Source organism: Lycium barbarum, chromosome 4, assembly GCF_019175385.1.
Source record: "Lycium barbarum isolate Lr01 chromosome 4, ASM1917538v2, whole genome shotgun sequence".
Taxonomy (NCBI): Eukaryota; Viridiplantae; Streptophyta; class Magnoliopsida; order Solanales; family Solanaceae; genus Lycium; species Lycium barbarum.
The window spans coordinates 91,150,559-91,222,647 of record NC_083340.1 but is presented as its reverse complement, the minus strand read 5'-3'; positions in this window follow the sequence as shown (position 1 = coordinate 91,222,647).

Genomic DNA, 72,089 nt, shown 5'->3' with positions numbered 1-72,089 from the left:
CCGCTTAAGATCGTAAAACAGACTCACATGCAAACACACCGGACCCACGACCCACAAATCTGACTACAGGCCTCTAAACAAAACAGAACATAAAAACATAGGACGGGACAGGGCCCCGCCGTACCCACTCATCCAAATATACAGAATACAGACACAACAAAAGATATGTACCAAAAGTAGGCTCCGGATCAAAAGGGAGCTCTCCAACACAGCAGAATGAGTAGCCTAAACTGGAGGACCACCCAAACGAGCTTCTGTACCTGCGGGCATGAAACACAGCCCCCGAAGAAACGGGGGTCAGTACGGGAGAAGTACTGAGTATGTAAAGCAGAAGGTACAGAAATCACAAACACAGCTAGAGTCAGAAAGAACAAACACACCAACATCGCAACAAAGCAAACCTGTGCGGGAGGCGAACGTACAAATGCAAATCAAATCATGTATAGGGTTTAGGAACGTGGTCACCCCCCGACGCTGGTGCCACAACACATCATAACTCCAGAAGTTTTCAAATCTCCGTACAGTCTCCAGACACATCATATCACACACACATCATATCATCAGAACGTATCAAATGCCATATCACATCATAACTCCATAAACGGTAACCGGCCCTATGGCGAGGCCTCGGAAACCGTAACACATCATAACTCCCGAATATATTATAGTGCGCACGATCACAAAGTCGGCCCGGGTACCGACGAACGAAGTCATAGCAGGCAGCACGAACAGAGTAGTGCAGAAATCATATGCATATCAAAAATAATTTGTCGGACTTAACATATAGTTTACGTAGAGGTATATACCGACGCCCGAAGGATCGGAGTAGGAATCAGACTGATCAAAGTATGCGTATAAAAGTTACGAAGTTCCAAACTGCCAAATTCGCAAGAAAACTGTTCATAAGTCATTTTCCGAAAATCTCACATCATTCAAAGTACAGAACGTATATTAATGGCATAGAAACTTTCAAACACATCCTTGGGTCATAAACAGACGGTTGCGGATCATAACGGACACAAACGAATCAAACAAACCGAATAAGGGGAGCCTCGGGGCTCGCGGGCCCACCTCGAGTCAAATTGAGGCGGCGGACACAAATCACAGACCTTCGGCTCCATAGAGCCATCTACAAAAGTTTCGAAGAGTTTCGGACACGACAACACAAGTTATGGAGGTACGTACATTCCTTTAACCAAATGCGGCGAAAAGGGTTCAATCGCGCTGAGTGAATAGTACTCGAACTTGAACCTCGATTTCCAAGAGCAGGGTTATTCCCGAGATTCCGATATTAACCTAGTAGGACTAAGACATGCCAAAAGAATGATAGGTAGGCTTTACATACCTGGTTGGCGCCTTACGCTTCCTCAAATCGAAATTCCCGTTTCGTCCAGAAACTGCAAATGGTCACTTTTACCAGTTACTATTCATGAGAATTAACATTTTAGTCCTTGGGCTATATTTGGCTACCGAAATTTCGGCAGCACTTCCCCTATAAATCTAACACCCCCGAGACTTAGCTCGGCTCAAAATATAATAACATCAACAGCCCAAACATCATTACACAATACGAATCACAATCAAACACACTAACTTCACAATTGCACCTTATTTCATAAGTTGGTAATCCTATTTCCAAACTTCACAATTTCAACTCATATCCACATTATTGTATTCATTCATTCAAGATTATTCCATTACATAACAAACAAGTTCCAAACCACATACAAACATCCCCAAAGTTCACTACTTTCCAATTTTCATTCAAAACACCAAAAATTACGACGAACGTTCTAACTTGCGTCGTTTCATTCCAAACTCATTATCATCAACCATAAATCATATTTAAAGTCTTTAGTATCATATATATACTATGATATACACAAATATACCAAAGGTATACACTTTCCGATAACGTCCGAAATTATTTTCTAACACCAACTCAATTCCTTAATCAATCCTTTACAACATAATGACCACAACAACACATCATTCAAGCTAAAACCTTATAAAACCCACGGCCAAACACACTCTTTTGCACACACACGCCATGCACAAACACAATACCATTCCAAAATCTTCATGCCAATTCAATCACTAACACATATGTATCCATTTCATAGCATTAAAACATAAAGATCTTACCTTTTTCTTGAATTTCCGACTTGTCGCAAACGTCGTTCTTTCTCCAAACTACTTGTATCACGTCGGAGAGCGTCTTGAGTACTTCACAACTATGTAAAACTTGAGATTTTTGGATCAACAATCAAGCTTGGAAATTTTCTTTCTTTTGTTTTTTTTTCTATAGTGGCCGAAACCCCTCTCTCCTTGTGTTCTTGATTTTTTGATTTATTTTCTTGATAATTATCAAGTGTTCATGATATATATCCATTACTAAGTGTCATGTGCATAGCACATGACATTTAAAAATGGGTTTGGGCCTCTAAATTGGACGGCCAACCCACTAACCTTGGGCCTCATTTTGTGTTCTAATTTTTTTTTCTTGGCCCAATTCATTAAAAGTCCCGTTTTGTAATTCCCAAAACAAATTTCCGAAATTCCAAATTCACCCTCGGCCTTCCCCGAGGTCTTGACGTCAATGATTTCATAATCAACATGAGCATAGCAACTTGAATCAAAATATTTCCTCAACACACACAAGTCTCATTTATTTCTTGATTTCCCGTTATACGAAAATACGGGACATAACATTCTCCCCCCCTTAAGAACATTCGTCCTCGAATGTTGAATCGACCTCATGGGTGTCGTACAACTCTGGGGGGGTTCTTTTGATAGTTGTCCTTTATTGATTTCTCCGACATGGCTCCCTTACCAATACTCGGGGTAGATTTCTCACATCACCAATCCAAATGCCTTCATAATCCATTTTCTCGTACTCTACGTAATCACCGAACCATACGCTATATTCTTGTAATAGACGAACGCTTTCCAGACATCATAGTCAATATCATTTTCTTGTCACACTTTTGAGTTTCCCTCACCCCATCGTCGTAATCTCACTCTACTTCATATCAGACACTTCATGCTAAACAGATTCAGAACTTAGGCCGGACGCGCATGCGTATATCGGACGGATTTATATCCAGAGTCAGACCCACAGAGGTGTGCCAGACAGAAACGGATTCAGAATCAAACGCACAAAAGGTTCATCGGACGGGAACCTAGTCGAACGCAGAAGTACAGAGGTGTACTAGGTAGAGCCTCATCGGAATCGGAAGTGCAGAAGCACCGCAGATAGGATGTCAATTTAGAATCAAATCATTCATATTAAGGCTCCAATAATTCATGAGAATTTTGCTTTATTTGCAAACTCACTCACCAAGTCGTCACACAATTTACTTTGCGTCTTACGTATCGACTCCTTCAAAAATTCCAATTACTCACACTGCTTATCTTTTATTTATCACAACATTAGTTTCCGGGGCTCGGCTCTTAGCCCTCATGGCCCTGAATGAAAATCATACACACACACATACACACGTTTACTCATACCTTACTGGCGAACATCTCTGGCTGTTATTCAAATTCGTTCAATTTCCCAAGAGGTGTTGTACCCTTTTCTTTGTGCCCATTTAGTCCGCCTCGTTCCGCGCGACTCCCGAAAGGGCACGAATTATTCCACACACATTCTATTTACCTTTTGGTTACCCCAAATTTTCATTTACATAAATCATACTTGCACTTGTGCAAAATTTTGCATTACTTCCCAGGGGGTCACCCATCCCAGAATTGCTCTGGCTTGAGCACGCTTAACCCTGAAACTTTTACACATTTTGACGCGTTAGGGCTGATATAATTTCGCCAATTGCCCCGTACGACCTTTGTCACGAAATTTTAGGCCAAACGGGGTCTTAGCAAATTTTTCGGAAATTTTTTCGTAGCGGGTCCCACTTTGACCCAAAGAGGTTGTTTGCTTTTCTGGCGGTGTGGTCTATCGTTCTAGCCTTCCAAATCCCATATATTTTCCTCCCACATGTACAGATAACTGCCTCGGATATTTTTATTAATTCGGATTCTTACCCTACCTTTACTGACACACACAAAAAGAATATCGCATAATACTGAGGTGCAAACCTATCATTGCACATATTTATTCAGAAAAGGGTTAGTAATATACCTGGGTCTGTGTCTGGGGGTGCCTCTGGGTCCCGACGACCAGTCAAAGCGTAGATGCGGTTCGAGGGACCGCTAGAATCTGAACCCCCACCACGGCCTCTACCGCGGCCCGCTGGTGCTGGCATACCTCGCCCTGTAGAGCGCGTGGCCGAAGGGGTAGATGACGAACCCGCAACAGATCTCATCGGCGGTGCTGCGCTACCGGAACCGCCTGCCCACGGACAATCCCGCATGATATGGCCCTGGCGGCCGCAAGCAAAACAGGCCCCCGTGGCCCTGAAGCACTCACCTGGGTGCGATCTTCCACAATATGAACACTGGGGTATGGGTGGCCTAGACTGACTGGGACCCCTGCTCGCCTGAGGACCTGGGGCTCTGGAACTCTGGTCTGCCCTGGACGGTCCTGCTCCATCAAACCTCTTACCAACAGACTGGGTGTCCCGGCCTGACGGAGGAAAGTCCCCGCTGGACTGATACTGAGGCTGCCCGCTCCGAGAATCTCCAGAATACCCCGCTGATCTGGCCCTCTTGGGCCGTCTCCCATCATACTCTCGGCTGGGCCGATCTGCTCGGTGCCGATTCTCCATCCCCTGGGCGTAGGCCTGTAGACGGGCAATGTCCATATCTGTCTGCAATGACACCGCCATACACCCGTCAATCAAGTAACGATCCAGCCCCATAACATATCTATGCATCCGATCTGTCATATCTGCCACCACGGCAGGGGCATACCGGGCCAGGGAATCAAACTCCAAATTATATTCACGGACGCTCCGACCCCTCTGCTGCAGATGCAAAAACCGATCAGCTCGCTCCCGTCGTAACTCTGGGGGCAGGAAGTGGCGGGTGAAAGCAGTCACAAACTGATCCCACATAGCTGGAGGAGCACCCTCACCCCGGGATAGCTCCCAAGTCTCATACCAATGCGCGGCAACGTCCCGAAGTCTATGTGAAGCTAGCTCAACCGACTCGGTCTCTGACGCCCTGACCAAGTCTAATGCACGCCGCATCCCCCGAATGAAGTCATGGGGGTCCTCGTCGGGCTTAGACCCGAAAAACTCTGGAGGGCCGCATAACAAGAACTCCCGAACTCTCAGGCTTTCCCGCTTGTCCTCATCATCATCGTCCCTCCGCCCGCGTCTGCGAGCCTGGCCGGCTACAATCGTGGTCAACAACTGTACAGCCTCCCGCAGGGTCCTATCCTCCGCCCCTAGCTGAGGAATCTCAGGAGCGGGTACACGGACCTCTGGAGCTGCTGAAGGTCCCGCTCCAGGCTGTACTAATGGGGGTGTAGCAGACCCCTCAGAATGAGGTGTAACCTCAGGCAAATCATAAACACGAGCCCGAGTAGCCCGTTGTGCCTGACTGGCCTCTCCCACCTTCGCCTTGCCCTTTTGGGCCGCCGTTGCCTTCTTCGGAGGCATCCCTGCAAACACAACAACGGATCAGATCAGAATGACCCTAATAACACAGCTCTATCGCACGATCTAAGATTCCAAAGAAAAGGCAACACAACATCCTAGATGTCCTGTAGCTCCCTGTTTATAGATGTGGTGCACAACACATCGATAAACAAGACTCTACTAGACACGGCCTGTAGACATTCCGAGGACAAACCGCTCTGATACCACTTTTGTCACGACCCAGCCCCGTGGGCCGCGACTGGTGTCCTTCTGGGACACCCCAAACGAACTCACACCCAGACCATCGTAATCAGACTCGTCCAAACTCAACGTACGTTATTCGAACTCAACATCGTAATCAGACATCTACCGAACACTTATCCTAAGCAGTCGCCCGTACAGATCAGACAAATCACAAATCAGAAAGGAAGCGGAATGTACATCGCCAAATTTCACACACACACATCAGAAGGGTGGCGGAATGCACATCGCCCCCAAATGCATACACATACATACAAACTCAGAGGCCGACTTGGCCATAGTAGCGTACGGGCCGCTTAAGATCGTAAAACAGACTCACATGCAAACACACCGGACCCACGACCCACAAATCTGACTACAGGCCTCTAAACAAAACAGAACATAAAAACATAGGACGGGACAGGGCCCCGCCGTACCCACTCATCCAAATATACAGAATACAGACACAACAAAAGATATGTAGCAAAAGTAGGCTCCGGATCAAAAGGGAGCTCTCCAACACAGCAGAATGAATAGCCTAAACTGGAGGACCACCCAAACGAGCTTCTGTGCCTGCGGGCATGAAACACAGCCCCCGAAGAAACGGGGGTCAGTACGGGAGAAGTACTGAGTATGTAAAGCAGAAGGTACAGAAATCACAAACACAGCTAGAGTCAGAAAGAACAAACACACCAACATCGCAACAAAGCAAACCTGTGCGGGAGGCGAACGTACAAATGCAAATCAAATCATGTATAGGGTTTAGGAACGTGGTCACCCCCCGACGCTGGTGCCACAACACATCATAACTCCAGAAGTTTTCAAATCTCCGTACAGTCTCCAGACACATCATATCACACACACATCATATCATCAGAACGTATCAAATGCCATATCACATCATAACTCCATAAACGGTAACCGGCCCTATGGCGAGGCCTCGGAAACCGTAACACATCATAACTCCCGAATATATTATAGTGCGCACGATCACAAAGTCGGCCCGGGTACCGACGAACGAAGTCATAGCAGGCAGCACGAACAGAGTAGTGCAGAAATCATATGCATATCAAAAATAATTTGTCGGACTTAACATATAGTTTACGTAGAGGTATATACCGACGCCCGAAGGATCGGAGTAGGAATCAGACTGATCAAAGTATGCGTATAAAAGTTACGAAGTTCCAAACTGCCAAATTCGCAAGAAAACTGTTCATAAGTCATTTTCCGAAAATCTCACATCGTTCAAAGTACAGAACGTACATTAATGGCATAGAAAGTTTCAAACACATCCTTGGGTCATAAACAGACGGTTGCGGATCATAACGGACACAAACGAATCAAACAAACCGAATAAGGGGAGCCTCGGGGCTCGCGGCCCCACCTCGAGTCAAATTGAGGCGGCGGACACAAATCACAGACCTTCGGCTCCATAGAGCCATCTACAAAAGTTTCGAAGAGTTTCGGACACGACAGCACAAGTTATGGAGGTACGTACATTCCTTTAACCAAATGCGGCGAAAAGGGTTCAATCGCGCTGAGTGAATAGTACTCGAACTTGAACCTCGATTTCCAAGAGCAGGGTTATTCCCGAGATTCCGATATTAACCTAGTAGGACTAAGACATGCCAAAAGAATGATAGGTAGGCTTTACATACCTGGTTGGCGCCTTACGCTTCCTCAAATCGAAATTCCCGTTTCGTCCAGAAACTGCAAATGGTCACTTTTACCAGTTACTATTCATGAGAATTAACATTTTAGTCCTTGGGCTATATTTGGCTACCGAAATTTCGGCAGCACTTCCCCTATAAATCTAACACCCCCGAGACTTAGCTCGCCTCAAAATATAATAACATCAACAGCCCAAACATCATTACACAATACGAATCACAATCAAACACACTAACTTCACAATTGCACCTTATTTCATAAGTTGGTAATCCTATTTCCAAACTTCACAATTTCAACTCATATCCACATTATTGTATTCATTCATTCAAGATTATTCCATTACATAACAAACAAGTTCCAAACCACATACAAACATCCCCAAAGTTCACTACTTTCCAATTTTCATTCAAAACACCAAAAATTACGACGAACGTTCTAACTTGCGTCGTTTCATTCCAAACTCATTATCATCAACCATAAATCATATTTAAAGTCTTTAGTATCATATATATACTATGATATACACAAATATACCAAAGGTATACACTTTCCGATAACGTCCGAAATTATTTTCTAACACCAACTCAATTCCTTAATCAATCCTTTACAACATAATGACCACAACAACACATCATTCAAGCTAAATAAGATCAAATTCTTATGCCTTAAACCTTATAAAACCCACGGCCAAACACACTCTTTTGCACACACACGCCATGCACAAACACAACACCATTCCAAAATCTTCATGCCAATTCAATCACTAACACATATGTATCCATTTCATAGCATTAAAACATAAAGATCTTACCTTTTTCTTGAATTTCCGACTTGTCGCAAACGTCGCTCTTTCTCCAAACTACTAGTATCACGTCGGAGAGCGTCTTGAGTACTTCACAACTATGTAAAACTTGAGATTTTTGGATCAACAATCAAGCTTGGAAATTTTCTTTCTTTTTGTTTTTTCTATAGTGGCCGAAACCCCTCTCTCCTTGTGTTCTTGATTTTTTGATTTATTTTCTTGATAATTATCAAGTGTTCATGATATATATCCATTACTAAGTGTCATGTGCATAGCACATGACATTTAAAAATGGGTTTGGGCCTCTAAATTGGACGGCCAACCCACTAACCTTGGGCCTCATTTTGTGTTCTAATTTTTTTTTCTTGGCCCAATTCATTAAAAGTCCCGTTTTGTAATTCCCGAAACAAATTTCCGAAATTCCAAATTCACCCTCGGCCTTCCCCGAGGTCTTGACGTCAATGATTTCATAATCAACATGAGCATAGCAACTTGAATCAAAATATTTCCTCAACACACACAAGTCTCATTTATTTCTTGATTTCCCGTTATACGAAAATACGGGACATAACATAGAAAATAGGACCGCTTAGACGCAAATCACAGACATAACCGAACAACAGCGACCCATGACCCACATATATGTCTACAGGCCTCTAACAAAGACAACAAAATCATATGACCGGACAGGGCCCCGCCGTACCCCTGAAAAGTCATGTACACAAAAATATATACAACAGAAAAATATGTACCAAAAGTGTGGGCTCCAGACCAAAGGAGCGCTCCAAAGCAACAAGATAGAAGACCTAAGCTGTCGGATCACACGCGTGAGCGTCTGTACCTGCGGGCAGGAAACGCAGCCCCCGAAGGAAGGGGGTCAGTACGGAATATGTATCGAGTATGTAAGGCATGAAATACAGAAGGCAGAACCATAACCGAAACAACCAGTACCAGAGTGAGTACACTATCCAGAATACCAAAATGTTTACCTTCCAGACACAAATCATGTATACCGATGTCGGATGTCAGAAGAAGTACAGAAAATAAGTGAATCATCCAGAGTGCCAAAAGAGCTTACTTTTCAAACACGGATCATGCATGCCAGAATCATATATCACATATGCATATAACGTGCCCCGGCCCTCCAGTGAGGGACGCGGTAAATCATATATCATGTATGCCAATGCCATGTATCATATATGCATGTAACGTGCCCCGGCCCTCTTTTGCGGGACGCGGTGAATAGAATCATCATATGCTATCCTGGCCACCGCCCCGTCATCATATCATCATGTCATCGTCTCATATATATATAACGTGCCCCGGCCCGTAAGTGAGAGGGACGCGGTGAACAATGCAGAGAAGTACGCACGAGAACATATCCTGGCCCGGGCTCAGTGAAGGACATACCGAGGCTTGCACGAACAGAGTATTGCGAAACCATATGCACACAAATCAAGACCCGACAGACAAGTATACTTATCGACACTTGAAGGCTCAGAGACAAGTTTCGGGTCAATCGAATTTAGTATAAGAAAGTTATGAGCGTTCGAAGTACAGAACCTTCTACGAACGTTTCAGAAGCCATTTCTTGGAAAATCAAAGCAACAATCATGTTAGGTACCTTTCAAATATCGCTATGGATCACATCAAAGTGCCGACATCATATATCATATATAAATATAGCAGATTCATGCATGCATACTCATAGAACATCATACAGTGTGTTATTGCGGAACGTGCAGCCCGATCCATGAATATAATATTTTACTCCCGAGGAACGTTCGGCCCGATCCAAGTCTATATGCAAAAATTAGAAACATTAATACTTACAGAATCGTTTTAAGAACATGAACTCTTATACTTGGCACATTATCTAATTATTCAATAGTCTCAACCATACTAAGTATGCTCATATCAATAGGTCAATAAGAATGGTAGACAAACTCGGAAGCTTATCAAATAGAGCTTCGGAATCATGGATATGTATCGAAACCATATGAAGTGACTTATGGAGATCAAAAATATTAGCCATCCTAGTGGCTCTAAGAATAGGAATCTTTTTGGAATCATACATATACGTCATTTACTTGTTTCATAAAGATCATGCCAGAAGAACGAAAGGGGAAGCCTTACATACCTTGCCCGCTTTCTACGCTAATCCAAATTTGAGTCTTTGGCTCGCAAGATCTACAACAATGTTCGTACATACCAAACATTAGCCATAAACACTTAGGAGTCCAATTCCAAACCAAGACTTTATTTACAGAAATTTCGGCAGCATTTCCCCTGTAAATTCAACAACCCCGAGAATTCAACTCAGCCAAATCATTAACAACAAATCCGAGAATTTAACTCAGCCAAATCATCGACAACAATGCCAATAGTCACTCTAACAATATCAACAAACAATTCAAAACGCATTCCAACGTTAACGACATTCTTTCTACAAACTTCAACGACATTTTACTTAAGTTCAATTCATATTTGCTTACATATTCAAGTACTAATCCGAAACCATTCGAACAATATTCAAGAACGCCTCAAACAATCTTCTCGACATTTCAAACGGCCAAACCAACACACTACCCGAAATCTTCCAAACTCAACAAGAACAATGACAACACATTTCTTTCTTTCAACTTCATGAATTACACCAACAATTCACACTAACAACATTAACTTCTAAAACAAGTCTCCAACAATTACAACTTCACTAGGATCTTTAAACTTTCATTATCAACATGGAATCCATAACAACAACAACCAAAATACTAAGTAAAATTGGCCTCTTAACCCTACACAACACACACGACCACAACTATATACACACGGCCACAACTATATATCCATATTTTCATGAATTTCACCCATTTTTACATACTACAACATACACAACCATCCATATCATATAAAAAGAGGATTAAATCTTACCTTTTCCCTCAACTTTCCACTTGACTAGAATTTTGAACTTGCCACCAAGAGTAGTTTTCTTGCTTCAACAATTATACCACGTTGAAGAGGACCTTTGAATTATTAGGAATACTAGAAGAAATAAATTTTTGGATCAAAGTTGAAGGCTTCAAAATTTTCTTCTTCTTTTCTTTTCTTGGCCGAATGGCCTATTTTTTTGGCTCTCAAGTCTCTTTCTATTGAATGTTCTTGAAAATGTGATGACAAATAATAGTGGCCCTCTCTTTTATTTACTAATTTAGCCTTCACATGGGCCTCTTTTTTTTTTCTTTTTTTCCAAGCCCAATTATCTCATGACTAATTTTTGTAATTCATGAAACTATTTTCCAAATTTCCAATTTTGCCCTTAGCCTTCCTCAATATTTCCGCATCAATATTTTCATGAACAACTTATGTATTAAATAGGATAAAAAAATATTGTCTTATCTCTTACTAGTCACAATTATCTCAAATTATCCGAATGTGCAAAAATACGGGATATAACATCCTCCCCCCCTTTAGAACATTCGTCCTCGAATGTTCAACTGACCTTATGGCGTCTCATCATGCTTCGGGGAGGTCCCTTTCTTTCCTTCAAAATTTCCCAAACGTCAACATTGTTATTCCTTTTTACATACTCGCTTTCTTTCCATTCCCGAACATCATTGTACTAGGACTTTCCAGCCTTCACTAGCGGTGGAAACAGTATCAGTCTACTTTGCAGCATCCGTACCATATGTTTCGCTTTGTCTCTTAAATTTCGTTCAGTTATCGTCTTTCGTATATCGCAACACTAGTTGCTAGGTTTCACCTATCAACCGACACAGTCATAAATGAAATATCATATGCATACACCTATATTTAATACTATTCAAACTTACTCCGATTCCAGAGCTGTGTTGCGCTTTCTCCCTTTTCACCAGTCTAGTCCGTTTTAGCCTACGCGACCCCTTTAAGGTTTCTAACTACTTCATATATTCTAATTTCCTTCAGGTTACCCAACCTTCACATCTGTCTTTTATATCTATACTTATGAAATTTTTTGTATACTTCCCAGGGGGTCACCCATCCTAAAATTTCTCCGGCCCTAGCACGCTTAACCTCGAAACCTGATGAATTTCGGTGCGTTAATGCTGGTATAATTGCATCCACTTCCCCGCACGACCTTTGTCACGTAATCTAGTGTAAGTCGGGGTCTTAAAAACTTTCGAAAGGTTGTCGTAACATATCTCACTCCGATCTAAAGAGAATCTTTTACTCTTACGACTATACAATTATCGAGTTAGCATTTAGAATCGTTAACATTCACTTTTCATCTGCACGTGTGACTACCTCAGACAGCTCTATCGATTCAAGTCTTATCCCAGTTTTACTATCAACCAGGGGGAAAAAATATATAATAAAATAAAGTCTGGAAGTATCAATACATATACACTTCGGGAGTAGATTAGTAATGTACCTGTAACCACATCTGGTGGCGCCTCCTAGTCCTGTCGGCTGGCCAACGCATATAAGTGGTTCGAAGGACCGCTGGAACTGGGAGCTCCGCCACGACCTCTCGTTACAAATAAAGAAAGCAGATTTGTCCGTGGAAGGAAAATTTTGGTGGAGCGTGTTGATTCATAGGTTGTACCCCAGTCAGGCGGATAATGTGTTGACGGTTGAGCGGGCCATACTAGTAGCGGCCATCATGTCAAGATACAACATAAATGTAGGAGAGTTGGTGGTTCAACAAATTCACCACAGAGCAATGACCAAGGAGTTGTCACTAGCATATCCCTGCCTTATTACAGCATTGTGCTTACGGGAAAATCTAGATCATTACGCACATCGAGATCATCGGTTAATAGCCAAGAGTGTGTATGACCTTTGGAAGAGTCGAGATGGGGACATCCACCTTACTCCAGATGTTTCTATAGAGCTAGCAGCTGGGCTGCCTGCTCCAGCATCACAGGGAAGTGAGCCAGCAGCTCCCGAGACATCGCAGGAGAGGCTGACTGCCACAAGCACATCAGATCAGCTCGTTTCGGGCACCGCGGATACATCTACAGGGCCCTCCTCCCAGGCCGCTCCAGCTATTCCCAGCAATCCTACCTCTCAGAGCAGCCATGTGGCCTCGGCTTCGACAGCTTTGCCTGGCGGTGTTATGATACAGTTTAATGCTCAAAATTTCCATGATGTGTTTGTCAAAGCAGACAGGGCAGACCGCCAAGTTGCTAATTTGATGGGACAGTTACAGGGTTATATAGATAAACGGGTGGCAGCAGCCTTGGATCCCGCAAGGAAGAAGTGGGAAGATTCCCATAAACTCATTCATTCTAGGATCGATGGACTTGAGCGGCGGATTTTGAATCTTGAGAAGGTGGGCCCTACAGTCGATCTAGGGACAATGCAAACAGAATTGATGCAACTGAAGACAGATGTGCTAGCATTGAAAGTGAAAGAGGGATTTGCATTTGCAGCCCCGCCACAAGCACAGACGCTAGATTTAGCATCTCTGTTGCCTGTTGTCGACTTGCTGGTAGATGAGTCCCCAACTCGGGCCACCAGCAAAAGGCCTAGGGAGGACGGGGAGACTGATGAGGAGGAGGATGCCAGTGATGAGGACGAGCAGTTTTGAAAGGTTCAGCGACTCTCTCGTGAGGAGACCCAGTTTACAGGGGCGTCGTCCAGCCATGCCCCTCCTGTTGAGATGACAGGCAGTGCTATGAGTCCAGGGGGGCAACCACGCTCTCGGGGTCCAATAGGGTCAGCAGTTGGTACTACCGTTCCAGCGGCAGAGCAGTCACTGGACACCACGAGACCTCAGGACAAGCAGGACGCCTAGAGCGTTCCAGGTAGCCCTATCCCTTTGGTTTACTTCGTTTCATGCTTTGGGGACAATGCATGCTTCTTTAGTTGGGGGTGGGACTACTTCATAGTAGTGGAGAGTAAATATGTGTTTAGGCACCCTTTCGGCTTTCTTTGCCAGAGTTCTTTTCCTGAAGGGGATTTTCATTTTGTTGAAACTGGCATGTTTAGGATGTTGCTTAGGTTGAGTAGAGTATTTTTGGCTTATTTGGTATTACTTGGTAACTAATGGCATGTATTGTGATTTGTTGGAAAGTTTGGACCCCTCGAAATTTTGGAAAACGCATACTTAGAACAGGATTGATTAACATGATTGATTCTTTATATGACATTATTATTATTGGGGTATTGTGTGTGATAAATGACTACTTATGAGGTCACAAGTGTAAAAATAATTATCCTTATGCCAATGTGTGTGTGAGCTGTTAATTTGATTCTGTTTATGCATGTATAATCTAGAACTTGCCCGGTTGGTCTTGTATGAAATCCGAACGAGCCTAGGATGAAACCATAGAAAATAAGGGCAAGCCTATGGTATTTACATGTGTAAATATGAATTGTCTTTGTGAGTGTGAGTGTCTTTCTCTTCTCTTTCGTCTTCGTCCCATTCTTGTCGTATATATGTGTGTTGGGACATTCTTTGGTCTATGTGAGGGCATAAGGAAGAAAATTGAACAAAATAAAGTGACAGCCTAAAGTAGTGTTTGTGTGCACCATAATATGTTCGGTAATATGATGTCATTCATTGAAGCTTCATGGTTAGTAGTAGTGTTCTTGAGTTGTGTATGTTGCTTTAAAACAGAAATTGGGGTGGTCGTTTAAAGGAAAACATGCATGCCGGTAGTTCAGAGTCAAAACCAATGTAGACATTGTTACTCTATGATATCTAGGTATTAGATTGAGTCGTTGTTTTGTATGGCTTGCTTGAGGACAAGCAAACACCTTAAGTTGGGGGTGTTGATGTGGCATAATTTTACGCCACAATTGATGCTTTTCGGCTATAAGCGTTACTTGTTTTTAAGCAAAGTCTACGTGATTTAATGTGTTTTTTAGTGGATTTCAGGTATCTGAGTGTTTTGATGGCCAAAGTCGAAGAAATGGAGAAAACAAGTCACTGAAGAGGCAATTTGACGGGGCAGTTTGACGGGCCGTAAAACAGTTATACGGACCGTCAAATTGACCGTATAGTGGTCACAGTAAACAATGATGGAGGAACCAATTATACGGAACATTTATACGGTCCGTAAAACAGTTATACGGACCGTCAAATTGTACCGTAAAAAGGGTGTGATATTTGACGAATGAGAGGAAGAAACTTTACGGTCCGTATAACAATTTGACGGACCGTAAAATGAAACGTAAACCAAGCCCGACGGGCAATTGTGTCTTTTCACTTCTCACTTCTCACGATTTTCTATAACTAAGTTCTAACTATTTCTTTGGTGGAAATTTACGGTAGAAGAAACTAAGGTGGTGTTCCCGTTAGATAGGTGTATGATCATGGGTATTGATCTTGATATACTTCGAATGAATCATTAAATAAATGCACTTAATCTCTATGTGAATCTCTACTATTTCCCAATAAATAAAGATTAAGTCTTTCTACGATTTTTCCAAATATAAGAAAGTAACCATGAAGAACGATTAATCATGCCAAGTAAATTCCTCTTATTCCTAAGTGAATTTATTAAACAAAGTTTAAAGCTTTGAGTTCTTGTTGACTATTCTTACCAACCCTAATTATTTTTCCAAATAAATCAAGGTTTATGGCTTTAATCAATGTTTGCAACCATTAATTATGAATGAAGAATAAAGAATAATCAAATCCTAATGATACATTATATGTATATCAATCACAAAACCCAATCACAAAACACCCATCATTGGGTTCACAACCCTAGTAAGGAAATTTAGCTACTCATAAAGAAAGAAGAACAATGAGAAATAATGAGAATCATAAAGCTTACAATTGATTTAATGGAGTTGAGAAATTTCTTGCAATTGTTTGTAATCTCCACAAGAGCTCAAAAATATAATTACTTATGCTAAGAAAAATAAACTGAGGTCTATGGTAAAAAACTAACTGTTTACAAGAACCCTACAATTAAGTATTTATAGGAGCCAAAATCGTGAGAAGTGAAAAGACACAATTGCCCGTCGGGCTTGGTTTACGTTTCATTTTACGGTCCGTCAAATTGTTATACGGACCGTAAAGTTTCTTCCTCTCATTCGTCAAATATCACACCCTTTTTACGGTACAATTTGACGGTTCGTATAACTGTTTTACGGACCGTATAAATGTCCCGCAGAAATGGCTCGTCGATCATGCTCACTGTGACCACTATACGATACAATTTGACGGTCCGTATAACTGTTTTACGGACCGTATAAATGTTCCGTATAATTGGTTCGTCTGTCATTGTTCACTGTGACCATTATACGATACAATTTGACGGTCCGTATAACTGTTTTACGGACCGTATAAATGTTCCGTATAATTGGTTCCTCCATCATTGTTTACTGTGACCACTATACGGTCAATTTGACGGTCCGTATAACTGTTTTACGGCCCGTCAAACTGCCCCGTCAAATTGCCTCTTCAGTGACTTGTTTTCTCCATTTCTTCGACTTTGGCCATCAAAACACTCAGATACCTGAAATCCACTAAAAAACACATTAAATCACGTAGACTTTGCTTAAAAACAAGTAACGCTTATAGCCGAAAAGCATCAATTGTGGCGTAAAATTACGCCACATCACTTCCCTCTCTCTCTCTCTCTCTCTAAGTGTTCTACACTTTGGAATGTTGAAATGAGTTGTGAAAATGTGGAGTGAACAGATTTTCTTGTCTATATGTCCCCTCCATGCCTTGGACATGTGGATCACACTAAATTGGGTCAAGATTCCTTGACCAAGGCACTACAGTGCACGACCAAACATGGCCTAAAATAGTGGGAAGATTTTTGTCTTTCCAATCCCACTTATTAATCCAATTATGGTTAGTTTAATCCCAATTTTCCATTAATACTTCAATGCCAAACGAAACTTGTAGATAAATTGTGACTCGAAACGAAACCGGAAGTTAAAATATCTACTTCGTACCTTAAGATAGTCTTGTCTTTAACTTGTCGCGTTTATTTTAAAACGTCCCAATGTATGAAAATACGGGACATAACATCCTCCCCCCCTTTAGAACATTCGTCCTCGAATGTCGATTTTATCCCGTTGGGTTCTATAATAGTTTTGGGAAGGGTTTTCCTTATCGCTAACATATAAAGTGAGCAGCCAATTAACACAATCAAGCAAAGGAGTTTAAATTACCTGTAGATGTGGAAAACAAGCGAGGATATTTCTTTTTCATCTACTCTTCAGCCTCCCAAGTCATTTCCTCCCTATTATTGTTCCGCCACAACACTTTAACCGACGCCACATCTTTTGTTCGTAACCTCCTGATTTGTCGATCAAGTATGGCAATAGGCTGCTCTTCGTATGATAGCTCCTCTGTTACCTGAATATCATCTGTAGGGAATACCCTGGAAGGATCTCCTATATACTTCCGAAGTATTGACACATGGAAGACCGGATGTACTGCTTCTAAATCCGCTGGTAAATCTAGCTCTTAGGCAACTTGGACTACCTTACGGATAACCTGATAAGGTCCAATGTATCTCGGGCTCAACTTCCCTTTCTTGCCGAATCTCATAACACCCTTCATGGGTGACACCTTCAAGAACACCCAGTCGCCAACCTGAAACTCCAAATGTCGACGTCGATTATCTGCATATGACTTCTGTCGACTCTGGGCTGCCAGTAATCTTCCCTGAATAAGCTTCACCTTATCCACAGCCTGTTGAACCATATCTGGGCCCATTAGCTTAGTCTCACCGACCTCAAACCATCCTATAGGTGATCTGCATTTCCTGCCATAGAGAGCTTCGTACGGTGCCATCTGAATGCTAGAATGGTAGCTGTTATTATAAGCAAACTCGATAAGTGGCAAGTGATCATCCACGTTCTAATGTCATATTATCCAAGACCCCTACCAATAATTCTCAGCACTGTCTCCAATACCATCTTGACTTCTATCCACTTATTGCTGGCCTTCAAATCTTACTAACTTGTTTCTGCAAGGGATCTCACTTAAAGTTTAAGAATTCACATTAAACTTGTTGCAGTGTCAATTGTTTCCATTTATACTTACTTTACTTTCACCCGCTTCCCCCCTTTGGGGTTGTACTTACACCGTATCCATGTCTTTTCTTTATAATCTATAACTTGATTATGTTCGTACGAGACCTTAACAAAATCACGAGGCAATGAGAACTCTCGATTATATAGTACAAAAGTTTATCTGATGGCTGGTACTCAAGTAATGTGAGTAATGTAACAATTTACCCAAAGCCACATTCCATTTATTCCGATCAGTAATGAGCTAGTGTTTATAGTCGTTTTAAATTCCAATTAGGTAGCACTTATATTCTGATGATAAATGTCCCAAGCTTTCTTATAGCAATATCTTTATCCCAACGAATATCATCTGTTTCCTCTAATAAATTCACAATACATCAGTTGTTTCGCAAATCCACAATCCTTGTCCTTTAAGGATTCCACTATTCCCGAGGTGAAGTTACATATACGCAGTACTCTTTTAGGCCTCATACTCTTTCTCTCTTGTTGTATATCAAATGCTAACTTCTAACTTACTCGAAATCATATCGAATTTGTCTTAATAGTGGTCTTGTCTTAGCATCGTTTCGTCGCACTACATCTTTAAGTCCATAACTATATGTTTCCCTTTTATTCTATACTCATACTCAATTAATTACGTTTGTCTTGGGTACTTCCTTTAGTATTCCTTTCATTTCTCCAGTCTACGTCCTTCTTTTATTTTGTGCACGAGGAATCTCATGCTATTCCCGTATCTTTCAGACAACACAACTTCTACATAAGCCCTTCCTCATTTTCTCAGCTATACACGCCATAACACATTGCAACACTGTAATCCCACTCGTTTTCTTCTTATCTTCCTCCTTCTCTTAACCCCCTTCTCTTCCTGTGCGCACTTTCACTTTTGTTACCACTTGACTTTTATTCTGAACTTTCCCTGTAGGACCTTGTAGGTCTTTCTTCTTTGTTCTGTACCCCACCTTTCCATTTCATAATTTCGTTTATACCTTAGTCGCGTAGATCACGTCTTATCTTTTAGTCACTTCCTTGCCGGAATTTACTCATTCCTATAAATATCCTCCAAACAATGATCAGGAGGGGAACTAGAGTCCGACCAGCATCACGGGGCTCCTAATGCTTGATTTACATAATTCGCCTCTTGATTTGTACTTAGGTCGTGAGCGAACCTTTTTGTCCATAAATTACTTACTGTATGCCTCATACTCTTCGGATAAGAGTGAAACTTAACCGCTAGACGTTTTGGTTCTTCAATACGAGCTTTTTCTGAGGTAAAATGCGGCTGAAAAGTATCTGGTCCGTTCAAATGAATTCCAAACTTTGCTGCTCATATTTTCTCCTTCGAAATCAAATTTCCCAAATAAGAATGATGCCCCTTACGGTTGACATGGAGGATATCCCTTAAAGCCTTACTCCAACATGATAAATTACCATATCAATGTCGACATCGTATTTACTATTATTACCAATTCAACCATTAACTTTATTTCTCGAAGTCCGACGTATTTGCGACTTAGCCAAATCTTATCGTTACTGTTGGCACAACCTTTCAAAAATATTACGAACTTATATGTCATTCTCTTTTTAAAAAAAAAAAATTTAGCAGGGCTTCCCCTGTATTTCTTACTACCTCAAAACCTGCACAAAAGAAATACCAACAATGCCTCACAGGGCCAACACATACATATATATATCGTATCGTAGCCGCACAGGGCTTCCTATATCAATCGCAAGATAAAAATGACGAACTTGCCTCGTATACCCAACACAAACTGTACCTGTCACTCTTTCTTGTTTATTTTCCTTTTCCATGTTTAACTGCAGGTTTCAAACGTACCTGCAGCATTCGTACTATGTCTAACATATATTCTGTTTACAGTTACTGGTCCCTTTAGCTTCTTCTGTGCATACTTTCTAACTGGACTTATCTGCAATGTATCCATTCAACCCGTTTCCTTACTATACTTACCATAACTCACCATAATGACGGCCAATTTTCCATTCCGCATATATAAATTCTCATTATGTACCCTTGCTATCCAACTTTCACCTGTACGTGCAACTATTTTCCATTCTAGATTCCAAAATTCCCACGGGTGGGAACGCCTTGGTCACTGTTACTCGTAAATACTTGGTTGTTGACTCCTTTGATTTTCGCTTGCCGCGATTAGGTAACAATCTATACCAAATGCACATACATAGGAAATTTCAATAAGGTCTCATATACCTGTAGTCGATCAGTCTCTAGTCTGATCCGGTGATCTAGAAGGTGAACTGTGCTCCTCGTCATCGTTTGCCCGCCATTTACTCGTCTGATCTTCATCATCTTCTACATCTAAATCCGGCGAATGTAGATAACCGGGCAACTCCTGGTTTACCGATGACCAGGACAGGGGGCTGGAATAATCTGTAACACTTACCGGGGTAGCCGGTCTGACGTGGTGCCCTGCCATAGGAGCAACTGGTATAGGTTCAGGGGCTGCCTCCCTGGATATCAAAAACTCTGGAGGAATTGTCGCTGGATCCTCCGAGGGGTCAGTCTCGATAGAATAACTGAGGCTCCTCCTATTCGGTCCTGGAGACTGGGGTCCCGAATTTACCCTAGGGGCCTTCTTAGCACCCCCACTATCTGCAGCTGGCCTCTTCATCTCTCACAGTTCTGCACCTACCGACGGGAAAAGACGTCAGAAATAATCTTTCCTAGGTTCAGGATCTATCGCACGATCTTAGATATGAAAGAAAGGTAACATCCTAAATGTCCTGTAGTTTCCTGTTTATAGATGTGGTGCACAACACATCGATAAACAAGACTCTACTAGACACGGCCTGTAGACATTCCGAGGAAGGACTGCTCTGATACCACTTCTGTCACGACCCAACCCCGTAGGTCGTGATTGGTGCCCGAATTGGACACTCATGTCACTTATTAACTATAGTCATTTACAGCTAGCCTATCATGAACTCATTTGTTTAGAAAAGACAGGACGTTATTCTAAAGCTGTCACAATTCTGTATGTCATAAACACATGTCTTCTGAGGAGTTAAAACTTTTCAACAACAACACCTATATATATATACGCAAGCCGTCAAGGCTGCCACTACATGCAACATTCCGAACATACATACATATGCAAGCCGACAAGGCTGCCATCACGAATGGGTATGCCCCAAACATAAGTCATGTTCATACAACGCAACAACAACTATATACAGACCCACACAGATGTCCACAGACCTCTAAGAGTAATGACCGTATCATATGGCGAGATAGGGCCCCGTCGTACCCAAACAAACACATATGAATACAACATAAGGGAGTTATACCACAAGCTAGGCTCCGGAACAAGGGAGCAGTCCAAAATAGCTGAATAGGTATTTATAATCATAGCATCATAAAACATAAACATGTACGTGTCCCGACCCTTTAATGAGGGACTCGGTAATAAGGAATATATATATGCCCTCCTGGCCACCGTCTCCATATCATCATATCATCATAACGTCATATCATCATCATATAATTATATATATATATATATCGTGTCCCGTCCCTTTAATGAGGAACTCGGTGAATAATATAGTAAACATGCGCATGAAAACGTATCCTGGCCCGGGACTCAGTGAAGGATATAGCGATAAGCACGAGCAGAATGATAAGCAACCATATATAAGCAATTCATCTTTTTAGACTCAATGGATAAGCAACTAACCAGCTCTAAAGTGTCAAAATAATATTCATATTCAGTTCATTTCGAATCTCATAACAACCAATTACAAGAAACGTTTCAGATTTCATGTAGATATATCACTTTAATTTGGTGTAGCTTTTGAAAGTCAAGTATGTCTCTAATAGCGCAATCCTTTAAGAATAGGAACTTTAATACATTATTCATTAGTCACTCATATTGTAGGCACATGACAATGGCCTTAATGAAATATAGAATCATAAGTCATGCATGGAACTAGAGAATAGAATTTACCCCAAGGTTCATATCGTTTCATACTTACGTCTAGGACATGCCAAAAGAAAGAAGGAATGGGCTTTACATACCTTTAGCGTTTAGTCGTATTATAACTTGTACTTGCTGCCCAAAAACACTTATGCTATATCAAGATATCAAGAGCTACAATTAGTCTACGAGGGAATTCAATACGTATTTTGACGCTCACAATCCCTTTCTAACATTTAAACAACGTTTCGTTCGCATTCAAACCAACTAGCGCTACAAGCTAACATTGCTAATCGTTCTTTCATATATTAATCCAAACTTGTTTAAACATGACTTAGGGAACTTGGGCAGTCCATACATCATTCAAAACTGTCCCATACACACGGCTAAACAACACACATAACATTTCCATTCTCACTTAGCAATTTTCCAGTTTTAACTTACAACAACAACAACACGTTTAATGACATTACTTTCATGATTCTTGGAACTGTTTTAGCATCATTCCAATTTCGACCTGAATCATTGCACTTCACTTTCACTAAACGTTCACAACAAGAATCAACACTCAACACACACAAATTAACTTCTAGTACCAAAACAGTCCACGGTTTTGGACTGCCTATACACTTCAACATAATTCATTTCTTTAACACCTCAATTCACATATTCAACTTGCATACAATACACCACAATGTTCATAACAACAACAATCCAAATGTGACACAAAACAGTCCCTAAATCCCCCCAAAACAGTCCACTCACACGGCGACAACACCACTTCAACAACTTCATGATTTCCATCCATTTATCCATACTACAACACATTCAATTCACTTCCAATCCATGCACAAGAAGATTAAGCATGACTTCATTAGAATCAAGGGCACACGGTTCATTTTAATTTCAAGAAAACAGTCCAATATCTAACATGCAACATCACAACCAAACTTCTACAATCTTTGTTCATTTACCTATGTTGATACCTATTCAATTCATCAACAATACATGCAAAATGAAATCAATCATGACTTCACCACACTCACGGCTCACTCTCTACTTCAACCACAACAACAATCCAACACCAACATGCATGAACTATACATTCAAATTATCATGCAACACAAGAACAATAAGCATTCTTACCTTTCAATCTTGTTCTTCACCTTGGCCGAAACTTCAACTCTATTTAGGTGCTACACTTTCTTTTTTCTTATCAACAACTACTACACCTTCTTATACACTAGACGAGGAGTAAAATTGGTGGAGAAAACCAGAATATTTGAGCAATTTTTGAACCTCACTCTCGGCTAGCTCTTAGCCGAGAGCTTCCCTCTCTCTCTCTCTAAGTGTTCTACAATTTGGAATGTTGAAATGAGTTGTGAAAATGTGGAGTGAACAGATTTTCTTGTCTATATGTCCCCTCCATGCCTTGGACATGTGGATCACACTAAATTGGGTCAAGATTCCTTGACCAAGGCACTATAGTGCACGGCCAAACATGGCCTAAAATAGTGGGCAGATTTTTGTCTTTCCAATCCCACTTATTAATCCAATTATGGTTAGTTTAATCCCAATTTTCCATTAATACTTCAATGCCAAACGAAAATTGTAGATAAATTGTGACTCGAAATGAAACCGGAAGTTAAAATCTATACTTCGTACCTTAAGATAGTCTTGTCTATAACTTGTCGCGTTTATTTTAAAACGTCCCAATGTACGAAAATACGGGACATAACAATAGATGTGGTGCACCATACACCGATAAACAAGTCTCTACTAAACACGACCTCTAGACATTCCGAGGATGAACCGCTCTGATACCACTTTTGTCACGACCCAACCAGAGGGCCATGACAGGTACCCAGTATTGGCTACCGAGCACCCCTTATCATACTATCTATCGTTCAACCTGTACTGTCACGACTCAACCAGATGGACACTTATCATACTTGCGTTTAGCATATTAAGAGATTTTACAAATGCAAGACAAAACGTTGTCCAAAACTATTTCGTATACTATCACATACATGCTGGCCAGGCTGTCGTAATGTAGGGAAATGCCAAACGTAAACCATACTAACATAACTGGACAATAACGACCCATGACCCACATACATGACTACAGGCCTCTAAGAGAAACAACAGTGTCATATGGCGGGACAGGGCCCCGCCGTACCCTAATTAGACATATATATATATATATACAATAGAAGGATCTGTACCAAAAGTATAGGCTCCGGAGCAAGGGAGCACTTCAAACTAGCAGAATGGATATCCTAGGCTGGCGGGTCACCGCAACGAGCGTCTGTACCTGCGGGCATGAAACGCAGCCCCCGAAGAAAAGGGGGTCAGTACGGAATATGTACTGAGCATGTAAGGCATGAAATGCAATTAGGTAGATCATAACTGAAATAGAGACTCCAGGAGACAAGTATGATAATCAAGAAATCGTTGTACCTGTGCATTACGAAACAAAATCATGCATATCATTATCATATACCGTACCTGGCCCATTATGGGACTCAGTGGATAAAATCATGTCATCATGTCAGCATACTATCATATCATCATGTATATATATACCGTACCCGGCCCTCTAGTGAGGGACTCGGTGAATAAAGTCATCATATGCCCTCCTGGCCGCCATAACATATCATCATCTCATCATATCATCATATCATCATGTCATCATATATATATATATATATCCCATACCCGGCCCTCTAGTGAGAGACTCGGTGAATAATGCAGTGACACTGTGCACGATAACATACCCGGCCCGGGACTCGGTGAAAGATGTAACAACAATATGCACGAGCAGAGTAATGAGAAACCATATGCATATAAATCAATTTTTGGACTCAATAGATAAGTACGCTAATCGACACTTGAAGGATCATAAACACGTTTCGAGTCGATCTGACTTAGCGTAAGAAAGTTATGGACATTATTCACTACAGAAACCTTTACGAACGTTACAAAGCAATCCGAGACCGTCTATGAAAGTTAGGAACATTAGTCCTTATAGAACCCTTTTAGAAACAGGGACTCTTTATGCTTTGCTCGCTATTCAATCATACAATAGGCTCGACTATACTAAGTATGCTCATGTCAAGAAGTGAATAAGAATCGTAAACAAGCTCGGAACTAAAGAATAGAGTCACCCCAAGTTGCATATCGTATCTTACTTACCTCTAGGACATGCCAAAAGAAAGAAAGGGTAAGCCTTACATACCTTGCCCGCTTCCTAAGCTAATCCGAACTTAAGTCTCGGCTTTCCAAAGATCTACAACAACATTAGAAGATATTAAACATTAGCTATAGGTATATAGGAATCCGATTCGAAGCTAGCAATTCACCTATAGAAATTCGGGCAGCATTTCCCCTGTAAATCCAACAAACCCCGAGAATTCAACTCGGCCAAATCATCAACAACAATACCAACAACCACATTAACAACTTCAACAATTAATTCAAAATGCATTCTAACGTTAGCAACCCTTTCTACATAATTCGGCGGCATTTCATTTACCTTCAAGTTAACCATAACAACCCAACTTACAATCTTCCAAACTCAATAAGACCAACAACACATTCCTCGCTTCCAAGTTCATGAATTATACCAACAACCACATGTTAACAACATCATTCATGCAAATATAAGAAACCATGCTAACATCACATTAACTTCTACAACAACCCCACATCGATTACAACTTCATTTTAAGCCATCAAACCTTCATCTTCATCATGGAATCCACAACACAACAACCAAAGATATTAAACAAAATCAATTCATCACATCCTACCAAAGTAGCCCCTATACGGCCACAACCCACACACACTTATTTCATGAATTTCATCCATTTCTACATACTACAACACTCACAAATCATCCCTAACACATAGAAAAGGAGATTAAACCTTACCTTTACCCTTTAACTTCTCCACTTGGCTAGGGTTTGTAAGTTGCACAATGAATGCTTTGCTTGCTCCAACAACTACTCCACATTAATAAGGGCCTTCCAATTGGTTGAAATGCTAGAAGAAAATATTTTTTTGATCAATATTTAGGGGCATCAAATTCGGCCAGCCATGGCCGAATGGTTCTCTTGTCTTTTTTTTTCTTGAAGCTTCTTGAATTGTGAAAGATGAATATGTCTTGCTTATCACTTCTCTCTCTCTCTCTCTATATATATATATATATATACTTAGCCCCTACAAATACAAGGGGGACACATGCCCCCCCACCCCACTCATGGCTTGAGTTAATTGGCCAAGCCAAGAGTGGGACCCACACATGCCACACGGCCACTTGTGGCTTTATCATGAACCTTCTTTGAATTTTCCCTTTTTATCCCTAGGCTTCCTCAATATTTCCATACCACTAATAACCAACTTGTGTATTAAAATAAAATCGGAAGGAAAATAATAGCCTTGCCCTTAACTTATCGCGATTATCTTGAAACATTCGAATGTACAAAATACGGGATATAACAAACTTCCACCGAAATCCAGCACACATGCTCGTAGCATATCTTCCAAGGTTTGAATAGTGCGCTCGGGTTGTCCATCGGTCTGCGGATGAAATGCCGTGCTGAGCTTCACTCGAGTGCCTAGACCTTCTTAGAAGGACTTCCAGAACTTGGCTGTAAACTGTGCTCCTCTGTCTGTGATAATAGATAATGGAATAGCATGAAGGCGCACAATTTCCTTGAGATACAACCTTGCATAATTGTCACGACCCAACCCCGTAGGTCGTGACTAGTGCCCGAGCTGGACACTCGTATACACCTGTTACTATAATCGTTCGCAACTAGCATAGTAAAGAACTTATAAATATACAAAGGCAGGACAGCGTTCTAGAACTGTCACATATATATATAGCATAGCAACATGTCTCCTGAGGAGTTACAACTTTCAAAAGATAATATCGCACATAAGCCGGCAAGGCCATCACAATATAGGGGGAACGCCCCAGCCGTACACGAGCCAACAAGGCTACTATAACACACGACTTCCAAAACACATATGTAGATATATCTACGCAAGCCGACAAGGCTGCCACCACACACAACATCCCAAAACATATATATACGCAAGCCGACAAAACTGCCACTACGAATGGGTACGCCCCAAAACATAAGTCATATCCACACAACTAAACAACAACTATATACAGACCCACACATATGTCTACAGATCTCTAAGTGTACCAACAATATCATATGACGGGACAAGGCCCCGCCGTACCCTTGGGTAAACATATATATACAACAGGAGAATCTGTACCAGAAAACTAGGCTCCAGAACAAGGGAGCACTCCAAGATAGCTAAATATATATCCTAAGCTGACGGATCACCAAAACGAGCGTCTGTACCTGCGGGCATGAAATGCAGCCCCCCGAAGAAAGGGGGGTCAATACAGGATATGTACTGAGCATGTAAAGCATGAAATATAGTGAACAGGGTCATACTGAGATAAGGAGTGCAGAAAACTAGTACAATAACTAGAAAAAAACCACAAGGCTTACCTTTGAACATAAACCATACGTGTCAATATAATATCCAACCAGTTATAGGACTTAGTGACATAATTAGATAATCATCCTGTACATATGCATATAAAACGTGTCCCGGCCCTCTAGTGAGGGACTCGGTAATTAAAATCATCATATACATGCACATACAAAGTGTCCCGGCCCTCTAATGAGGGACTCGGTGAATAAAGTCATCATATGCCATCCTGGCCGCCATCCCCATATCATCATATCATCATATGCATATACATATACATATAACGTGTCCCGGCCCTCTAATGAGGGACTCGGTGAATAATGCAGTGGATCTGTGCACGAGAACATATCCTGGCCCGGGACTCAGTGAAAGATGTAACAGTATGCACGAGCAGAGTAATAAGTAACCATATACACATAAATCATCTACTGAGACTCAATAGATAAGTAGACTAGTCAACGCTCGAGTATCAAGATAATGGTCACACTCAGTACTCTTTGAAAATCATTACGAGCTATGTCAAATAACGTCTCAGGAATCATAGACATGTATCAAGTCAATCCGAGGCAACTTATAAAAGTTATGGTCATTAGGCAATATGAAGTTTTTCAGGAATAGGAACTTTCATGAATCATTTACTATCCGATCATATAGAAAGCTAGAGGGCAGTAGTTCGACTATTTTAAGAACTCTAATATGAAGAAATGGATAAGAATCATAATACATGCTCGGAACTTATGAGTAGATGTTATATCCCGTATCTTTTACATTCGGGTATTTCAAGATAATCGTGGTAAGTTGAGGGCAAGACTATTTTTCAGAGTTATTCTAATATACAAGTTGTTCATTAGTGTGGAAATGTTGAGAAAGGCTAAGGGTAAAAAGGGAAATTCACAAGGTGGTTCATGGTAATATTGTGGAAGGCTAGGGGCAAAAAGGGAATTTCACAAAAACATCAAGAAGGTTCATGAAAGGGCCACTCTTGGCCGTGTGGCTTATGTATGGGTCCCACCCATGGCGAGCCAATTAACTCAAGCCATGAGTGGGGGCATGTGGCCACCCTTGTATGGGCTATGCATATATATATATATATATATATATATATATATATATATATATATATATATATACATACATATATATATATATATATATACATATATGAGAGCTTACAAAGCAAGACAATTATTCATCATTCCAACATAAGAAACTAGAAGGAAAGAAAAATAGAGGCATTTGGCTAAAGGCCTAGCCGAACAAGGAACAAGAAATATTGATCAAGAAAAATAATTTTCTGCTAGCATTTCAACCAATTAAAAGGTCCTTATTAACATGAAGGAGTTGTTGGAGCAATCAAATCATTCATTTGTGCAATATACAACCCTAGCCGAGTGAGAAGACAAGTGGAAAAAGGTAAGGTTTAATCTTCAGTTTCATGTGTTATGGATGATTTGTGAGTATTGTAGTGTGTAGAAATGGATGAAATTCATGAAATATGGATGTGGAGGTTATGGCCGAATATAGAGTGTGTGTTGGTAAGATAAGATGAATTGATTTTATTTAGTAGTTTGGTTATTGTTGTTGTGTATTCCATAATAAAAATGAAGGTTTGATGGCTTGAAATGAAGTTGTAACCGTTGCGGGATTTTTGAAGAAGTTAATGTGCCATTAGTATGGTTTCTTATAATTATGAGAATGAAGTTTTTAATGTGTAGATTGTTGGTGTGGTTCATGAATTTGGAAGAAAGGAATGCGTTGTTGTTGTCCTTATTATGTTTGGAAGGTTTCGGATTAATGTTGATAATTTGGCCGAGTTGAATTCTCGGATTGTTGTTGATAAATTGGCCGAGTTAAATTCTCGGGGTTGGTTGAAATTTCGGTAGATTGTAAATGAATTCATTTGAAGGACTAAGACAAGTATATGACGATGAGTCTAATGATTGTGTCAATTCTCTTGAATGTAGACTAGCAAGCTTGGAGAAATAAGCGTAGCTATGTAAGGCTTACCCTTTCTTTCTTTTGGCATGATCCTTGTGAAACAAACAAACAATGTATATGTATGATTTCAAAGAAACTCCTATTCTTAGAGCCACTAGGTTGGCTAATGTTCTTGACTTCCGAAAACTGTTTTGCTATGCTTTGATACATGAGTGTGGTTCCAAAAGTTCTATTTTGATTTGATCCATAGTGATACTCGAAAGGTACTTGATATGACTATTGCTTTGATTTTCCAAAGATAGCTTTTGAAACGTTCAAAGAGGTTTCTGTAAGGGATATCGTCCATAACTTTCTCATATTAACTCGGATTGACTCGAAACGTGTTTATGATCCTCAAGTGTCGATTTATGTACTTATCCATTGAGTCTTAAAATTGTTTTATGTGCATATAGTTTCTCACTACTCTGCTCGTGCATGCCTCAATATATCCTTCACTGAGTCCCGGGCCAGGATCTGTTATCGTGCGCCTTCCACTGCATTGTTCACCGTGTCCCGCAATAGAGGGTCGGGATCTCTTATATGTATATGATGATATGAAGATATGGGGGTGGCAGCCAGGATGGCATATGATGATTCTGTTCACCGCGTCCCTCACTAGAGGACCGGGATCTATTATATGCATATATGATATATGATTTTGACATGCATGATTTGTGTTTTAAAAGTAAGCATTTTGGTATTCTGAACAATGCACTTACCTTCTGTACTTTTATTCCGTCTGTGGTTCTGTTTGCTATGTTTCATGCTTTACATACTCAGTACATATTCCGTACTGACTCCCTTTCTTCGGGGGCTGCGTTTCATGCCACGCAGGTGTTTACAGATGAGTAGAAGATATTGCTAGAAGATGTTCCAGCGGGATTGGCAAGCTCCATCTTCTTCCGGAGTATTGCCGAGTCAGAGTATATATGTTAAGATTCCTGATTGATGTTAGAGACTTTGCAGACAGAGTCGTGGGTATAGGATGTTAGTCTTGTAAGCGGCTCCACCAGCCGATGTGTCATTATGCATCAGGTTATGAGTTTCGTATGATTACAGATTTTTCTTGACTTGAGAACGATGAAAAGAATGTTTCTAAAAGCCTTTACTATGTATTTCATTTTGTGATTTGAGAGATTAGGAGTGTAATAAGAGTCAGCGGGTTCGCTCGGCTACGAATATGGGGTCGGGTGCCCATCACACCCTAGCAAGATTAGGGTGTGACAGTATAATTACCCCAAATCTCATATCGTTTCATACTAACATCTAGGACATGCCAAAAGAAAGAAAGGATAGGCTTTACATACCTTTAGCGTTTACTCGCAACACAACCCGTATACGCTGTCCAATAGTACTTTATCCTATATTAAGATGTCAGGAACTATGATTTGGCTACGAGGGAATTCAATACGTATTCTAACGTTAGTAACCCTTTCTAAATAATTTGACGACCTTCCCTTTACATTCAAATCATCCATATACAATCAAGCCAACACCAATGATCACACATTCAAGTGTTAACCCGAGGCCATTCAAACAAGACTCGAGAACACTTCGGACAACCCGCACAATATTCATAACAGCCCGACCAACATACCATACAACCCGCAATCCTTCAAACTCAACAAGAACAACAACAACACATTCTTTTCTTCCAATTTCACAAATCCTACCAACAAGCACATGTTTAGCAACATTATTTATACAAATGCAAGAAACTATATTAACATCGTATTAGCTTCTACCACAGCCCACAAACAATTACAACTCCAATTTGAACCATTAAACTTTCATTTTCATCTTGGAATCCACAACAACAACAATAAAAAATACTAAGTAAACTTAGTTCATCATTCCTACACAAACAGCCCCTACACGGCTTCAACACCAACACACATTATTCCATGATTTTCATTCATTTCTACACACTAAAACACGTTCAAACCATCCACAACACATGCAAAAGAAGATTAAACCTTACCTTTAATACTTAGCTTTTCAACTTGGCTCCAATTTGTGTCTTGAATTTTTATACTTGTTCTTGTTTCCCTAGAATCAATTCCACGTTATTATACATCTTCTAAGGAGTTGAATTTCTTGGAAAAAATAGTTTTTTGATCAACTTTCAATGGCATCAATCTCGGCCAGCCATGGCCGAGAGTCTCTCACTCTATCTCTAAGGTTTCTTAGGTTTGTGAAGATGAAGAAATGAAGTGGATAGTTGATGTATGAATCATCAACTTACTATATATAGGATGTCCATGGGCTGGACATGTGTCCCACCCAAAGTTTGAGCGAATTGCACTTGGCCATGTCACGGGTGGGGCCCACACGACCACTTATGGTCAATTAATGAAGTAATTAAATTTTAATCCCACTTAATAATCTAATCATGGTTAATTAATCCCCAATCTTCATTAATAACTCCATACCACATAAAATTTATAAACAACTTGTGTAATTAAACAAACTCGGAGATTAAAAATCTCTACCTCGGATCCCAAAATAGTCTTGTCCTTAACTTGTCGCGACTAGCTTAAAATATCCCAATGTACAAAAATACGGGATATAACATCCTTCCCCCCTTTAGAACATTCGTCCTCGAATGTTAAATCGGTCTTAAGGGTCTTATAAGCACTTCGGGGGAGTCTCTTTCATAGTTGTCACATATAACTTTATTTACCAATCAATATAATTAACGAGGAGTTTAGATTACCTTTAGGCATAGGAAATAAGTGAGGATATTTCTTCTTCATCTCCTCTTCAGCTTCCCAAGTCATTTCCTCCCTGTTATAGTTTCGCCACAATACTTTAACAGAAGCCACATCTTTAGTACGCAACCTTATCACCTGACGATCCAGTATAGCTATAGGCTGCTCCTCGTAAGATAAATCCTCTGTCACCTGGATATCATCTATGGTAAATACTCTGGAAGGATCGCCTATACATTTGCGAAGCATTGACACGTGGAAGACTGGATGCACTGCTTCCAAATCAGCTAGTAGGTCTAACTTGTAGGCAACTCGGCCTACCTCACGGATAACCTGATAAAACCCAATGTATCTCGGTCTTAACTTCTCTTTCCTGCCGAATCTCATAACACCCTTAATGGGTGACACCTTCAAGAACACCCAGTCACCAACCTGAAATTTTAAGTGTCGACGTCAATTACCAGCATATGATTTCTGCCGACTCTGGGCTGCCAGTAATCTCTCCTGAATAAGCTTCACTTTATAGACAGCCTGCTGAACCATATCTGGGCCTATTAACTTAGTCTCACCAACATCAAACCAGCCTATAGGTGATCTACACTTTCTGCCATATAGAGCCTCATACGGTGCCATCTGGATGCTAGAATGGTAGTTATTATTATAAGCGAACTCAATAAGTGGCAGATGATCGTCCCAGCTACCTTTGAAGTCGATAGCACAGGCCCGTAACATATCTTGTAGTATCTGAATAGTACGCTCGGCCTGTCCATCAGTCTGAGGGTGAAATGCCGTGTTGAGACTCACTTGTGTCCCCAATCCCTCCTGGAAGGATCTCCAGAAGTTAGCTATAAACTGGGCTCCTCTATCGGAGATAATAGCTATGGGGACCCCGTGAAGTCTCACTATCTCCTTAAGGTACAACCTGCTATAGTCCTCAGCTGAATATATAGTCCTGACTGGAAGAAAATGGGCTGATTTCGTCAACCTATCAACGATGACCCAGATAGAGTCATATTTTCATGGAGTGCGAGGTAAACCTGTGACGAAGTCCATATTGATTACCTCCCATTTCCAGGTCGGAATCTTTATCTCCTGTAATAACCCACCAGGCTTCTGGTGCTCGATCTTAACCTGTTGACAATTCGGACACTGAGCAATGAACTCTGCTATATCCTTATTCATGCCATCCCACCAATACAAACATCTGAGGTCATGATACATCTTTGTTGACCCTGGATGAACAAAATAACGGGCATAATATGCTTCCCCCATAACCTGTTGTCGTAACCCTGCAACCTCAGGTACACATAATCTACCTTTGTATCGTAGCACTCCGTCAGGTGCAACCTCGAATAGGGTCTCTTCCTTCTGAAGAACTGCATCTCTGTAATGTACAAGAATAGGGTCCTCGTACTGATGTCTCTTTACCTCTTCTATAATAGAGGACTCAGCAACACCTCACACAAAAACCCTGCCATTATCAGAATCAGCCAAACGGACTCCCAGATTAGCTAACTGACAAATCTCACGGACCATCTCTTTCTGCTCTAGTTGTACATCTGCCAAACTTGTTATATCCCGCGTTTTGTGAAATTGGATAATTCAAGGCAATCGCGGGAAGGCGGCAAGCAATGCCACATTTTATCTTGTTTGGCACATGAGTTGCGTATGGAAAATTTAGAAGAGAAAATAGTGAGAAAGGTCAAGAGCAAAAAAGGGGATCCGAGGTATGACTCATGGAAATATGGAGAAACACGAAGGGCAAAATTGGAAGTTGGGCAAATTATTTTCAAGAATTACAAGGACTAGCCCAAAATATAATTGGGCTTAAATTTTTTAAAGCAAAAAAGAAGCCCAACCGGCCATGCCAAGCAAAAAATGGCCCAAGCCCAAATTTTCTTTTAATTAAACCATGTGGAAATAAATAAAAGGGTGATAAACACCTCATATTTTCATCTTTATCACATAGAAGGATCAAGAAGCTTGAAGAGAAGACCAACAAAGGGGGCATTTCGGCCATACAAAAATTTTCAAGAAAAAGTGACAAAAATTCCTTCAAAAATTATTTCTAACTAAGTAGGGGGTGCTTAACAAGATGGAGTGTTTATTGGAGCAAGAACAATACAAATACTTATAAGTTGGAAGTGTAGTCAAGTGAAGAAGTGGAGAAGAAGCAAGGTGAGAACTTATGCCCTTTTTTTTCATGTTATGAATAATTATGCATGTTGTAGTATGCAAAGTGAGTGAAATTTGTGAAGAATAGGGAAGTGGGGGTGGAGGCCGTGAGGTGTGGTGCATGATTGTGTGTGTAGAAATTGTGTGTTAATCATTTTATCTAATGTTTAGTTATTATTGTTATGAATGCCATGTTGATGATGAAAGTTGAATGACTCTACTAAGGTTGAAGCCGTGTAGGTGTGCTTGATGTTAGGCCGTGTATAAGGCATGTATAATCGTGTGTATGTGTTGAATTGTGAAGGGATAAGGGGCAAGTTGAATTTAATATTTTAGTTGTTGTGTTGTAGATCATATATTGCAAATAAAGACTCAATAAGTTTGGTGAAGTATTGGTGATTGGAAGTTTGTGTAAGTTGGAAATAATGCTCTTGCATGGATAGTATGTAATGGTATTGGTATAATGTTGTTGGAATATATATATATATTTATGAAGTTGTTATTGTGCTCGTTGGAGTCGGAAGGTGTTGACGATAGTAGGAAATCGTTATAATGTACTTTGAATGGAATATGTGAATTACTAGTGTGGTTGTTGAATTATGTTAGTAGTTTGGCCGGGTTTGAATTCCCGGATTGTGCTTGATGAGAATTTGACTAAGTTAAATGTCGAGGATGATGTATTTACAGAGGAAGTGCTGCCGAAATTTCGGTAGCCAAGTACTCCCTTAGGATTTCAACACTAAGTATTCTAATAAGAAGTTTTGGTAAACTTGACCAATTTGCAGATTTTGACGAGATTGTGTCGTGAATTCGGAGTAGCAAAGGACGCGAAAAGAGGTATGTAAGGCTTCACCCTTCTTTCTATGGCATGTCTTTACTAAAAGAAGTCGGGTACGAGCCTCGGGGACACCCCTAATCCCCGGAATCCGCACTTAAAGTTTTCAACTTTTCGTTCAATTGAATTGAAGTAGAAAGTGTGCAAAATGATGAAATGACCTTCTAGACCCCTATAACTTGCCTAAGTGGGACCCGATCACCCCAAGACTCATACAAGTAATGCTATGACACGTAATATTGGTAAATGGTATACGCTACCTCGTCCGGCCCGAGGTGGGCCCGTTGCTCTCGGATTTTCCTAGAGTCTTGGTTAACGTGCTTGAAGTGCATCCAAAGGGGGCCTTCGATCCCGATTTCGTCACCAAGCAATAAGTGCTATGACCACTCCAACGGGAGTGCCCCTATGATGATAATGATAATGACAATGTCGGGTAAGGGAATGTAGCTATGATAAGTACGACCAAAACGACCCTATGACTAAGCCAAGTACCTTATGTAAACATGAAAGCGATAAACTAATTTTTAAATCGTATTTATATTTTCTAGTTATAACTTTATTTTCTAAGATTCCAAAACCCATGACTGTCATCTAAAATGCCTACGATGTCAATTTTGGTTACCGTAACCCTATTCTCCGTTGATAGTCTCACTTTAGAATACTTGTTCCTTCAAGGTGAGACAAAGCTATCACTAACATTCCGTAAAGTAATCGGAGATCATCGACCTTATGTCACTCCGATGGATACATGAGTTTCCTTGGCTCTCTTGTGTGCCCATATGATATATGTATATAAAGCGGGTATACGTGTATGGATATGTATATATATATACGATGTAGTAATTGTATGTGAGACATGTATATGCGTAAAAGATAAGTAAATGTATATGTATGTGTATATGGGGAAAAAGGGAAGGGCCACTGTTATATCACCACCTGATTCAGCTGGATTCCATCCTGGACGCGGGATGCCCGGACGCGGGATATGGGATGAGCCGTACGCGGCGTCTGTATATATATATATATATATATATATATATATATATATATATATATATAATGTGTGATACATATGTGATGTACTATGTTGGGTCATCGTTGGGGAGGGGGTTGGGAGAGCCGATTGTACTCGGCGTCTGTAAATGTGAATGAAAGATACTGTTTACCGAATTGTACTGTTTTCTGTATACGTGAATAAGGGACACCGGGGGGTGGGTAGGGAGAGCCGATTGTATTCGGCGTCTGTAAATGTGAGCAAAAGATACCGTTACTGAACGTACTGTTTTATTTCTGTACACGAGGAAAAGTAATATGAAAATGTTGATTACTATGCCTATGACAAGAAACGTTTCAAGGATGAAAAGGCAAATCTACATGACAGCCGGCCCGAAAAGGGGCCTCCCTATGTACAGGTTAAGTTCTTGCCTCGTTATACGCGCTATGACTCTGTGATATTATTATTGATCGTACTTTATGTTACTGCTTGAACTGTTTTCCATGCCTTACATACTCGGTACATTATTCGTACTGACGTCCCTTCTTGTGGACGCTGCGTTTCATGCCGCGCAGGTCAGCAGGTATACGGACCAGATTCCTAGTGCCCTATCAGCAGCATTCGACAGCGCTCCAGTTGTTCCGGAGCCTTATTTCATCGGTACTATTTTGTGTATGTATTTTCGGGCGCGACAGTACTCGGCCCTTTCTCTGTATAAATGTACTATGTCTAGAGGCTCGTAGACAGATATACACAGTCAGCTATGTACAGTTTAATGTATTTTATTCCGAATGGTCCGCGTTCTGGTGTAACGCGATATTAGAAAGTTTACTGCAAATGTTAATGTTTAGAAAAAAAAATATATGGCACTGTTTATACAGGATAGCTAAGGGGTGCTCGGTACAAGTATCGGGTACTCGTCACGGCCCCTGGTCGGGTCGTGACAGAAGTGGTATCAGAGTAGTTCGGTCCTAGGGTTTGTCTACGAGCCGTGTCTAGTAGAGTCTTGTCTATGGGTGTGTAGCGCGCCATACTTATAGACAGGAGGCTACGGGGCATTTAGGAAATGTGACCTTCTTTGTATTCTGAAATCGTGCGATAGAGCTATGTTACCAGGCTTCCATGCTCCTTTTCTAAAACCGATGTTATGGTTTCAGTAATGCCGCCGAAGAGAAAGGCTACGACGGCCGAGAAAGCCAAGGGGGTGGCGGCCCGCAGAGTTGAACAGGAGCTACACGAAGAAGAATCTCACAATGAAGCTCCCCCTCAGACTGTTCCTGCACCCCCTGCACCGGCAGAGCAGGGAAGAGCTCCAGCTCCAGCCCCCGCACCTCCAGTTCCACCGCCAGCAGCTCCGGGCCAGCAGATGGCAGAGGCCATCCAGTTATTGACCCAGCTAGTCGCCGCACAAGCTCAGCGGCAAGATGTGGACACAGGCGACAGGGCGGTAAGCGCAAGGGCCCGAGACTTTATTACCCTGAAGCCGCCAGAGTTCTATGGATCGAAGCTAGAGGAGGACCCGCAGGGTTTTATAGACGAGATGCTGAGGACTCTGAGGATCATACATGCTTCGGATACGGAGTCCGTAGAGTTGGCTTCATACAGGCTGCGGGATGTGGCAGTTCTGTGGTACGGTAACTGGATATCATCGAGGGGAGCAAATGCACCCCCTCCGGTTTGGCAGGAGTTCACTGAGGCTTTCCTACGACATTTCCTACCGCCAGAGGTTCGACGGGCTCGAGCCGATATGTTCTTGAACCTGAGACAGGGAAATATGAGCGTTCGGGAATACAGTCTTCGTTTCAACTCGCTAGCCAGGTATGCCCCCGCCCTGATAGCAGATAGGGGAGACCATGTGCACCGATTTGTAAGCGGGCTTGGGCCACATTTGGTTAAGGAGTGTTTGACAGCCTCACTCCAAGACGGGATGACTATTACCCGCATCCAGGCCCACGCCCAAAATCTGGAGGAGCAGTATCAGACACGGAGAGAGGAGAGCTATCCAGATAGGGGTTCCAGAAAAAGAGGCAGATTTTCTAGGGGTAGGAGCGAGTATAGAGGGGGGCAGGCACAAGAGCAATCTGGGTATTCGGGCCAACCAGCGGCCAGTGCACCTCCTCGATTAGCGGAATGGGGATTTGACCGACCTACCAATTCAGGAACAGGACAAGGCTCTAAGGCTTCAAGACTCCAGTACAGAGCCGATTCTAGCAGGACGGGGCTTCCCCCACCACGATGTGCTCGGTGTGGCAAGCCACACTCTGGGCAGTGCTACCTAGACACCAGTGGTTGTTTTGCCTGTGGTCGGACTGACCATTTTGTACGTGATTGCCCACTAAAGGATGGAGGAGGCCAAACTCAGCCAGCCGGATCAGCGATCGGTTCGTCGTCGACCGTGCGCCCTCGTGGACAGACTTCTCAGGCTCCAGCAGGCCGCGGCCGAGGTAGGGGAGGAGCACCTAGTTCAGCCGGTCCTCCGCACCGCCTATATGCACTGACAGGACGACAGGACCCTGAGCCTTCCGCAGACGCGGCCACAGGTAATTTTTCAGTATTTTCTGTGATAGACGTGTGTTAATTAACTCAAATTTTATTTTTCCCTATACTGTCCTCTGTATTACTGAACAGACTGAGAATTTGGACGAAAAATGGTCATACGCATAGGTAAAAAGGCGAATACGGGAAATTGCGAAGGTCAGAACCGTAAATGAAGGAAAAGACGTGTGACGCGGACGTTTCGAAAACTGCCGAGACCTCAACTTGTTCCATATTATGTGACATAAGTAGTACGGGGAAGCGGAAGTAAAAATATTGACGCCGAGATATCGGAATGCATTAAAGTTCCAAGGTTAAGCGTGCTCAGGTGGGAGTAATTCCATGATGGGTGACCCCCTGGGAAATATGCTGCAAATTTCATAAATGAGGAAACAAGAGACGAGTGTAAAATTAGGCAGCCCAGAGTAAGTTGGGGTGTGGAAAGTGGTTAGAAACCCCATACGAGCCATATAGGCTGAGACGGATGAAGCTAACAGAAAAAGAAAAGCCACGACAACTGAAAGCCTTGGGAATGAAGGAGAAAAGTACAGGTGTCGCAGGGTGGGACCAATATTGAGTCCACACTGTCTAAGGCAAGGAATTCCTAATATGGCGACATACAGTAACATGTATAGTGAAGGGATAGACGCAGCAGACTCCACGGAGGAAGGAGCACAACGGTAAAGATCGCTGAGGGCAACCTAAGCCTCTAAAATGGACGTGCTAAGCGACATGAAGTATCTACAAAGGAAACCTCCCGAAAATAATATGATACGCTATGAGGCCAGTTCAACATTCGAGGACGAATGTTTTAAAGGGGGGGAGGATGTTATATCCCGCGTTTTGTGAAATTGGATAATTCAAAGCAATCGCGGGAAGGCGGCAAGCAAGGCCACATTTTATCTTGTTTGGCACATGAGTTGTGTATGGAAAATTTAGAAGAGAAAATAGTGAGAAAGGTCAAGAGCAAAAAAGGGGATCCGAGGTATGACTCATGGAAATATGGAGAAACACGAAGGGCAAAATTGGAAGTTGGGCAAATTATTTTCAAGAATTACAAGGACTAGCCCAAAATATAATTGGGCTTAAATTTTTTAAAGCAAAAAAGAAGCCCAACCGGCCATGCCAAGCAAAAAATGGCCCAAGCCCAAATTTTCTTTTAATTAAACCATGTGGAAATAAATAAAAGGGTGATAAACACCTCATATTTTCATCTTTATCACATAGAAGGATCAAGAAGCTTGAAGAGAAGACCAACAAAGGGGGCATTTCGGCCATACAAAAATTTTCAAGAAAAAGTGACAAAAATTCCTTCAAAAATTATTTCTAACTAAGTAGGGGGTGCTTAACAAGATGGAGTGTTTATTGGAGCAAGAACAATACAAATACTTATAAGTTGGAAGTGTAGTCAAGTGAAGAAGTGGAGAAGAAGCAAGGTGAGAACTTATGCCCTTTTTGTTTCATGTTATGAATAATTATGCATGTTGTAGTATGCAAAGTGAGTAAAATTTGTGAAGAATAGGGAAGTGGGGGTGGAGGCCGTGAGGTGTGGTGCATGATTGTGTGTGTAGAAATTGTGTGTTAATCATTTTATCTAATGTTTAGTTATTATTGTTATGAATGCCATGTTGATGATGAAAGTTGAATGACTCTACTAAGGTTGAAGCCGTGTAGGTGTGCTTGATGTTAGGCCGTGTATAAGGCATGTATAATCGTGTGTATGTGTTGAATTGTGAAGGGATAAGGGGCAAGTTGAATTTAATATTTTAGTTGTTGTGTTGTAGATCATATATTGCAAATAAAGACTCAATAAGTTTGGTGAAGTATTGGTGATTGGAAGTTTGTGTAAGTTGGAAATAATGCTCTTGCATAGATAGTATGTAATGGTATTGGTATAATGTTGTTGGAATATATATATATATATTTATGAAGTTGTTATTGTGCTCGTTGGAGTCGGAAGGTGTTGACGATAGTAGGAAATCGTTATAATGTACTTTGAATGGAATATGTGAATTACTAGTGTGGTTGTTGAATTATGTTAGTAGTTTGGCCGGGTTTGAATTCCCGGATTGTGCTTGATGAGAATTTGACTAAGTTAAATGTCGAGGATGATGTATTTACAGAGGAAGTGCTGCCGAAATTTCGGTAGCCAAGTACTCCCTTAGGATTTCAACACTAAGTATTCTAATAAGAAGTTTTGGTAAACTTGACCAATTTGCAGATTTTGACGAGATTGTGTCGTGAATTCGGAGTAGCAAAGGACGCGAAAAGAGGTATGTAAGGCTTCACCCTTCTTTCTATGGCATGTCTTAACTAAAAGAAGTCGGGTACGAGCCTCGGGGACACCCCTAATCCCCGGAATCCGCACTTAAAGTTTTCAACTTTTCGTTCAATTGAATTGAAGTAGAAAGTGTGCAAAATGATGAAATGACCTTCTAGACCCCTATAACTTGCCTAAGTGGGACCCGATCACCCCAAGACTCATACAAGTAATGCTATGACACGTAATATTGGTAAATGGTATACGCTACCTCGTCCGGCCCGAGGTGGGCCCGTTGCTCTCGGATTTTCCTAGAGTCTTGGTTAACGTGCTTGAAGTGCATCCAAAGGGGGCCTTCGATCCCGATTCCGTCACCAAGCAATAAGTGCTATGACCACTCCAACGGGAGTGCCCCTATGATGATAATGATAATGACAATGTCGGGTAAGGGAATGTAGCTATGATAAGTACGACCAAAACGACCCTATGACTAAGCCAAGTACCTTATGTAAACATGAAAGCGATAAACTAATTTTTAAATCGTATTTATATTTTCTAGTTATAACTTTATTTTCTAAGATTCCAAAACCCATGACTGTCATCTAAAATGCCTACGATGTCAATTTTGGTTACCGTAACCCTATTCTCCGTTGATAGTCTCACTTTAGAATACTTGTTCCTTCAAGGTGAGACAAAGCTATCACTAACATTCCGTAAAGTAATCGGAGATCATCGACCTTATGTCACTCCGATGGATACATGAGTTTCCTTGGCTCTCTTGTGTGCCCATATGATATATGTATATAAAGCGGGTATACGTGTATGGATATGTATATATATATACGATGTAGTAATTGTATGTGAGACATGTATATGCGTAAAAGATAAGTAAATGTATATGTATGTGTATATGGGGAAAAAGGGAAGGGCCACTGTTATATCACCACCTGATTCAGCTGGATTCCATCCTGGACGCGGGATGCCCGGACGCGGGATATGGGATGAGCCGTACGCGGCGTTTGTATATATATATATATATATATATATATATATATATATATATATATATATATATATATATATATATATATATAATGTGTGATACATATGTGATGTACTATGTTGGGTCATCGTTGGGGAGGGGGTTGGGAGAGCCGATTGTACTCGGCGTCTGTAAATGTGAATGAAAGATACTGTTTACCGAATTGTACTGTTTTCTGTATACGTGAATAAGGGACACCGGGGGGTGGGTAGGGAGAGCCGATTGTATTCGGCGTCTGTAAATGTGAGCAAAAGATACCGTTACTGAACGTACTGTTTTATTTCTGTACACGAGGAAAAGTAATATGAAAATGTTGATTACTATGCCTATGACAAGAAACGTTTCAAGGATGAAAAGGCAAATCTACATGACAGCCGGCCCGAAAAGGGGCCTCCCTATGTACAGGTTAAGTTCTTGCCTCGTTATACGTGCTATGACTCTGTGATATTATTATTGATCGTACTTTATGTTACTGCTTGAACTGTTTTCCATGCCTTACATACTCGGTACATTATTCGTACTGACGTCCCTTCTTGTGGACGCTGCGTTTCATGCCGCGCAGGTCAGCAGGTATACGGACCAGATTCCTAGTGCCCTATCAGCAGCATTCGACAGCGCTCCAGTTGTTCCGGAGCCTTATTTCATCGGTACTATTTTGTGTATGTATTTTCGGGCGCGACAGTACTCGGCCCTTTCTCTGTATAAATGTACTATGTCTAGAGGCTCGTAGACAGATATACACAGTCAGCTATGTACAGTTTAATGTATTTTATTCCGAATGGTCCGCGTTCTGGTGTAACGCGATATTAGAAAGTTTACTGCAAATGTTAATGTTTAGAAAAAAAAATATATGGCACTGTTTATACAGGATAGCTAAGGGGTGCTCGGTACAAGTATCGGGTACTCGTCACGGCCCCTGGTCGGGTCGTGACAAAACTACCCATAGATTTACGGCTGAGTGCATCTGCTAAAACATTGGCCTTTCCTGGGTGATATAAAATGTTAACATCATAGTCTTTCAGCAACTCTAGCCATCTCCTCTGCCGCAAATTTAGCTCCTTCTGCTTGAAGATGTATTGGAGACTCTTGTGATCCGTATAAATATCGACATGCACCCCGTATAGATAATGTCTCCATATCTTCAAGGCATGAATCACCGCTGCTAACTCCAGATCATGGGTGGGATAATTTATTTCGTGCTTTCTGAGCTGTCGGGAGGCATAGGCTATAACTCTGACATGCTGCATCAACACACAACCTAACCCAACACCCGAGGCATCACAATAAATAGCACAACCATTTGGCCCCTCAGGAAGTGTTAGAACCGGAGTTGTAGCCAATTTCTCCTTCAATAACTGAAAGCATCGCTCACAAGCGTCGGTCCACTGAAACTTGGCTGCCTTCTGTGTTAGCCTTGTTAAAGGCGCTGAAATTGAGGAAAACTTCTCCACAAACCTCCTGTAATACCCTGCCAGACCCAAAAAACTGCGTATCTCGGTAGGCGTCGTAGGTCTCGGCCAAGTCTTCACCGCCTCAATCTTCTGTGAGTCTACCCGAATGTCATCAGCCCCGAAAATATGCCCCAAGAATGCTACTGCAGTTAACGAGAATTCACATTTGGAGAACTTAGCATACAATTTATGGTGCTGGAGTACTCTAAGTACCGTCCTCAAATGATCTGCATGCTCATCTTCTGATCGTGAATAGACCAGAATATCATCAATAAATACAATCACAAACAGGTCAAGGAATGGCTTGAACACTCGGTTCATCAAATCCATAAATACTGCCGGAGCATTGGTCAGTCCAAAGGACATCACTCTAAACTCAGAATGCCCGTGTCGAGTCCTGAATGTAGTCTTCGGGATATCTACCTCCCTTACTCGCACCTGGTGGTAGCCTGACCGTAAGTCTATCTTTGAAAAATACTTAGCACCCTACCACTGGTCAAATAGATCATCAATTCTGGGGAGGGGATATTTATTCTTTATTGTCACCTTGTCCAGCTGTCTATAATCAATGCACATTCGTGTTTGTCATAATTCTTTCTCCCCCGCACTCTTGTCTCAATTATACCATTTCTTCTTTTAACTATAAAGTCGTCGTAATTTACCCCTGCTTATCAGTTCCATCGACACCTCAATATAACCTTCTATTAAGATTTTACCGGCCCTTTCTAAATCATCTCTTAGTATCTCAAACCCTTCCAAGTTATCCTAGCATTTCTTCTTACCATATTGATATCGACCTCATAATTTCTATTACCATCAATTCATCGGTTAATCTTTATCTCTCGATGTCAGACGTACTCGCGACTTAGCCAAAGCTTATCGTTACTGTTGGCGCGACTTTCCAAAAATATAACGAACTTTTATGTCATTTTCTTGTTAGTTCTCAGAGAATTTTGGTAGAGTTTCCTCTGTATTTCTTACTATCTCCAAACCTGCATGCAGGAAATACCAACAACGCCTCACAGGGCCAACACACACATATATTATATCGTATCGTAGCCGCACAGGGCTTCCTATATCAATCACAACGCCTCACAAACTTTACCTGTCACTCTTTCTTGTTTATTTTCCCCTTCCATCTTTAATTGCAGGTTTCAAACATACCTGCAACATTCGTACTATGTCAAACATATATTCTGTTTGCAGTTACTGGTTCCTTTAGCTTCTTATGTGGACACTTTCTAACTGGACTTATCTGCGATATATACATTCAACCCGTTTCCTTACTATACTTACCATAACTCACCATAATGATGGCCAATTTGCCATTCCGTATATACAATTTCTCATTATGTTCCCTTGCTATCCAACTTTCACCTGTATGTGCAACTATTTTCCATCCTAGATTTCAAAATTCCCACGGGTAGGAATGCCTTGGTCACTGTTACTCGAAAACACTTGGTTGTTGACTCCTTTGCTTTCCGTTTGCCGCTATTAGGTAACAATCTATAACAAATGCCCATATATAGGAAATTTCAATAAGGTCTCATATACTTGTAGTCGGTCAGTCTCTAGTCTGATCCGGCGATCTAGAAGGTGAAGTGTGCTCCTCGTCATCGCCTGTTCGCCATCTACTCGTCTGACCTTCATCGTCTTCTTCATCTGAACCCGGGGAATGTAGATAAACGGGCAACTCCTGGTTTATCGATGACCAGGAGAGGGGGCTGGAATAATCTGTAATACTTATCAGGGTAGACAGTCTGACGTGGTGCCCTGCCATAGGGGCAACTGGCATGGCTTCAGGGACCGCCTCCCTGGATATCAAAAACTCTGGAGGAATTGTCGCTGGGACCTCCGGGGGGTCAGTCTCGATAGAATAACTGAGGCTCCTCCTGCTCGGTCCTGGAGCCTGGGGTCCCGAACTTACCCTAGGGGCCTTCTTAGCACCCCCGCTATCTGAAGCTGGCCTCTTCATCTCTCGCAAATCTGCACCTACCTACAGGGAAAGAGGTCAGAAACAATCATTCCTAGGTCCAGGCTCTATCACACGATCTAAGACAGAAGGAAAGATGACACCCTAAATGTCCTGTAGCTTCCTTTTTATAGATGTGGTGCACAACACACCAATAAACAAGACTATACTAGACACGGTCTGTAGACACTCCGAGGATGAACCGCTCTGATATCACATTTGTCACGACCCAACCCCGTAGGCCGTGACTAGTGCCCGAGCTGGACACTCGTATACACCTGTTACTATAATCGTTCGCAACTAGCATAATAAAGAACTTATATATATATACAAAGGCAGGACGGCGTCCCAAAACTGTTACATATATATATATATATATATAGCATATCAACCTGTCTCCTGAGGAGTTACAACTTTCAACAGATAATATCGCACATAAGCCGGCAAGGCCATCACAATATAGGGGGAACGCCCCAGCCATACACGAGCCAACAAGGCTACCATAACACACGACTTCCAAAACACATACGTATATATATCTACGCAAGCCGACAAGGCTGCCACTGCACACAACATCCCAAAACATATATATAAGCAAGCCGACAAGGCTGCCACTACGAATGGGTACGCCCCAAAATATAAGTCATATCCACACAACTAAACAGCAACTATATACAGACCCAAACATATGTCTACAGACCTCTAAGAGTAACAACAGTATCATATGACGGGACAGGGCCCCGCCGTACCCTTGGGTAGACATATATATACAACACGAGAATCTGTACCACAAAACTAGGCTCCCGAACAAGGGAGCACTCCAAGATAGCTGAATATATATCCTAAGCTGGCGGATCACCAAAACGAGCGTCTGTACCTGCGGGCATGAAATGCAGCCCCCCGAAGAAAGGGGGGTCAGTACGGGATATGTACTGAGCATGTAAAGCATGAAATATAGTGAACAGGGTCATACTGAGATAAGGAGTGCAGAAAACTAGTACAATAACCAGAAAAAAACCACAAGGCTTACCTTTGAACATAAACCATACGTGTCAATATCATATCCAACCAGTTATAGGATTAGTGACATAATTAGATAATCATCCTGTACATATGCACATAAAACGTGTCCCGGCCCTCTAGTGAGGGACTCGGTAATTAAAATCATCATATACATGCACATATAACGTGTCCCGGCCCTCTAATGAGGGACTCGGTGAATAAAGTCATCATATGCCATCCTGGCCGCCATCCCCATATCATCATATCATCATGTCATCATATCATCATATGCATATACATATACATATAACGTGTCCCAGCCCTCTAATGAGGGACTCGGTGAATAATGCAGAGGATCTGTGTACGAGAACATGTCCTGGCCCGGGACTCAGTGAAAGATGTAAGAGTATGCACGAGCAGAGTAATAAGTAACCATATACACATAAATCATCTTTTGAGACTCAATAGATAAGTAGACTAGTCAACGCTCGAGTATTAAGATAATGGTCACACTCAGTACTCTTTGAAAATCATTACGAGCTATGTCAAATAACGTCTCAGGAATCATAGACATGTATCAAGTCAATCCGAGGTAACTTATAAAAGTTATGGTCATTAGGCAATATGGAGTTTTTCAGGAATAGGAACTTTCATGAATCATTTACTATCCGATCATATAGAAAGCTCGAGGGCAGTAGTTCGACTATTTTAAGAACTCTAATATCAAGAAATGGATGAGAATCATAATACATGCTCGGAACTTCTGAGTAGAATTACCCCGAATCTCATATCGTTTCATACTTACATCTAGGACATGCCAAAAGAAAGAAAGGATAGGCTTTACATACCTTTAACGTTTACTCGCAACACAACCCGTATACGCTACCCAATAATACTTTATCCTATATTAAGATGTCAAGAACTACGATTAGGCTAAGAAGGAATTCAATACGTATTCTAACGTTAGTAACCCTTTATAAATAATTTGACGACCTTCCCTTTACATTCAAATCAACCACATACAATCAAGCCAACACCAATGATCACACGTTCAAGTGTTAACCCAAGGCCATTCAAACAAGACTCGAGAACACTTCGGACAACCCGCACAACATTCATAACAGCCCGACCAACATACCATACAACCTGCAATCCTTCAAACTCAACAAGAACAACAACAACACATTCTTTTCTTCCAATTTCACAAATCCTACCAACAACCACACATTTAGATACATTATTTATACAAATGCAAGAAACTATATTAACATCGTATTAGCTTCTACCACAGCCCACAAACAATTACAACTCCAATTTGAACCATTAAACTTTCATTTTCATCATGGAATCCACAACAACAACAATAAAAAATACTAAGTAAACTTAGTTCATCATTCCTACACAAACAGCCCCTACACGGCTTCCACACCAACACACATTATTCCATGATTTTTATTCATTTCTACACACTTCAACACGTTCAAACCATCCACAACACATGCAAAAGAAGATTAAACCTTACCTTTAATACTTGGCTTTTCAACTTTTCTCCAATTTGTGTCTTGAATTTTTATACTTGTTCTTGTTTCCCTAGAATAAATTCCACGTTATTATACATCTTCTAAGAAGTTGAATTGCTTGGAAAAAATATTTTTTTGATCAACTTTCAATGGCATCAATCTCGGCCAGCCATGGCCGAGAGTCTCTCACTCTATCTCTAAGGTTTCTTAGGTTTGTGACGATGAAGAAATGAAGTGGATAGTTGATGAATGAATCATCAACTTACTATATATAGGATGTCCATGGGCTGGACATGTGTCCCACCCAAAGTTTGAGCCAATTTCACTTGTCCATGTCACGGGTGGGGCCCACACGGCCACTTATGGTCAATTAATGAAGTAATTAAATTTTAATCCCACTTAATAATCTAATCATGGTTAATTAATCCCTAATCTTCATTAATAATTCCATACCACATAAGATTTATAAACAACTTGTGCAATTAAACAAACTCTGAGATTAAAAATCTCTACCTCGGATCCCAGAATAGTCTTGTCCTTAACTTGTCGCGACTAGCTTAAAATATCCCAATGTACAAAAATACGGGATACAACAATAATCTTCGGCTGAGTATGTAGTCTTAACTGGGAGAAAATGGGCTGCTTTCGTCAATCTATCCACAATCACCCATATAGAATCATACCTGCCGTGAGAACGAGGTAATCCCACAATAAAATCCATGTTGATCACTTCCCACTTCGAAGTAGGAATTTCGATTGCTTGCAATAAGCCTCCTGGATTTTGATGTTCAACTTTTACTTGTTGGCAATTTGGACACTGTGCTACAAATTCGGCTATGTCTCTCTTCATGCCATCCCACCAATACATAATCTTGAAATCATCATACATTTTAGTTGCACCTGGATGAATAGAATACCGAGAAAATTGTGCTACTTCTAGAATTCGTTGGCGCAACTCTGCTACATTCGGCACATATAATCTGCCTCGGTACCTGAGAATTCCATCCATAGGAGCTTCAAATGGAGACTTTTCTTTTCCATGAAATGTGTCTCGGTAGTGACGCAATTGAGGATCTTCATATTGCCGTTCTTTCACTTCTACATCCAGGGACGAAGTTGTGGGGTTATTGATGCTAATCCCTGCATTACCCGAATCAATCACCCGCACTCCAAGGTTAGCTAATTGGCGGAGCTCATGAACCATCTCTTTCTTTTCCGGAGGGACTTCACATAAGCTACCCATTGATCGGCGGCTAAGCGCATCGGCTACTACATTCACTTTTCCGGGGTGATACAAAATGTTCAAATCATAATCCTTCAATAATTCTAACCACCGTCTCTGCTGCAGGTTCAACTCCTTCTGCTTGAAAATGTACTGAAGGATTTTGTGATCTGTATAGATATCAACATGCACACCATATAAATAATGCCTCCATATTTTTAAGGCATGAATAACCGCAACCAATTCGAGATCATGAGTTGGATAATTCCTTTCATGCTTCCATAATCGTCTCGAAGCATATGCAATAACTTTACCATGCTGCATCAATACGCACCCTAGTCCAACACCGGAAGCTTCACAATATACAACATAGCCATCTGGCCCTTCTGGAAGTGTTAAGATCGGAGCTGAGGTCAATCTGTCTTACAACTCTTGGAAGCTGCGCTCACAAGCATCATTCCATTTAAATTTGCCTGACTTCGGGGTTAGCTTCGTCAATGGGGCTGAAATAGATGAAAAACCCTCTATGAATCTTCTATAGTATCCTGCCAAACCCAGAAAACTACGAACTTCTGTAGGCGTCGTAAGCCTTGGCCAAGTCTTCACAGCTTTAATTTTCTGAGTGTCGACTCGAATGCCATCATTTGAAATAACATGGCCCAGAAATGTCACAGAATTTAGCCCAAACTCGCACTTTGAAAATTTGGCATACAGTTCTCGGGCTCGAAGAATGCCAAGAACAATTCGCAAATGATCTGCATGTTCCGATTCCGTGCGAGAATACACCAGAATATAATCAATAAATACTATCACAAATAGGTCAAAGAGAGGCCTGAATACGTTGTTCATCAAATTCGTAAACACGGCTGGATCATTAGTCAACCCAAACGACATCACTCGGAATTCATAGTGACTGTATCTCGTTCTGAAGGCCGTCTTGGGAATATCCGCTTTTCTAACTCTCACCTGATGGTAACCCGATCCCAAATCTATTTTTGAAAACCATTTGGCTCCCTGTAGCTGATCAAATAAATCATCAATCCTCGGAAGAGGATATCTGTTCTTTATCGTCACTTTATTCAATTGCCTATAGTCGATACACATTCGTAGAGATCCGTCTTTCTTTCTTACCAACAAGACCGTTGCTCCCCACGTTGATGAACTGGGTCTAATAAATCCCTTTTCAAGCAAGTCTTTCAACTGCGCCTTTATCTCTTTTAATTCTGCCGGAGCCATTCGATAAGGAGGAATAGAAATAGGCTTGGTGTCCTGCAACACATCAATGGCGAAGTCAATCTCCCTTTCTGGAAGAAGTCCTGGAAGTTCTTCTGGAAACACATCTAGGAATTCATTCACGACTGGAACTGATTGGAAAGTTGGCGGCTTTGACTCGGTGTCATGAACCCAAACTAAATGATAAATGTAACCCTTGGCTATCATCTTCCTTGCCTTAAGGTAGGAAATAAACCTACCCCTTGGGGATGCTGCATTACCATTCCATTCAAGCACGGGCTCTCTCGGGAATTGGAATCGAACTACTTTTGTTCTGCAATCAACATTAGCGTAGCACGAGGCCAACCAATCCATACCCATGATTACATCGAAATCTATCATTTTTAGCTGTATCAAATCAGCTCTGGTCTGACGATCACATATCACAATGACACAATTTTTGTACACTTGCCTTGCTATCACGGGATCACCAACCGGGGTGAGTACCTCAAAAGGTTTAATTGGCTCAGGTTTCACCCCAATACAACCAGCAACATATGGGGTAATATAATAGAATGTAGAACCGGGATGTATCAATGCGTACACATCACGGGAGAATATAGATAATATACCTATAACCACATCCGGGGAGGACTCGAGATCCTGTCGTCCGACTAAAACATATACACGGGGCTGAGTGGCACCTAAAATAGATGCTGCCCCCTACCTCTACCTCGTCCTGCGGACACCTAGGGAATCTGTACTGCCGGGCGTGCTGAGGAAGAACCAGCTGCCGAACCTGTGGGCTGAACTCCAACTCTACCACTCATCGAGGTGCAATCTCTCATCATGTGCCCAACTTGGCCGCAAGTACAGCAAGCGTCCGAACCCTGGCGACACTGTCCGGAATGCAATCTACCGCACTGGCTGCATCGCGGTACTGGGGGTCTCCTCTGGCTATAATCTTCCCTGATTTTGGAATCTGGGGCCCTCGAACTCTGACCCTGTCCTGAGCGGAAGGAGCGATCAAATCTCCTACCTGCAAATTGGGGAGGTGCACTGGTCACTGACTGGCCTGAGAAACCGGAATATGTCTGCCTTGATCCCCCTCTATAACCACTGTCTGCTCCCATAGATCTTTCCCTCTTGCCTTGCCTTCTTTCGTTATCACGGTCACTTCTTGGTGGTTGTTGTCGCCCCTCTAAATTCTGAGCATGGGCCTGTATTCGGGAAATATCCATCCCGTCTTTCAAGGAAGCCGTCAAACAATCTATGAATAAATGTGGCCCTAGGACACTTACAAATATATGTACCCGATCTCCCAAGTCGGCCACAATAGTCGGGGCATATCTATCCAAAGAATTAAATTGCATGCTATACTCCCGGGCACTCATATTTCCTTGCCTCAGATTTAGAAATCTATCCGCTCTAGCTCAGCGGACCTCGGGTGGCAAATAGTGACGAATAAAAGCATCCACAAATTCTTGCCAAACCGGAGGAGGAGCATTCTATCCTCTTGATAATACCCAATTGTTGTACCACAAAACAGCCACATCCCGGAGTCTATAAGATGCCAACACCACAGATTCAGTTTCGGAGGCATGGACAATCTTCAATGTCCTCAACACCTCATCTATGAAACCTTGCGGGTCTTCATCCGGCTTTGACCCGAAAAACTCCGGAGGATTTAGTCTCATAAAATCACGGGCTTTCATACTTGCTGCCCGATCACTTGAACTCGCATTTTTTCGTTGTGCCTGAGTGGTAACCAACTGTGTCAATAGATGGATGGCCTCGGTCATTTGTTGACCCGAAGAAACCGGTAGAGGAATTGGAGCGTGAGCTCCTCCTTGCTCTTCATTAGGCGGGGTAGAAGAAGTGTTAGACAAGGCCTCATTATGTGATTCGCCTTCCTCTATATTCATCGGAGGCTCTCTTTCTACCTGCCTCTTTGTCGTAGTCTTTCCCTTCTGGGCAGCTGTAGCCTTTCCCTTTGGCGACATTCTGAAATCATAACACACTATTAGGGAGGATTAAATCTTATACACGGCTCTATCGCACGATCTCATGAGAATAAAGATGGTCATTTTTCCTAAATGCCCTGTAGCCTTTTGTTTATTGATGTGGCGCGCAACACACCATAAACAAGACTCTACTAGACACGGCTCGTAGACACTTCCAAGGACTGAACCGCTCTGATACAACTTTTGTCACGACCCAGCTAGGGGCCGCGACGGGTACCCGGGGCTAGCCACCGAGCACCGCTCGTTCTACTACTCGTCTTACTCAATTAATGCTCTTTTATCAACTTTATACTCAAATTGTAGGAAAATCATATTTTATATGGAAACATAAATACTTTTTTAAAATACATTTGCCTCTCGACCATCAAAATAATATGTACATATAATAGTATCTCGTGAGACAATCTAACCCACACTGCGCATCTACAAGCCTCTACTGGAGTACTAAACATAAGGACGGTACAAGACCCCGTCATACCCAAAAATACATATACATGAATATACACAAAAGAATCGTCATAAGCACCTCCAAACAAAGGAGTGCTTTCAATCGGCTGACAACTACTGCTGGTCTGGGTCGAGCTCTCCTCCCTGTGGCATGAACACAACGTCCAAAGAAAACGGACGTCAGTACGAACATTGTACATTGTATGAGAGGCATAAACAAAGAAATAGAACAATGACATAATGGAAATATCAATATGGAACATCTTTATCTGACGGTCATGCATAAAGGATTAAGTCATGCTTTCTTACTCATACTCGTCATCGTATCATGTATGCACAATGTATAAGCTGCCCGCTCATATAGGTGCGGTGTAGTAATGTATAAGCTGCCCGTCCATATCGGATCCGTGTGATAATCATAACATTATCCTGCGTCCAAGCCTCTCGCGTTCGGGGTATCATCTCATGCTGCCCACTAGTGGTGTCTGCCCATGCCATTTGGCCATGGTGTATCGTATAGCTGCCCGCCTTAGCAGTGATTGCCCGGCCAACTAGGCGCGGTGTTATGTCATCATCATACATGCTCATCATAATATGCTTACCGTAACATACTTATCACAGTACATGCATATGGCTTATGAACAACTTTACTTTATCGGGGTGACGTATGGTCGTGATCCCCCAATTTCATTATGGAGCAATTATCGACATCCTGCCTCACCTTGAAGGAACTAACATATAAGGTGAGTGCGAGCAATAAATAACATCATGCCATTTTAAGATCATCATATCATATCTCTTATCTTATATTACCATTCATGGATATAGGCTTTTAGCTTTCCGAAATATAGGGACTCATGAGGAGGAGGAAAATTCATGGGTGTGATATATAAGAAAATGTGATGATGAGCTAAAACCCATAAATGTGGAGAAATTGGAGAAAAATGGTGGGATGTGGTAGATGTAGATAAATGACGATTGTTGATATGATATTGTGAGTGTTGTTATGAATGTTTGGTAGTTGATATAGAATATGGGAAAAGTAGTATAACCAAAGGAAGTGCCGCCCAATTTTCCCTAGAAATAGTAGCGCGTTCTTATAGTCGATTAACTAACGTAAAAGCGAAGTCTCTTTTGAAGGTAGAAACGCGATATCGAAGGAGATCAAGTCTGTAATTTCTCGGTGTAGATGAACTTTGATGAGCTTCACACCCTTGGTTCCATGGATTTCATGTAGTTGACCACTAATTTCCCTTAAATTCTTGTGGATGAAATGTTTGGAATGTTCTAGGATTCTCTTGAGTTGTGTAGATGAGAAATGAATAAATGGGCTTAGGGTCCCTTATATTAATCACAAAAATCTGATTTTTATGAACAATAGTCGGGATGCACAGTGGTCGTAAACCTAGTTTACGGGTTGTATTCTGATTTACGGTCCGTCCTTCACGACCGTATATAAGCATATCAGAAACAGAAAGGTATATTGGAGTCATGGTGGTTTACGGTTGCAGTTTACGGGCCGTATTTCAATTTACGGTCCGTATTCTGAGTCATATTTAACCATTTAGACATTTGGCAGAAAGTCGAAATTTTTGGAATGTTGAAGGACGATGGCAGTTTACGGTCCGTAAACTAATTTACGAGCCATATTCTATTTTACGACCAACTGGGTCAAAGTGCAGATCTGTAACTTTCTCATTTCCAAAATTCATAAATAGTCATTCCCTACTTAGTAAAACATCGCACACTCATACACTTCGTTGGTCTACTCGTTGTACGTTCACGGAAAATTTTTCGAGGTGTAACATATATATATACCGTACCCGGCCCTCTAGTGAGGGACTCGGTGAACAATGTAGTGAAACTGTGCACAAAAACATACCCGGCCCGGGACTCGGTGAAAGATATATTACGATATGCACGAGCGAAGTAGTGAGCAACCATATGCAAACTAAGTTATATCTGAGACTCAATAGAATATCAAAATGAACTATCATTTGGAAATCAAGACAATAGTCATATCAAGTATCCTTCGAATGTCAGTATGGAATATATCAAATAGAACTCCTGGAATCATAGACACATATCAAGACATAACGAAATAACTTCTGGAAATCAAGAACATTAGTCATCCTAGTTTCTCTAAGAATAAGAGTTTCTTTGGGATTTATACATTTGTCATCAGTTTGTCTCACATAGATCATGCCAAAAGAAAGAAAGGATAGCTTTACATACCTTCGGCACTTAATCCGTGACTTGATATGTATATGCTGCCCAAGTATCTCAACCTATATTAAGATGTCAAGACTATGGTTAAGCTACGGAAAGGCATAAAATGTACTTCAACGTTAGTAGCTTATTTCTAGACAATTGGGCAGCACTTGTTATGCCCCGCATTTTTATAAGTCGAATTATTCGCAAGCTAATCGACTTAAGTTAAAGACGGGATTATTTTCGGATACGAAATAGGAACCTTTAATTTTCAATTTTAGTTAGTACACAAATTGTTGATAAATTTTATTTAGTGTAGAAATATTATTGGAGATTAGGGACTAATTAATTATGATTAAATTATTAAGTAGATATTAGTAATTAATTAAGTAGCTAATTAGGTAATTAGAGTGGGCCCCACCGATTTAATTTTTTTAAAAAAAGAGGGGGATGAGTCATTATAGAGGGACACGTGTCCACTCCATGGGCAGCCTATATAACTTTATGTGATGACTAATTCATGAATGCATAGTCCATTTTTCATTCATCAAGTTGAGTAAGGAAAGTGAAGCTCCTAAGCTTTTAGGGATAGAAAGCAAGTCACGACCATGGCATAGGGCAGTTCACGGCCAGCTGCTGTTCCCACCATTAAAATAGCTATCTTGTATTGAATTGGAGAAGGAGACATGACCAGCCATGGCTGCCAAGCTCATGGCTATGGCTACCCTTGATCAATCTCAAGTGTTGCAAGAAAAATCAAGTCCCTAAGGTAAGGTTTAATACTCTCCTACATGTTTTAGAAATGATTTGGTCTTTGTATGAATTGGTGGATGTGGAATTGTTGAGTTGAAAGACTAGAAGTGTGGTTATTGTTCTTGTTGTTGTCATGTTGTCGTTGATATGGCTTCTAAATTTAGAAGAAAGAAGTGTATAACGTATCGTATACAAAGCGTGTGTTGGTTTGTTTGGAGTATAATCTTAAACGTTTATGAGCCGGATTGTAAGGATTTTATATGAATATTTCTACTATTGCTGTGATAACAGGAGGTTTGTTGGAAGTTCGGGTTAGGCGAGTAATATAGGGGAAATGCTGCTCGATTTCCGTTAAGTTCTTATTAATGAAAATCCTAATCAAGAGAGTATGAATTAAAGAATGATCCCTATAAGTGATTTGTTGTAGATTTATAAGCTAGAAAGTATGGTTTACTGACGATAGCGCCACTCTTATATTAAAGAGGCTAAAGGGGCGACGAAGTGAACGTGGTTACCGTTAACCTATAACAGGTATGTAAAGTTGTCCCTTCTTTCTTTTGGCATGTCTTAGATTTAAGTGATGAATGATATGAGCTTTGGGGTAATCCTATTCATAAGTCTTGAGTGTGATTCATGATTCTTATTAACTTCTTGATGTTAGAAGTCTTAAGTGATTGAGCTTCCCTCTTCAGTTTTCTATACGTTGGATAACATTCGATATATATAAGCTCTTATTCCTAGAAACTCTACAATAACTGATGTCCTTGACTTCTATAAGTTGTTTCATACTATATTGACATATGTCTATGGTTCCTAAGGCTCTTTTGAAATTATTTATGATGACGTTCGAGGGATATTTGATATGATTATCACTTTTGATACTCTGGTGTAAATCCCTTCTTCTTATTCTGTTAGAGTTTTGATAATGTTTTCAATTGCATATAGTTTCTCACTACTCTGCTCGTGCATGCCTCAATATATCTTTCACTGAGTCCCGGGCCAGGACACGTTTTCGTGCACAGTTTCACTGCATTGTTCACCGAGTCCCTCACTAGAGGGCCGGGACACGTTATATATATATATGATGATATGATGATATGATGATATGATGATATGGTGATGTGATTATGGCGCCAAGGATGAATTTATTCATCGAGTCCCTCACTAGAGGGCCAGGACACGTTATATATATATATATATATATATGATGATATAATTATGTCACCGAGTCCCATAATGGGCCGGGTATGATATTTGATATTGACATGCATGATTTATGTTTCAAAAGGCAAGTGCTTTGATATTCTGGATGTTATCCTTGTCTCCTGTACTCCCTATTTCAGTTATGATCCTTTTTTCTGCATACCATGTTTTATATACCCAGTACATATTCCGTTCTGACCCCCTTTCTTCGGGAGGGCTGCGTTTCATGCCCGCAGGTACAGATAATCGGCTTGGTGACCCTTCAGCATAGGACTTCTACTCAGTTGTCTTGGAAGGCTCCGTTGTTCCGTAGTCTAGACTTTTGGTACAGATCTTATGATATATATATATATATATATATATATATATATGTTTATCCAGGGGTACGACGGGGCCCTGTCCTGTTATTTTTCACTGTAGATACTCTTCGAGGTCTGTAGACATATGTGTGTGGGTTGTGTATAAGTTTTGTTCAGCTGTGTCTATCCGATGTGCTATGATATGATGTCCGTCTGTAGTGGCAGCCTTGTCGGCTTGCATATGACATGATGTTGATTTGTAGTGGCAGCCTTGTCGGCTTGTGTATCATTTTATGATTTAATCAGTTGTGACTCCTCAGGAGACAGTTTGTCTGAATATACATATATGATGACATTATGAACCGTTGGAGTTCTTTTGCAAGTTTCCATATTGTTCATAGATTCAGTTTCATTATATTTTACCAGGTTCGTATACGGGTGTCCAGTTCGGGCACTAGTCATGGCCCACAGGGTTGGGTCATGACAAAAGTGGTATCAGTGCAGTTCGTCCTCGGAGTGTCTACAGACCGTGTCTAGTAGAGTCTTGTTTATCGGTGTGTTGTGCACCACATCTATAAACAGGAAGCTACAGGACATTTAGGATGTTACCTTTCTTTCATATCTAAGATCGTGCGATAGAGCCCAGCCATAGGAAATGAAATTCCTTATACTAACCATTGATTTCAGCTGAGGAACGACATCGACAAAAGAAAGTGACTGATGATATTGGGAGCTACACAGTACACAGGTAAGAAATGGTGCGAAAGAGGCATGTCGGATAAGGTAAGAATATTGAAATATGATTGAAATGTAAAGTTGAAGGATGAAAGAGAAGGTAGATAGGAAGGTATAACAGGACAGATCGTTTAAAGATCAGGTACGTCTCGAGGTGCGATATGTGAGGTAAGTTCTAACACCTTTATACTTTGTACTAGAAATTAGGAGCCTTGTGTGGCTATGATGCGATATGATATATGCGTATATATGTTGGCCCTGTGAGGCATTGTTGGTATTTCCTGCGTGCAGGTTTTGAGATAGTAAGAAATACAGAGGAAACTCTACCAAAATTTTCCTAGAAATAAAAAGGGAATGAGATATAAGTTCGTAATATTCTTGAAAGGTTGTGTCGATAGTAATGACAGGATTTGACTAAGTGGTGAGTACAGCTGACATCGAGAAGTAAGTTAACTGTTGAATTGATAGTAATAGTAATTATGTGGTCGGTATCGATATGGTAAATTTATCATGTGGGATTAAAGCTTAAGAGGTACCCTCCATGTCATTCGTAAGAAGCATCATCCTTATTTGGTAAATTTTATTTCGAAGAAGGATATATGAGCAGTAAAGTTTAGAGTTCATTTGAATGGACCAGAATACTTTCCAGTCATATTTTACCTTAGAAGAGGCTCATGTTGAAGAGTAAAAACGTCCACGATTAAGTTTCATTTTTATTGGAAGAGTACAAAACATACAACAAGTAGTTTGTGAACTAAATAGTTCATTCATGACCCAAAAAAGAAAATTCTGAGGGTAAACTATGTGAGTTAAGCGATGGAAGTCTCGTGGTGCTCGTCGAATTCTAGTTCTTCTTGTGTGGTTTCGGAGGACGCTTCATGGTGACGTAACCTTGGAGTGGGAGTGTTCTTGTGTTCTTTGAGTTTATTAGTTTTAATCAACTAATTGGAGATGGAATTCGTGGAAGGAAAACTCAAACTTTTGAGTTGTCATGGATCATGTCTTCCACGTATTATTGATGAAATGCTAGGATGATTCGGAAGGGCTTGTGATACTAAGGGATGATTTAGAAAAAGGTGACAACTCTTAACAAAACATTTTATTGAGGTATCGAGTGAACCGATAAGTAGGGATAAATTACGACGAGTTTATAGTTAAAAGGAGTAGTAAAAGTACAATCGAGATAAAAGTACGGAGGAACAAGAGTTATGACAAATTATGAAGGTATTGATAAGACAGTTTGTGAGTGTTATGTCCCGTATTTTTATACATTGGGACAACCCGGATTAACTATGATAAGTTAGGGCCAAGACCATTCCTGGACTTGAAGTCGGGATTCTTGACCTTCGATTCTATTTGGAGACATAAGATGTACATGAAATTGTTGGCATGGAACAATTAGGAAAAGTTGGGACCAAAAGTCACAAATTTGGAAGTTGAAAATCATGCAAGAAGTCCCACACTTTGTGGCCAATTTTAAATGGTCCAACACTTGTGTGGGCCATGGACACTTGGAGAGTTAGTATGGGAACTTAAAAGATGAATTCTAAGTCATCTTCTCTCATTTTACACTTAGAATAAAAATCAAGAAGTTGAAGAACAACTCCAACACCCCATTCGGCCAAGAACCAAGAAAACCAAATCCAATTTGAGCCATTCCAAAAATATTTCTTTGGTGCAAATCCACTAATTGAAGGTCCCTAAGTAACATGGAAGTGTTGTTGGAGCGATCAAGCCATCCGTTTAGTAGATCGCAAACCCTAGGCAAAGTGTGGAGTTGAAGAAGAAAGGTAAGATTTGATCTTGTTTTATGTGTTATAAATGTTGTATGCATGTTGTAGTATGCTAAAATGGATGAAAATCATGAGATAGGGTATGTTGGAAGTGGGTCGTGGGCTTGGTGTGTTAGCCGTGTGAGGTGTGTGTATGTTGTGTGGTGTGGAGGTGATGAATTGATCTTATGTAGCATGTTTGATTGTTGTAGTGTGTAGGATGACTAAGAATCACTAATATATGCATGTGTGGTGATAGCCGAATGTGGGTCATACTATATGCCAAAGAACGCATTAATGTCGCTTAATGTTTTAGTGGTTGTTGTGATGACTTTTATGTTAGAAATAAGAGTTTAATGTCGCAAGTTGATATGGTAAGTGTTGCGGGCTGATTTGGAGAATTATGTGCAATTAGTGCAACTATTATTTTTATGAGAATGATATCGTTATAGTGTGGATTGTTGATACAAATCATGATTTGAAAATGAGGAGTGTGTTGTAGTGGAGTTCTCGGGTTTGGGGGCTGTTTTCGGGTAAATTGGAGAAATTGTTGGATTGTTGGAAATATTGTGTAACTTGTTTGAAATGTCCTTGAATATTGTTGGTATGGGTCCGGGTTGGAAATTGAATGTATGAGCGATAATATGGCTTGAATGTAAGCCGTCGAATTGGATATTATGAATGTTGTCGAATGATGTGAAAGAGAGTTGTTAATGTTATATTATCTTTCGGATTGGTCATTGGGGTTGCTAGGTTGATTATTGTTGTTGTTGTTGTTGATTCTGGCCGAGTTAAATTCTCGGGGTTGGCCTATTTACAGGGGAAATGCTGCCCAAATTACTGTAGAATTAAGTGTTAGTTTGGAATAAATTGCCTAGTGCCGATGGCTAATGTGTAATAGTCGTTGACGTGTTTGTAGACCTTGGGGAGCCCGAGGCGTAGGTTGGATTAGCTTGAGTTGAGTTAGCTTGGAGTGCGTACGAGGAATGTAAAGCTCAACCTTCTTTCTTTTGGCATGTCTTAGTTATAAATAGGCTATGTCACGAGCCTCGAGGAAATTCTAAATCCGCAATCCGAGTATGTTATGATCTCTATATATATTCCTTGGCATTCGTATGTTTGATGTGATGAAATATGAACCCTTATGTTTTCGAAATAATTGATTTCCATGTTGCACTAAAAGTTTTGTTTTAAAGAATTCCGTAACTATGAACGCCGTAACTTTCACAGAAAGGCTCGGATTGCTTCGATATCTTCGTAGGAGTTTGCATGGCGTATGATAAGTATGTTTTCCCATAGGCGGGCCCGGCTCGGGTCGATACCCGTCCGTGGGTCCCGCGACTTTCCTTTATGTAATTCGGAGGACTTTTTAAAGAATGTAGTATGACTATTATCTCGATTTTCAAAGTACGGTCATTTTACTTATAATTGAGTCCATGATAATGATTTTATGCATATGGTTACTGATGACTCTGCTCGTGCGTTCTGTTATATCTTTCGGCAGTTTCCGGGCCAGTTCTGTTGTCGTGCGCCCTTTGATATATTCCGGTGTTATGCTGTGTATGGCGTTATGCTGTGTTATGATGTGTGACGGGGATACGGATATTTGAAACCTTCTGGTGTTATGCTGTGTTATGGCGCCATCGACGGGCGGCCGACCATATTCTCTGTGCCCTATGCATGACTTATATTTTGAGAGTAAACATTTTGGTATTTTGGGTTTGCACTTATTTTCTGTACTTCTATTTCGTTTATGCCTCAGATTTGTTTTCTGTATCTTCTGCTTTGCATACTCAGTACATATTTCGTACTGACCCCCTTTCTTCGAGGGGCTGCGTTTCATGCCCGCAGGTGTAGACGCACAGTTTGGGTACTAGTCACGGCCTACGGGGTTGGGTCGTGACAGAAGTGGTATTAGAGCGGTTTGTCCTCGGAATGTCTACAGGTCGTGTCTCGTAGATTCTTGTTTATCGGTGTGTTGTGCACCACATCTATAAATAGGAGGCTACAGGACATTTAGGGTGTTTCTTTTCTTTGTGTTACACCTCGGAAAATCTTCCGTTGGTACGCAAGTGAATGAACTAGTAAGGAGTACGAGTACACAATATGTTCATGGGTAAGCGATGGCATTCGACGACTCTAGATAAGATTTTAAAGATGTTAGAGATGGGGGAAGAGGATTGCCAAGAGAAGGCAAAGTATTTGATGAGTATCAGGAAGGAAATACGAGTAACGACTTAATGGGCACTTAGTGATGTTTTGAAAAAGTATGATAACGTCCCTTAGATTACTAATGAAGTGTTGAACAAGTGTTAAGAAGGTTCCATAGGGATTGGAGACAAAACGAATCGACGAATCGAAGTTCGGAATCACTGGGGATTATACGGCCAAACATACTGGCCGTATAATTTATACGGTCCGTATGTCTGGACCGTATAATCAACCCAGAATGGCCAAAAGTTTCTGGACCAAAAGTACGGCCAGACATACGGCCCGTACAATTTATACGGACCGTATGTTGGTCCGTATATTTTGGTCGGGACAGATTTGCTCAATAAATGTAAGGGACCAAGGTTATTTCATTTCATTTCCCTTCCACACCCCTTCTCTATAAAACATCTCTCTACATCTATTTCATAAGTTTTCAAGGGTTTGTAGTGATTAACAACATAAACAAGGGAATCAAGAGTAAGAACCCATCAAAGATCATCCAAAGTCAAGAAATCCAAATGGAGGAAAACTGGGGTTTTGATCAAAGTGGATTATTATCGACTAAGGCTTGTTCCTACAACTTCTAAGGTAAGATTCATGATATTTATATGTTGTTTAAGGTAGTTGAGAGTTGAAATGCTTAGTCATTAGAAGAGAATAGCAAAATGGGTTATGAATGATGAATAGTGACGTTTTGAGAAATAGTTTAAATTGAATCATGATTGTGGATAATGTAGATGATTAATGGCCATTGATATGACATTATGTATGTATTGTTGACGTTTGGGAGTTGAATTACGATATGGATAAATGTTGCATAAATAAAGGAGATGCTGTCCGATTTTCTCTAGCTTTAGCCATGTGTACTAGTTATCGGTGCTAATGATAGTATGACCCTAATGAAGGTAGAAACGTGAGCATCGAAGGAGTACGTGCAAGTGTAGAGTAGTCCGACGATAAGGTATGTAAGGCTAACCCTTCTTTCATAAGGCATGGTTCTTGGCCAAATTCCTAAATTCCTCTATACGAGTATGTTGTCTTCACATGGTTGACATTCCGAGCTCATAAGCTCACGACCCTTGATATGTACTATGCTTATACTACGTTCCTCGTATGACGAGTAAGTCTATAATGTAAATGTAACGATAATGATGAGGATAGTAATGATTATGAGAGTAAAATGAGACTAGAGATGCTTACGAGCTACGATATATGTGTATGTGTGCCTATGAAGGGCTATAATAAGACCCCGAGCTTATGACGCCGGGTAAGACTATATGTATATGACTATGTATAAAGTATGTATACGATTACGAAATGCGCGCACACCTCTGCAGAGGGTACGGATAACCCTGATGCCTTGGTAGGGCCAGGTATGTATGACCTTGAGCCGTGGTTGGCCAAGTACGTAAAAGACACCGATCCCATGAGGTCGGGTATGCTATGTAAATGCTATGCATGTGAAATGACTATGTATATAATATGAATATGAATGTGAAAAGACTATGTATAGGAATACGGATAAGGACATGTATACGAATATGAGCACAAGTATGGTACGAGTATTACTATGGGATACGAACGACGATGTATGCAAGTAAGCGACATGATGATGATATTACTGTCTCCCCTCCTATGCTATCTTCATATGATATCTGTTATGCTTCTATATTGATGTTGATCATGCTTTACATATTCAGTACATTCTTCGTACTGACGTCCTTTTGTTTGTGGACGCTGCGTCATGCCCGCAGGTGCGCAGGGAGACAGATTTGATCCTTAGCTGCCTATTCGGAGATTTCATAGAGAGCTCCATCTCCTTCGGAGCCATATCTTTTGGGTACTCATTCTTTTGTGTATATAATTATAAGCATAGCGGGGTCCTGTCCCGATAATATGATATGTTATACTCTTAGAGGCTCGTAGACGTATGGGTGTGTGGGTAGATGTGTTTGGCCTTGTCGGCCCATGTACATTGATGTGGCATAAATGCCTATGATGATATAAATGTGCGGTTGTCCATATGGGACTAGTTAACGAATCAATGGAAATGCATGTATAATTATGTGGCTCACCTAGATGTAAGTATAAGAGTAAGCTAAGAGGGTGCTCGGGTGGGTTAGCACCGGGTGCTCGTCGCGGCCCCGAGTCGGGTCGTGACAAAAGTGGTATCAGAGCAGTTCAGGCCTAGGATGTGTCTACGAGCCGTGTTTAGTAGAGTCTTGGTTATGGGTGTGTTGCGCGCCACACTTATAAACGAGAAGCTGCAGACATCTTAGGAATATATGACCTTCTTTCTTCATAAGAATCGTGCGATAGAGCTATGATGTAAGAAATTCTTGTTCTTAAATCGTGTGTTGTGTATTTCAGAGATGCCTAAAAAGAAAAAGGCTACAGCAGCCCGAAAGGGCAAGACGGTGGCAGAAAAGAGGGCTGAAAGAGCACCGCCACCGGTAGTAGAGGAAGATGAGTCCCAGAGTGCGGCTCAATCTCAGTCCTCCCAGACAGTGCCTATTACTGAGGAGCACGTGGGAGCCTCAGCCCCAGCTCCAGCTCCTCCACCGAATGCTTCCGGCCAAGATGTGAGAGAGGCCATTAATTTGTTGACTCAGTTGGTTGCGGCCCAGACTCAGAGGCCAAGCGCAGGGTAGGGTGATAGGACTGTTAGTGCAAGGGCCCGTGACTTCATTGCTTTGAAACCCCCGGAATTCTTTGGGTCGAAACTGGAGGAGGATCCCCAGGACTTTATTGATGGTATGCTAAGGACGCTCTGGTTGATACATGCTTCAGACACCGAATCGGTGGAGCTAGCGTCATACAGATTGAGGGATGTCTCAATCCAGTGGTATATGGTTTGGATGGCTTCGCGGGGAGCCAATGCACCTCCGCCGGTGTGGCAAGAGTTTGTCGATGGTTTTCTCCGTCACTATATGCCTCCAGAAGTTCGGCGAGCTAGAGCCGACAAATTCTTGAATCTGAGGTAAGGTAGCATGAGTGCTACAGAGTATAGTCTCCGCTTCAATTCCTTGGCTAGGTATGCTTCGGCCATGGTAGCGGATAGGGGCGATCGGGTGCACCGGTTTGTGAAAGGCCTAGGACCACACTTGATGGATAAATGTTTGACTGCGTCCCTTCAGGATGGCATGGATATTGCATGCATTCAGGCACATGCTCAGGAATTAGAGGAACACCTACAGCAGCGGAGAAATGAACGTGAGAAGGATAGGGGCCATAACAAGAGGGCCAGACCTTCGGGTTCGAGGAGCGAGTCCAGGGGCGGACACAGACAGCAGTTTCCCAGCCATTCGGGCTATTCTATGACCAGTACACCTCCACAGTTCACGGGGCAGAGATTTGACAGATCTACTCGTTCCGAGCCGAGTCAGGGTTATTCGGGGTCTTAGTTTAGAGGTTATTCAGGCCAGCCAAGGCCACCCGTACCACGATGTTCTCAGTGTGGGAGGTTCCATTGGGGTCAGTGCCGATCAGGTTCAAACGCTTGCTATTCATGTGGTCGGCCAGGCCATATTATGCGTGATTGCCCCTCAGTACATGGTAGAGGTAGGACCCAACCATCAGGGTCGGTAGCCGGATCTTCGACATCTATACGCCCTACGGGGCCAGGCTCACATGCGCCAGTCCGCCATGGTAGAGGTAGAGGCAGAGCTCCCAGTACTAGCGGTCCTCAGTATCGTATTTATGCTTTGGCTGGACGCCAAGATCTTGAGTCTTCTCCTGATGTGGTCACAGGTATATTATCGGTATTCTCTCATGATGTATATGCTTTGATTGATCCGGGCTCCACATTATCATATGTTACTCCATATATTGCGGGTCGATTTATAATTGAGCCGGAGTCTATCAAACCTTTTGAGGTGTCTACACCTGTGGGTGACTCGGTAATAGCTAGCCGAGTATATAGGAATTGTGTGATTGTGATTTGTGATCGTCGTACCATGATTGATTTGCATGAGCTAGAAATGGTAGATTTTGACGTTATTATGGGCATGGATTGGTTGGCTTCTTGTTACGCCAACGTTGATTGCCGAATGAAGATGGTTCGTTTCCAGTTTCCGGGAGAACTAGTCTTAGAATGGAAAGGGAATGCGGCATCACCAAAAGGTAGGTTTATTTCCTATCTAAAGGCAAGGAAGATGATCACGAAAGGGTGTATTTATCACCTAGTGCGAGTTCAAGATGTAGAAGCTGAGTCGCCGACCCTTCAGTCAGTTCCGGTAGTGAACGAATTTCCGGATGTGTTCCCGGAAGAGCTTCCAGGCCTTCCTCCCGAGCGAGAGATAGATTTTGCGATTGATGTGTTGCCAGACACTAATCCCATATCTATTCCTCCCTATAGGATGGCACCCGCAGAGTTGAAAGAGTTGAAGGAGCAATTGAAAGACTTGCTTGAAAAAGGATTCATTCGGCCTAGTTCATCCCCGTGGGGAGCGCCCGTATTGTTCGTCCGGAAGAAGGATGGCTCCTTGAGAATGTGCTTTGATTATCGGCAATTGAATAAAGTGACAATTAAAAACAAGTATCCCCTCCTGAGGATTGATGACTTATTTGATCAATTGCAAGGTGCCAAATGGTTTTCAAAGATTGATTTGAGGTCCGGGTATCACCAAGTAAGAGTTAGGGAGAAAGATATCCCTAAGACAGCTTTCAGAACAAGATATGGCCATTTCGAATTCCGAGTAATTTCGTTTGGGCTAACTAATGCACCGGCATTGTTTATGGACTTAATGAACAATGTATTCAGGCCTTTTCTGGATCGATTCGTGATTGTATTCATCGATGACATCCTAGTGTATTCTAGATCCAAGGCAGAACATGTGGATCATTTGCGAATTGTCCTTGGAGTTCTTCGAGCTTGAGAGTTATTCTCGAAGTTTTCCAAATGCGAGTTTTGGTTGAACTCAGTGGCATTTCTGGGCCACATTGTTGCAGCAGACGGTTTTCGAGTGGATAGCCAAAAGATTGAGGCCGTGAAGACTTGGCCAAGGCCCACGACCCCTACGGAGGTCCGAAGCTTTTTGGGCTTAGCCGGTTATTACAGAAGATTTGTTGAGGGTTTCTCTTCTATTTCTGCACCGCTCAACAAGTTGACTCAGAAGTCAGCTAAGTTTCAATGGAAAGATGCTTGCGAGCGTAGTTTCCAAGAGTTGAAGGACCGACTGACTTCAGCCCCAGTCTTGACACTTCCAGAGGGATTGGAAGGATATCTTATTTATTGTGATGCTTCAGGCGTCGGGCTAGGCTGTGTATTGATGCAAAATGGTAAGGTGATTGCGTATGCTTCTAGACAATTATGGAAACATGAGCAGAATTATCCTACCCATGACTTAGAATTGGCCGCGGTGGTCCATGCTTTAAATATATGGAGACATTACTTATATGGTGTCCACGTGGATATTTATACAGATCATAAGAGTCTCCAGTACATCTTCAAGCAGAAAGAGTTGAATTTGCGGCAACGACGATGGCTAGAGTTGCTAAAAGACTATGACGTTGAAATCCTGTACCACCCTGGAAAGGCAAATGTTGTGGCTGATGCTCTTAGTCGTAGGTCGATGGGAAGTCTAAGTGATGTACGACCAGAAAAGAAAGAGATGGCCCGTGATCTTCAGCAGTTAGCTAGCCTAGGAGTCCGAGTGATGGACTCCGGTAGCAGTGGAGCTATTATTCAGAATTCAGCAGTTTCATCGTTAGTAGCGGAAGTAAAAGAGCGACAATTTGAGGATCCCATGCTAATGCAGTACAGAGATACACTCCCTCAGAAGGAGGGGTCATCATTTGACATTTCGGAGGACGGAGTTCTCCGATGTCGAGGCAGGTTATGTGTTCCCGATGTGGCAGGTCTACGCCATCAGATTTTGAGAGAAGCTCATTATTCCCGTTACTCCATTCACCCTAGAGCGACGAAAATGTATCGTGATCTTAAGACTATATATTGGTGGAATGGGATGAAGAAAGACATAGCAGACTTCGTAGCTCAGTGTCCTAATTGCCAACAAGTGAAGATAGAACACCAAAAGCCGGGTGGCTTATTGCAAGCTATAGAAATCCCAACTTGGAAGTGGGAAGTGATTAATATGGATTTCATTACAGGGTTACCCCGTTCTCGATGTAAGTATGATTCCATATGGGTGATTATGGATAGACTCACAAAGTCAGCTCATTTCTTACCGGTTAGGACGACCTATGTGGCAGAAGATTATGCCAAGCTTTATGATAAAGAGATAGTGAGACTCCATGGCGTTCCGGTATCTATTATCTCCGATAGAGGAACTTAGTTTACAGCCAAGTTTTGGGGGTCTTTCCAAGAAGGTTTAGGGACCCAAGTGCGCCTAAGCACGGCGTTGCACCCACAGACCGATGGCAAGCCGAACATACTATTCAGACTCTTGAAGATATGTTACGGGCATGTATGATAGATTTTGGAGGAAATTGGGATGACCATTTGCCACTCATCGAGTTTGCTTACAATAACAGTTACCATTCTAGCATTAAAATGGCACCGTATGAAGCTCTATATGGGCGAAAGTGTAGATCCCCAATTGGGTGGTTTGAAACCGGAGAAGCTAAGTTGATAGGGCCAGACTTGGTCCAGCAAGCAATAGAGAAAGTTAAGCTCATACAACATCGGTTGCTAGCGGCTCAAAGTCATCAAAAGTCCTATGCGGATAATCGTCGAAGGGACTTAGAGTTCGAAGTGAAAGATTGGGTATTCTTGAAAGTATCGCCGATGAAGGGCGTAATGAGATTTGGCAAAAAGGGGAAGCTCAGTCCCCGGTATATTGGGCCATATGAAATCGTGCGCAAAATAGGCAAAGTGGCCTATGAGTTAGATTTACCTCCCGATTTGGAGTCAGTCCATCCAGTTTTTCATGTCTCGATGCTTCGTAAATGTGTTGGGGATCCTACGAGGATCATCCGAGTAAATGATGTTCAAGTGACAGAAAGGTTAACTTATGATGAAACACCCATTGCCATATTAGATAGGCAAGTACAGAGGCTTAGAAACAAAGAAGTGGCCTCAGTTAAAGTTCTGTGGAGAAATAACAATCGAGAGTAAATGACATGGGAAGCGGAAGAGAATATGCGATCCAAATACCCACATTTATTTCAGCCCTTGGAAGAAGTCCAAGATGAGGCGTCAAGATTCTAAGGTATGTATGCTTTCCTTTTATGTTCTTGGGTCGTGTGTGGCCAAATTTTTATGCTATTATGTTGTGGCCCTGTGAGGCATCGATATTATGGGTTGTTGTGACAGGGTGATAGTGCCATATTATAGGGGAAACTCTGGCGAAATTTTTATAGGATTCCCGAACACTTTAACATCCGAGGACGAATGTTCTTAAGGGGGGGAGAATGTTACACCTCGGAAAAATCTTCCGTTGGTACGCAAGTGAATGAACTAGTAAGTAGTACGAGTACACAATATGTTCATGGGTAAGCGATGGCATTCGACGACTCTATATAAGATTTTAAAGATGTTAGAGATGGGGGAAGAGAATTGCCAAGAGAAGGCAAAGTATTTGATAAGTATCGGGAAGGAAATACGAGTAACGACTTAATGGGCACTTAGTGATGTTTTGAAAAAGTATGATAACGTCCCTTAGATTACTAATGAAGTGTTGAACAAGTGTTAAGAAGGTTCCATAGGGATTGGAGACAAAACGAATCGACGAATCGAAGTTCTGAATCACTGGGGATTATACGGCCAAACACACTGGCCGTATAATTTATACGGTCCGTATGTATGGACCGTATAATCAACCCAGAATGGCCAAAAGTTTCTGGACCAAAAGTATGGCCAGACATACAGCCCGTACAATTTATACGGACCGTATGTTGGTCCGTATATTTTGGTCGGGACAGATTTGCTCAATAAATGTAAGGGACCAAGGTTATTTCATTTCATTTCCCTTCCACACCCCTTCTCTCTAAAACATCTCTCTACATCTATTTCATAAGTTTTCAAGGGTTTGTAGTGATTAACAACATAAACAAGTGAATCAAGAGTAAGAACCCATCAAAGATCATCCAAAGTCAAGAAATCCAAATGGAGGAAAACTAGGGTTTTGATCAAAGTGGATTATTATCGACTAAGGCTTGTTCCTACAACCTCTAAGGTAAGATTCATGATATTTATATGTTGTTTAAGGTATTTGAGAGTTGAAATGCTTGGTCATTAGAAAAGAATAGCAAAATGGGTTACGAATGATGAATAGTGATGTTTTGAGAAATAGTTTGAATTGAATCATGATTGTGGATAATGTAGATGATTAATGGCCATTGATATGACATTATGTATGTATTGTTGACGTTTGGGAGTTGAATTACGATATGGACAAATGTTGCATAAATAAAGGAGATGCTGTCCGATTTTCTCTAGCTTTAGCCATGTGTACTAGTTATCGGTGCTAATGATAGTATGACCCTAATGAAGGTAGAAGCGTGAGCATCGAAGGAGTACGTGCAGGTGTAGAGTAGTCCGACGATAAGGTATGTAAGGCTAACCCTTCTTTCATAAGGCATGGTTCTTGGCCAAATTCCTAAATTCCTCTATATGAGTATGTTGTCTTCACATGGTTGACATTCCGAGCTCATAAGCTCACGACCCTTGATATGTACTATGCTTATACTACGTTCCTCGTATGACGAGTAAGTCTATAATGTAAACGTAACGATAATGATGAAGATAGTAATGATTATGAGAGTAAAATGAGACTAGAGATGCTTACGAGCTACGATATATGTGTATGTGTGCCTATGAAGGGCTATAATAAGACCCCGAGCTTATGACGCCGGGTAAGACTATATGTATATGACTATGTATAAAGTATGTATACGATTACGAAATGCGCGCACACCTCTGCAGAGGGTACGGATAACCCTGATGCCTTGGTAGGGCCAGGTATGTATGACCTTGAGCCGTGGTTGGCCAAGTACGTAAAAGACACCGATCCCATGAGGTCGGGTATGCTATGTAAATGCTATGCATGTGAAATGACTATGTATATAATATGAATATGAATGTGAAAAGACTATGTATAGGAATACGGATAAGGACATGTATACGAATATGAGCACAAGTATGGTACGAGTATTACTATGGGATACGAACGACGATGTATGCAAGTAAGCGACATGATGATGATATTACTGTCTCCCCTCCTATGCTATCTTCATATGATATATGTTATGCTTCTATATTGATGTTGATCATGCTTTATATATTCAGTACATTCTTCGTACTGACGTCCTTTTGTTTGTGGACGCTGCGTCATGCCCGCAGGTGCGCAGGGAGACAGATTTGATCCTTAGCTGCCTATTCGGAGATTTCATAGAGAGCTCCATCTCCTTCGGAGCCATATCTTTTGGGTACTCATTCTTTTGTGTATATAATTATGGGCATAGCAGGGTCCTGTCCCGCTAATGTGATATGTTATACTCTTAGAGGCTCGTAGACGTATGGGTGTGTGGGTAGATGCGTTTGGCCTTGTCGGCCCATGTTTTGTATATCATTTTGTCGGCCACTTTGGCCCATGTACATTGATGTGGCATAAATGCCTATGATGATATAAATGTGCGGTTGTCCACACGGGACTAGTTGACGAATCAATGGAAATGCATGTATAATTATGTGGCTCACCTAGATGTAAGTATAAGAGTAAGCTAAGAGGGTGCTCGGGTGGGTTAGCACCGGGTGCTCGTCGCGGCCCCGAACCGGGTCGTGACACTTTGAATCTTAGATTGTGCGCTAGAGCTGTTCTAGTAGGATGATTCTGTTCTGATCAGTTGTTGTGT